The sequence below is a fragment of the Ranitomeya imitator genome, chromosome 3 (assembly GCF_032444005.1).
Source record: "Ranitomeya imitator isolate aRanImi1 chromosome 3, aRanImi1.pri, whole genome shotgun sequence".
NCBI classification, from domain to species: Eukaryota; Metazoa; Chordata; class Amphibia; order Anura; family Dendrobatidae; genus Ranitomeya; species Ranitomeya imitator.
In genome coordinates, this window is record NC_091284.1 from 656,188,766 (window position 1) to 656,260,854 (window position 72,089).

At 44.3% G+C, this 72,089-nt stretch overlaps 1 protein-coding gene across 1 annotated transcript; it reads left to right on the forward strand.

The window, feature by feature from the left end:
• Positions 1-20,301: 20,301 nt before the first annotated feature.
• CCDC122 (coiled-coil domain containing 122) lies at positions 20,302-54,442 on the forward strand. Its single transcript, XM_069759866.1, has 4 exons — positions 20,302-20,586; positions 33,749-34,147; positions 51,763-51,879; positions 54,293-54,442. Exons 1-4 carry the CDS (start codon positions 20,302-20,304, stop codon positions 54,440-54,442), a joined length of 951 nt encoding a protein of 316 aa, XP_069615967.1.
• The last annotated feature ends 17,647 nt before the right edge of the window (positions 54,443-72,089 follow it).

Here is a 72,089-nt window from a genome sequence, read left to right on the forward strand (position 1 = left end):
TTTCCTGGAAAAGAAAGCACATGGTTTGAACACTGAGCAACCAGAACCTCTCTGTGACAAAACCGCCCCTGCACCAATCTCAGAAGCATCAACCTCGACCTGGAACGGAAGAGAAACATCAGGTTGACACAACACAGGGGCACAGCAAAAACGACGCTTCAACTCCTGAAAAGCTTCCACGGCAGCAGAAGACCAATTAACCAAATCAGCACCCTTCTTGGTCAAATCGGTCAATGGTCTGGCAATGCTAGAAAAATTACAGATGAAGCGACGATAAAAATTAGCAAAGCCCAGGAATTTCTGCAGACTTTTTAGAGATGTCGGCTGAGTCCAATCCTGGATGGCCTGAACCTTAACCGGATCCATCTCGATAGTAGAAGGGGAAAAGATGAACCCCAAAAATGAAACTTTCTGCACACCGAAGAGACACTTTGATCCCTTCACGAACAAGGAATTAGCACGCAGTACCTGGAAAACCATTCTGACTTGCTTCACATGAGACTCCCAATCATCTGAGAAGATCAAAATGTCATCCAAGTAAACAATCAAGAATTTATCCAGATACTCACGGAAAATGTCATGCATAAAAGACTGAAAAACAGATGGAGCATTGGCAAGTCCGAACGGCATTACCAGATACTCAAAATGACCCTCGGGCGTATTAAATGCCGTTTTCCATTCATCTCCCTGCCTGATTCTCACCAGATTATACGCACCACGAAGATCAATCTTAGTAAACCAACTAGCCCCCTTAATCCGAGCAAACAAGTCAGAAATCAATGGCAAGGGATACTGAAACTTAACAGTGATCTTATTAAGAAGGCGGTAATCAATACACGGTCTTAGCGAACCATCCTTCTTGACTACAAAAAAGAACCCTGCTCCCAATGGTGACGACGATGGGCGAATATGTCCCTTCTCCAGGGACTCCTTCACATAACTGCGCATAGCGGTGTGTTCAGGTACGGACAAATTAAATAAACGACCCTTAGGGAATTTACTACCAGGAATCAAATCGATAGCACAATCACAATTCCTATGCGGAGGTAGGGCATCAGACTTGGACTCTTCAAATACATCCTGAAAGTCCGACAAGAACTCTGGGATGTCAGAAGGAATGGATGACGAAATAGACAAAAATGGAACATCACCATGTACTCCCTGACAACCCCAGCTGGTTACCGACATAGAGTTCCAATCCAATACTGGATTATGGGTTTGTAGCCATGGCAACCCCAACACGACCACATCATGCAAATTATGCAGTACCAAAAAGCGAATAACTTCCTGATGTGCAGGAGCCATGCACATGGTCAGCTGGGCCCAGTACTGAGGCTTATTCTTGGCCAAAGGTGTAGCATCAATTCCTCTCAACGGAATAGGACACCGCAAAGGCTCCAAGAAAAATCCACAACGTTTAGCATAATCCAAATCCATCAGATTCAGGGCAGCGCCTGAATCCACAAACGCCATGACAGAATATGATGACAAAGAGCACATTAAGGTAATGGACAAAAGGAATTTGGACTGTACAGTACCAATAACGGCAGAGCTATCGAACCGCCTAGTGCGTTTAGGACAATTAGAAATAGCATGAGTAGAATCACCACAATAGAAACACAGTCTGTTCAGACGTCTGTGTTCGTGCCGTTCTACTTTAGTCATAGTCCTGTCGCACTGCATAGGCTCAGGCTTACTCTCAGACAATACCGCCAGATGGTGCACAGATTTACGCTCGCGCAAGCGACGACCGATCTGAATGGCCAAGGACATAGACTCATTCAAACCAGCAGGCATAGGAAATCCCACCATTACATCCTTAAGAGCTTCAGAGAGACCCTTTCTGAACAAAGCCGCTAGTGCAGATTCATTCCACAGAGTGAGTACTGACCATTTCCTAAATTTCTGACAATATACTTCTACATCATCCTGACCCTGGCATAAAGCCAGCAGATTTTTCTCAGCTTGATCCACTGAATTAGGCTCATCGTAAAGCAATCCCAGCGCCTGGAAAAATGCATCAACATTACTCAATGCAGAATCTCCTGGTGCAAGAGAAAACGCCCAGTCCTGTGGGTCGCCGCGCAAAAAAGAAATAATAATCAAAACCTGTTGAATAGGATTACCAGAAGAATGAGGTTTCAAGGCCAAAAATAGCTTACAATTATTTCTGAAGCTCAGGAACTTAGTTCTGTCACCAAAAAACAAATCAGGAATCGGAATTCTTGGTTCTAGCATCGATTTCTGATCAATAGTATCTTGAATCTTTTGTACATTTACAACGAGATTATCCATTGAGGAGCACAGAGCCTGAATATCCATGTCCACAGCGGTGTCCTGAAGCACTCTAATGTCTAGGGGAAAAAAAAGACTGAAGACAGAGCTAAGAAAAAAAAATGATGTCAGGATTTCTTTTTTCCCTCTATTGGAAATCATTGAATGGCTCCTTGTACTGTTATGGCTGGCAATCAGGCAACACAGCGTGCAGTAATCAGCGCACATACAGAGATCTGGCAATAACCAAAAACAATAGGACGAGCTCTGAGACGTGGAATCTCTGTAGACTGCAGTACCTGATCTATCCTCACACAACTATAAGCAGCAGTGGATTGCGCCTATCAACTACCTATGCAACTCGGCACTGCCTGAGGAGCTGACTAGCCTGAAGATAGAAATACAAGCCTGACTTACCTCAGAGAAATACCCCAAAGGAATAGGCAGCCCCCCACATATAATGACTGTTAGCAAGATGAAAAGACAAACGTAGGAATGAAATAGATTCAGCAAAGTGAGGCCCGATATTCTAGACAGAGCGAGGATAGCAAAGAGAACTATGCAGTCTACAAAAAACCCTAAAACGAAAACCACGCAAAGGGGCAAAAAGACCCACCGTGCCGAACTAACAGCACGGCGGTGCACCCCTTTGCTTCTCAGAGCTTCCAGCAAAAGTTAATAGCAAGCTGGACAGAAAAAACAGAAAACAAACTAGAAGCACTTATCTAGCAGAGCAGCAGGCCCAAGGAAAGATGCAGTAGCTCAGATCCAACACTGGAACATTGACAAGGAGCAAGGAAGACAGACTCAGGTGGAGCTAAATAGCAAGGCAGCCAACGAGCTCACCAAAACACCTGAGGGAGGAAGCCCAGAGACTGCAATACCACTTGTGACCACAGAAGTGAACTCAGCCACAGAATTCACAACACTAATCCATTCAATCCCTTATTGGCTGCATGCTGCACTTGGCTTTTCCTGGGAGCCCCAAAGAGCATGAATGCAGCTGCAGACAGGTATCCCACCTGCCGCTGCATTTTAAAATGGGGAGTTGGAGCGCCCCCAGACACAGGGCCATGGGTTCTCGGTACCGGGCCTCTCTGGTTCGGTTCTGAGGCTGTCACGGTGGCTAGACCCGGTCCGCGACCCTGCTAAGGGGCGTCCAATAAAGATGGTGGTACAGTCTGTCAGGGGTTCGTGACACCACCTGTGGTGTTCGGTCAGGGTGACCGACGCTGCTGTGGGGTCCGCTGGGGCGATGGAATGGCAGCTGGATGGTATAACTTCCCACAGGTGAAGTGTGTCCCCAGGGCTTCCCAGATATGTAGATGGTGATGGTGTCAGGTGCAGTCAATAATGAGGACACAAGGTTGCAGTCTCTTTACCTCTTTACTGAAGGCTTCAATATCCTCAATCCAGAGCACGTTCAACCAGGCTCTCAGAGACCGGCCGGTTCGATGGGCACATCCAGAGTTTCCTTCGCAGATGGAAATTGTTGCCTACCAATAGTGCCTGTGTGTTGTAGTCCTATCCTGCTGAGCATTCGGAATAGTCCTCACAACTGCTGCTCTCGTTCGTTCGTTCTCTACAGCTTTCTCTCTCTCTCGTTCTTTGGTTCCAGATGTTACTAGTTTCTAACGTCCCCCAGATATGTTATGGCTAGGACGCCACCCGTTTGACGGGAAGGCTTGGAGGTCTTCCGGGACCCTAGAGACGCCCCTCTCCCAATGTTGCCCCCTATGTCTTCGTAGGTGTAGAAGGTAGACAGCCAACCTATGATTAACTGTCCAGCGGAATTTGAAGTAAGGCCTGAAGTCAGTTACTCCTACGGTGATCCGGCCACCGACTACGCGCCTCAGTAAGATGTTGCCTTCCTCTCTCGGCACGACTCTTACTGGCTCTCCTTTGTGCTGATCTCGTTTACACGTTTCCACAATATCCTTCCCCTCGTGTCTCCTTCTTAGGATACCGCCGCAGGGTGTGCAGGCGCGGTTCCGTTACGTTCTGTTCTGTTCGCTAGGCACCTGCCAGGTTCCCACGCCTGACAGGGACCCCCCTGTGCCTTCTCCCTGCAACACCCCCTGCCACGGGATGTTGCTTGGTTCCAACCCAGTCAGCTTCTAACTCACTTCCTCCCCAGCCCCTAGTTTTACCAGTGTGAGGAGTGGCCCAATAAATAAAGCCTTTTTCTCCCCCTAGTGGCCGGAGTGTGAAGTATAATGTGTTCTAGTGATACCTGGTCAGGAGAACTCCTTAGTGCCATCAGATGTACCGCTGCTCCCTTTAGTGGCAGAGCGCTATACTGCAACGACCAGGTCTCTGGGGCGCTGCAGATAAAAGTTCCCCATTCTTCAGATCGCTTCGGTTTCCAAAGGTTGGATTTTTCCAAGAGGGGGCAGTGAGTCTGTGGAAGGTTCTAGGGGTGGAGGCGAAGCTGGGGTGGAGCCTGGGAAGAATCTCAAGGTGGCCTGAAAATTTTGCCAGTATGGGGCCCTGAAATTCCTGATGGCAGCCCTCCTATGCTTGAATACCGATAAGAGCTTACCTGAGCTACTGTACTGCAAACAGTGTTCTACGTAAATTAAATTACTTTATGGTATCTAGTGTAAAGGCTACATGTCCCAGAATGTAAGCAAGCTCTATGCAGTCACTGAGCCAGGAATGAATGCTGGAAGATTTCAGTTTGAAGCCAGAAGAATTGGAAATACAGCACTGGGCTTCAATACAGGCTGAAACTTAGGATCAGAACAAAATAAGTACAAGTTATTCAACTTTTTATGAAGATTAATAATGGTCTTCAAACGTGAACCTGCACTTTCATGTTTAAGCAGGTTTGAAATGTAATAATGTAATCTGTATAATTCTAACTTTCATAGTGGGTAATTGAAATCATGATGCAGTAAAAGAAGCAATGCTGAAATATTAATACCATAAAACATATGGTAGAAATCTCTTCCTGTATGAAGATTAAGCTGTCCATCGAAGAAGAAAAAACCCAGATGGATGAGTTAAAGCAGCAATCTGTGCTGCCTGCTTCTTAATTATTGCTATTCATGCATCACCAGAGAGTACCTGGAAAGAGATTTGTGATCTCTCAATTTGCAAGTCCTAATTTCTGTCATTTTACTATTGCTAAATTCAACTTCATATTAAAAGCCCTAATGTAAAGTATTTATAAACATTCAGGTAAGACATTTATGAATTACCGTATATCTGTGCAAAATGCATTACTTCATTTGGAGATTCACATTCATTTACTTACTGATAGAAAATAAAAATTGTATATACAATCTCTGTGCCTCTTTCTGTTTGCAGATAGTGCTGCCATAATTCCTGGATTGCCAATCTGAGTAAAAAGATGAATTGTGATATCAATGTAAACTGTCTAAAATGTTTTATTAAAAACAAGAAATAAAAATAGAGAAATTACATGCTGTCATGCTCAGTTCGGAAGAGCCGCTAGCCAGTCCGACCATTGTGTTGCGATCCTTGTTTGAGTTACACAGCTGTCTCATTCTTTGCTTACTCTACCCTCCAATAGTTGATTTTCAGGTAGTTAAAGAAGCACTTCTATGAATATTTTTCATAACTAAATGTGTGTGTGTTGTGACAGGGTCTCTGGCACTGTATGTTAGGGGAGATATGTGTCACGGAGATTGCTTTCTACCGTGATCTAGAAACCATAAGTTTATCTTCAGCATGCTATGTTCTGAAGGAGTTAATCAGCCATGTTATGGGACGGGTTTGTAGTTGAGTAGGTAAGAGATGGGTGTGGCTGGGATGATAAATATACCGCCACTGTTTTTTTTTCCATTGTGTTGTGGATTGGAGAGGAGAGACTCCAGGTGGAGTTGAAGACACATGATGGTCTGAGGGGCGAGCCCCTCAGATAGTCATGGCCAAAAGTATTGACACCCCTGCAATTCTGTCAGATAATACTCATTTTCTTCCTAAAAATGATTGCAAAAGACAAATTATTTGGTATTATTATCTTCATTTAATTTGTCTTAAATGAAAAAACACAAAAGAGAATGAAGCAAAAAGCAAAACATTGATCATTTCACACAAAACTCCAAAAGTATTGGCACCCACAGCCTAATACTTGGTTGCACAACCTTTAGCAACAAGGTTGGACTTTGCCATACGTTATCTTTTTGTTTTGCCATTATGTCAGAATGGCCGTGTTTACTTTGCTGGACCCTACTATGGTTTATGCTGTTCCATAATAGACCAGCAAGTGTTTTACCACAAGAAGCATTCCTGTGTCTACTTTTGGAAGCAGCTGAGTGAGTCAACCCCTCACGTGGTGTTTTGAATGCGGGCAGCATTCCAGGAACATGCATAGAGGCTGTGGACAACTGAATGCCCTGGGTAAAATCTGCCATCCAGCACATTGACTTCCGGCAGCAAGGAGGAGCTTGTGAAGCATCTGCTCCAGGCTCAACAGCAGTAACAGATGGTCAATCAACAGCAGCAAATGGCACAACAGGAGACTAATAAACTGTTGGCACAACAGCTCCAACCACAGCAGCATCAGGAGGTGCTAATGCGGCAAATGGAACTCCTCACAGAGGCAGTTTGTTTTAGGTCGGTGGTCTCCTCCCCAACTCCAGGTGATGAATTGTACGTTGGGAAAACGGTAAGCCGAGCAATGCAAAAAATGACCCCCGTGGGGATGATGTGGAAGCTTTACTGACTGTTTTCAAGAGGGTGTCTGAATGTGAGAAATTTCTGCTAGAGCAGCGGATGTAGGTGCTGGTGCCATATTTGTCAGGAGAACCTCAAAAGGCGTGTTATGACGTAACCCTCCAGGATGCCAAAGAGTATGCCAAATTAAAGATTTAAATCTTGGCACGCCTGGAAGTAATGATGTCTGTTAGAGCTCAGTGAGTCCACTGCTGGGCATATGCTGGGGACAAACTTCCTCGCTCACAAATGTTTGATTTGTTGCACATAGTCTAAAAGTGGTTTCAGCCAGAGACTTCCACTCTTGCCCAGACGGTCAAGTGCGTGGTGATGGACAGGTTCATCCACTCCCTTCCCAAGCCAATACAGACCTGAGTTGCCCAGGGTGACCCTCGGAATGCCAACGACCTGGTTATCCTGGTTAAGATACCAGGTTGTTGAGAAATCCCTTGGGAAACCAGACAATGCCACTTCCCTGTACTGGGTTACCCAAAGGGGGTGGGCTCACCATGGAGGGAGGGTGGCTAGACCCACAAATTGGGGTCATCCCAATCCCACCAAGGTGTTACCTAAGGCTGTAATTAAAGACGTGGTCTGTTGGCGATGTCACAATCCTGGACATGTAGCCGCCCGGTTTCATATGTCCCCTGAACCAATGGACTGCAGCCTAGACAGGCATTGCTCCTATTATGCCTATCCAGCCTGCAGTGTAGACTGTCAACCCGGTGAAGGGCTGCAGGCATGTACTGTGTCCATCAATGGGGTACTGGTACTTAGACTTTTGGACTCTGGAAGTCTAGTGACCCTAATCAGTGCTACACTTCCCCACCAGTTGATCCCTAATAAGTTTCTGGGCATCCGCTGCATACATGGAGACTCCAAGGACTACCCTGTAGTCAGAGTAACCATTGGAACAGACTGTGGTATTAAGTCCCATGAAGTTGGGGTAGTAAAAGACAATATATCCTGTCATACTGGAGTGGGATTTTTCACTATTTTGAAACTTGTTGCAAAAGGGGACTGCACAGAGTGTCCCAGACAAATGCCAGGTCCCTCTGGAAGAGACTCCATCAAAAGTAAAGATGGAGTTTTCCCTATATGTCCTCGCTGGAGAGGAGGATGAGACAGTGACAGAGGATCCCATCTTCCCTGAGTTAAAAGTGCCCGAAGAGAATTTTGGGAATGCTCAACTTAGAGATCTTGCATTAAATAATGTTACCGTACGTAATGGGGTTTCTTATGTGCCAGGGGCTGACAGCAGTTTCCCTCACTTTGCAGTCAATAGTGATTTGTTGTATCAGGTGACCAAACTGAGAGGAGCCAAAATAGTGGAGCTGTTAGTTCTGGGACCATACCTGCGGAGGGTTTTAGACAAGGACCATTCTCATGTTTTGGGGGGCCATCCGGGGATGGAGAAAACTCAAGAGAGAGTAATGTGGCATTCTATTGGCCAGAATGTTACTGAGAAATCCTGAATTATTGTAGATCCTGCCCCACCTGTCAAATAACCACTAACCACTCCTACTTCTCACTTCCGAAGCCCCTTAGTTCCATTGCCTGTGATAGAGGTCCCATTTGAGAGGATTGCCATGGACCAAGTAGGCACCCTAATTAAATATGCACAGGGCATCAGCACATCCTAGTGGCCATGAACTATGTCACCCGGTACCCTGAAGCGGTGGAACTAAGGAAATCTTCGGCTAAGAGTATCACCCAGGTGCCTGTCCACATCTTTGCTAGGACGGACCTACCAAAAGAGATTTTGAGAGACCAGGGAACCCCCTTTATGAGCAAAGTGATGAGAGAGCTGTGTAGAGTCCTCCAGATTGCCCAGCTGCAAACCTCAGTTTACCATCCACAGACCGATGGCCTGGTGGAGTGCTTCAAAAAGACCTTGAAGGCCATGCTCAAGAAGGTTGTTGAGAAGGACAGTCGAGGCTGGGATTATCTACTTTCATTTCTGCTCTCTTCCATCACAGAAGTCCCTCAAGCCTCCACTGGCTTCTCACCATTCGAGCTCCTGTACAGTCGACATCTACGATGGCTCCTGGACTTTGCCAAGGAAACCTGGGAAGCTGAGGTCACGCCACACCGGAGCATCATTGAGCATGTCGCCCAGTTGCAGGAGAGGATGGTGCATGTGATGCCTATCATGAAGGAACATCTTCTCCAGGCCCAGGAGGCACAAGCAAGGGTATACAACCGATCAGCAAGGCTGTGGCAGTTACAGCCCAGGGACCTTGTGCTAGTGCTTATCCCCATGGTGGAGAGCAAGTTCCTGTGCAAGTGGCAAGGCCCATACAAGGTGATGGAAAAACTGGATAAGATAAATTACAAGGTACACCAGCCCGGTCGAAGGAAACCGCACCAAGTGTACCATCTGAACTTTCTGAAACCATGGCGAGATTGGGAATTGCTGGAAGCTCCTTGCCTGGGGGCCAGTCCCAAGACAGTAACGCCAGCCCAAAAGCAACAATGTTGGAACTATTGCAGCAGAACAGTCACCTGTTCTCAGAACTGCCAGGGTGTACACAGGTGGTGGAAAATGACGTGTTAACAGAGCATGTAAGGGTGAACCTCAAGCCCTATAGGATTCCAAAAGCATGCCAGGAGATAATATCAAAGGGGGTAAAGGGAATGCTAGACCTCGGTGTGATCAAGGAGTCAAAAAGTGGATGGTCGAGTCCCATCATCATTGTGCCAAAGCTCAACGGTGAGTGGCAGTTTTGTAATGATTACCGCGGGCTTTTTGAGGTGCCCAGTTTTGCTGCGTATCCGATGCCCAAAGTAGACGAACTCATTGAGTGACTTGGGAACGCTAGGTACACTACAACCCTCGACCTGACAAAGGGGTACTGGCAGATCACCATATTCCAGAGTGCCATGGAGTAGGTCCTCTCGACCTCTGATGGGTGTTTCCAGTGCAACAGAATGCCTTTCAGACTGCAGCAGGCCCCAACTACCTTCCAGTGGGCAATGGATCAGATCTTGCTCCACATAAGAAGTATGCCGCAGCCTACCTGGATGACATTATCGTCTTCAACCCTGACTTGAGTAGTCATCTACCAAAGGTGCAGGCGATCCTGGATGCATTAAGAAGTTTTGGGTTCACCGTAAATCAAAAAAAGTGTGCCATAGGGAAGGAAGAGGCCACGTACTTAGGCTACATCATCAGGAGAGGTGAAATCAAGACAGATAAGATCGAGGCAATTCAGACGTGGCCGCAACCGCTCTTAAAAGAAGCAAGTGAAGGCATTTCTTTGAATTGTGAGGTGTTACCGGCGGTTTATCGCAAATTCCACCATAATTGTGCCACCATTAATGGATTTCCTTAAGGACACCAAGTTGATGGTGAAATGGACTACTGACACAGAGGTGGCATTTCAGGAGCTTAAGTGAGCTCTGTGAAAGCATCTGATTCTGGTTGCATCGGACTTTAGCAAAGAATATGTGGTCCAGATGGATGCTTCAGAAGTTCGGTTGGAGCTGTGCTGTCTCATGAAATAAATGGAGAAGAGCATCCCATCCTGAATCTGAGCAGGAAACCCTCTTCTTGCAAGAACTATGTGATTGTTGAGAAGGATTGCTTAGCCATAAAGTGGGCCGTGGATACATTGAAATATTACCTACTAGGCAGAAAGTTCAAACTAGTGTCAGACCATGACACTCTGAGGGCAAGAATGCCAGGGTGACTAGGTGGTACTTAGCCCTTCAAGATTTCACTTTCCATGTAGAGCATAGACCAGGCAAGTTACATGGTAACGCAGTTGGTCTCTCCCAAATCCCATTTGGTGTCTGAAGGTGCCAAAACCCTCAGCTTTGGGCAGGGGGATATGTGACAGTGTCACTGGCACTGTATGTGAGGGCTGCTATGTGTCACGGTGGTTGCTTTCTTCCATAACCTAGAAACCTATAAGTTTCTCTTCAGCATGCGATGTGATGAAGGACTTAATCAGCCATGTTACTGGACAGGTTTGTAGGTGAGTAGGCAAGAGATGGGTGGGACGCCTATTCACCATATCTCCACCTCAAGGGTGTGGCTGGGATGTTAAAAGTACAGCCACTGTTTTTATTTCTCTGTGTTGTTGTTTGGAGAGGAGAGACTCCAAATGTGGCTCCAGGTGGAGCTGAAGACACATGCTGGTCTGAGTGGGTGAACCCCTCAGACATATGGACTTTGCTATATGCTATCTTTTTTGTTTTGCCGTTATGCCAGAAGGGCCATGTTTACTTTGCTGAACCCTGCTATGGTTTATGCTGTTACATAATAAACCAGTAGGTATTTTGCCACATTTATTTTGAAATTTAAAAACTACAAAAAGGAAAATGGGCTGATGCAAACATTTGGGCACCCTTGGAGATTTGTGTGCTCAGATACCATTGACCAATGTTCCAGACCTTCAGTCTGTTAGGGTTATGGCTTGTTCACCATCATCGTTAGGAAAGGAACGGGTGATAAAAATTTCCCAGCTTTATAAAAAGCCAGCCTTCTCTAACCTCTAGCATCCACTGATTATTCTAAGCAGCTGCTTAGCACTCTGAAAATTAAAATGGTGGAGGCTGTTGTGAATTCTGTGGCCAAGCTCCCTCCTGTGGTCGTGAGTGGTACTTCGGCTGGTTCTGTCTATGATCTTCCTTTGGTGGATGAGAGTGGTACTGCGGCTTCTGAGTTTCCTTCCTCAGGTGATGAGGTTAAGTCGTTAGGTGCTGCTCTATTTAACTCCACCTGGTGCTTTGATCCTGGCCTCCAGTTAATGTTCTAGTATTGGTCTTGCTTCCTCCTGGATCGTTCCTGTGGCCTCTCTATCCTGCATTAGCTAAGTTCTGCTTGTGTTATTTTTGTTTGCTATATTTTCTGTCCAGCTTGCTATATTGGTTTTTCTTGCTTGCTGGAAGCTCTGAGACGCAGAGGGAGCACCTCCGTACCGTTAGTCGGTGTGGAGGGTCTTTTTGCCCCTCTGCGTGGTTGTTTGTAGGTTTTTGTGTTGACCGCAAAGCTATCTTTCCTATCCTCGGTCTATTCAGTAAGTCGGGCCTCACTTTGCTAAATCTATTTCATCTCTGTGTTTGTATTTTCATCTTTACTCACAGTCATTATATGTGGGGGGCTGCCTTTTCCTTTGGGGAATTTCTCTGAGGCAAGGTAGGCTTATTTTTCTATCTTTAGGGCTAGTTAGTTTCTCAGGCTGTGCCGAGTTGCATAGGGAGCGTTAGGCGAAATCACGGCTACCTCTAGTGTGGTGTGATAGGATTAGGGATTGCGGTCAGCAGAGTTCCCACGTCTCAGAGCTCGTCCTATGTTTTTGGTAATTATCAGGTCACTTTGTGTGCTCTGAACTTCAAGGTCCATTGTGGTTCTGAATTACCTGTTCATAACAATACTGGAGGCCCAAAGTACTAATGCTTCTCAATAGAGGGAAAAGAGAAGTTCTGAGACCATTTTTTTTTCTTTGCACTGTGTTCTGTCTTTCTTTTCCCCTTTACATCAGGGTGGTTCAGAACACAGGTGTGGACATGGACATTCAGGGTCTGTTCTCTTTGATGGATAATCTCGCTATAAATGTACAAAATATTCAAGATTTAGTGGTTCAGAATCCTATGTTAGAACCTAAAATTCCTATTCCTGAGTTATTTTCTGGAGATAGAACTAAGTTTTTGAATTTTAAAAATAATTGTAAACTATTTCTGGCTTTGAAACCCCGCTCCTCTGGTGACCCAGTTCAACAAGTTAAGATCATTATTTCTTTATTACGTGGCGATCCTCAAGACTGGGCATTTTCCCTTGCGCCAGGAGATCCTGCATTATGTAATATTGATGCGTTTTTCCTGGCGCTCGGATTGCTGTACGATGAACCTAATTCAGTGGATCAGGCAGAGAAAAATTTGCTGGCTCTGTGTCAGGGTCAGGATGAGATAGAGATTTATTGTCAGAAGTTTAGAAAGTGGTCCATGCTCACTCAATAGAATGAATGTGCGCTGGCAGCTATTTTCAGAAAGGGTCTCTCTGAAGCCCTTAAGGATGTCATGGTGGAATTTCCTATGCCTGCTGGTCTGAATGAGTCTATGTCTTTGGCCATTCAGATCGGTCGACGCTTGCGTGAGAGTAAATCTGTGCACCATTTGGCGGTATTATCTGAGCATAAACCTGAGCCTATGCAGTGCGATAGGACTTTGACCAGAGCTGAAAGGCAAGAACACAGACGTCAGAATGGGCTGTGTTTCTACTGTGGTGATTCCACTCATGCTATCTCCGATTGTCCTAAGCGCACTAAGCGGTTCGCTAGGTCTGCCACCATTGGTACGGTACAGTCGAAATTTCTTTTGTCCGTTACTTTGATCTGCTCTTTGTCTTCCTATTCTGTCATGGCATTTGTGGAATCAGGCGCTGCCCTGATTTTGATGGACTTGGAGTTTGCCAGGCGCTGTGGGTTTGTCTTGGAGCCCTTGCAGTGTCCTATTCCATTGAGAGGAATTGATGCTACGCCTTTGGCCAAGAATAAGCCTCAGTATTGGACCCAGCTGACCATGTGCATGGCTCCTGCGCACCAGGAGGATATTCGCTTTCTGGTGTTGCATAATCTGCATGATGTGGTCGTGTTGGGGTTGCCATGGCTACAAGTCCATAACCCAGTATTAGATTGGAAATCAATGTCTGTGTCCAGCTGGGGTTGTCAGGGGGTACATGGTGATGTTCCATTTCTGTCTATCTCATCATCCACCCCTTCTGAGGTCCCAGAGTTCTTGTCTGATTACCGGGATGTATTCGATGAGCCCAAGTCCAATGCCCTACCTCCGCATAGGGATTGTGATTGTGCTATCGATTTGATTCCTGGTAGTAAGTTTCCTAAAGGTCGACTGTTTAATTTATCTGTACCTGAGCACGCCGCTATGCGGAGTTACGTGAAGTAGTCTTTGGAGAAGAGTCATATTCGCCCTTCATCATCACCATTGGGAGCTGGGTTCTTTTTTGTGGCCAAGAAGGATGGTTCGCTGAGACCTTGTATTGATTACCGCCTTCTAAATAAAATTACGGTCAAATTTCAGTACCCCTTGCCGCTGCTGTCTGATTTGTTTGCTCGGATTAAGGGGGCTAGTTGGTTCACCAAAATAGATCTTCGTGGTGCATATAATCTTGTGCGTATTAAATGGGGCGATGAATGGAAAACAGCATTTAATACGCCCGAAGGCCATTTTGAGTACCTGGTTATGCCATTCGGGCTTTCTAATGCTCCATCAGTGTTTCAGTCCTTTATGCATGACATCTTCTGAGAGTACCTGGATAAATTCCTGATTGTATACTTGGATGATATTTTGGTCTTCTCGGATGATTGGGAGTCTCATGTGAAGCAGGTCAGAATGGTGTTCCAGGTTCTGCGTGCTAATTCTTTGTTTGTGAAGGGGTCAAAGTGTCTCTTTGGTGTTCAGAAGGTTTCATTTTTGGGGTTCATTTTTTCTCCTTCTACTATCGAGATGGACCCTGTTAAAGTTCAGGCCATTTATGATTGGACTCAGCCAACATCTCTGAAGAGTCTGCAGAAGTTCCTGGGCTTTGCTAATTTTTATCGTCGCTTCATCAATAATTTTTCTAGCATTGCTAAACCGTTGACTGATTTAACCAAGAAGGGTGCTGATGTGGTCAATTGGTCTTCTGCTGCTGTGGAAGCTTTTCAGGAGTTGAAGCGTCGTTTTTCTTCTGCCCCTGTGTTGTGCCAACCAGATGTTTCGCTTCCGTTCCAGGTCGAGGTTGATGCTTCTGAAATTGGAGCAGGGGCTGTTTTGTCGCAGAGAAGTTCTGATTGCTCGGTGATGAAACCATGCGCCTTCTTTTCCAGGAAATTTTCGCCTGCTGAGCGAAATTATGATGTTGGCAATCTTGAGTTGCTAGCCATGAAGTGGGCATTCGAGGAGTGACGTCATTGGCTTGAAGGAGCTAAGCATCGCGTGGTGGTCTTGACTGATCACAAGAACTTGACTTATCTCGAGTCTGCCAAACGGTTGAATCCTAGACAGGCTTGTTGGTCGCTGTTTTTCTCCCGTTTTGACTTTGTGGTTTCGTACCTTCCGGGCTCTAAAAATGTGAAGGCGGATGCCCTGTCTAGGAGTTTTGTGCCCGATTCTCCGGGTTTGCCTGAGCCGGTGGGTATTCTCAAAGAGGGGGTAATTTTGTCTGCCATCTCCCCTGATTTGCGGCGGGTGCTGCAAAAATTTCAGGCTAATAGACCTGACCGTTGCCCAGCGGAGAAACTGTTTGTCCCTGATAGGTGGACGAATAAAGTTATCTCTGAGGTTCATTGTTCGGTGTTGGCTGGTCATCCTGGAATCTTTGGTACCAGAGATTTGGTGGCTAGATCCTTTTGGCGGCCGTCTCTGTCGCGGGATGTGCGTTCTTTTGTGCAGTCCTGTGGGATTTGTGCTCGGGCTAAGCCCTGCTGTTCTCGTGCCAGTGGGTTGCTTTTGCCCTTGCCGGTCCCAAAGAGGCCTTGGACACATATCTCTATGGATTTTATTTCGGATCTCCCCGTCTCTCAAAGAATGTCGGTCATTTGGGTGGTTTGTGATCGCTTCTCTAAGATGGTCCATTTGGTGCCCTTGTCTAAATTGCCTTCCTCCTCTGATTTGGTGCCATTGTTTTTCCAGCATGTGGTTCGTTTACATGGCATTCCGGAGAACATCGTTTCTGACAGAGGTTCCCAGTTTGTTTTGAGGTTTTGGCGAGCCTTTTGTGCTAGAATGGGCATTGATTTGTCTTTTTCCTCGGCTTTCCATCCTCAGACAAATGGCCAGACTGAACGAACCAATCAGACCTTGGAAACATATCTGAGATGTTTTGTTTCTGCTGATCAGGAAGATTGGGTGTCATTTTTGCCTTTGGCTGAGTTCGCCCTTAATAATCGGGCCAGCTCGGCTACTTTGGTTTTGCCGTTTTTCTGCAATTCTGGGTTCCACCCTCGTTTCTCTTCAGGGCAGGTTGAGTCTTCGGACTGTCCTGGTGTGGATACTGTGGTGGATAGGTTGCAGCAGATTTGGACTCATGTAGTGGACAATTTGACTTTGTCCCAGGAGAAGGCTCAATGTTTCGCTAACCGCAGGCGCTGTGTGGGTCCCCGACTTCGTGTTGGGGATTTGGTTTGGTTGTCATCTCGTTATATTCCTATGAAGGTTTCCTCTCCTAAATTTAAGCCTCGTTTCATTGGTCCATATAGGATTTCTGAGGTTCTTAATCCTGTGTCTTTTCGTTTGACTCTTCCAGCTTCTTTTTCCATCCATAACGTGTTCAATAGGTCATTGTTGCGGAGATACATGGCACCTGTGGTTCCATCTATTGATCCTCCTGCTCCGGTTTTGGTTGAAGGGGAATTGGAGTATATAGTGGAGAAGATTTTGGATTCTCGTGTTTCGAGACGGAAACTCCAGTATCTGGTTAAGTGGAAGGGTTATGGTCAGGAAGATAATTCCTGGGTCTTTGCCTCTGATGTCCATGCTGCCGATCTGGTTCGTGCCTTTCATGTGGCTCATCCTGGTCGTCCTGGGGGCTCTGGTGAGGGTTCGGTGACCCCTCCTCAAGGGGGGGTACTGTTGTGAATTCTGTGGCCAAGCTCCCTCCTGTGGTCGTGAGTGGTACTTCGGCTGGTTCTGTCTATGAGCTTCCTTTGGTGGATGAGAGTGGTACTGCGGCTTCTGAGTTTCCTTCCTCAGGTGATGAGGTTAAGTCGTTAGGTGCTGCTCTATTTAACTCCACCTGGTGCTTTGATCCTGGCCTCCAGTCAATGTTCTAGTATTGGTCTTGCTTCCTCCTGGATCGTTCCTGTGGCCTCTCTATCCTGCATTAGCTAAGTTCTGCTTGTGTTATTTTTGTTTGCTATATTTCTGTCCAGCTTGCTATATTGGTTTTTCTTGCTTGCTGGAAGCTCTGAGACGCAGAGGGAGCACCTCCTCCTGTTTCCTCCTGGATCGTTCCTGTGGCCTGCTGCTCTGCATAGCTAAGTTCTGCTTTGCTATTTTTGTTTGCTGTTTTTTCTGTCCAGCTTGTCTTTTTGTTTTTTTCCTGCTTGCTGGAAGCTCTGGGACGCAGAGGGTGTACCTCCGTGCCGTTAGTCGGTGCGGAGGGTCTTTTTGCCCCTCTGCGTGGTTGTTTGTAGGTTTTTGTGTTGACCGCAAAGCTATCTTTCCTATCCTCGGTCTATTCAGTAAGTCGGGCCTCACTTTGCTAATTCTATTTCATCTCTGTGTTTGTATTTTCATCTTTACTCACAGTCATTATATGTGGGGGGCTGCCTTTTCCTTTGGGGAATTTCTCTGAGGCAAGGTAGGCTTATTTTTCTATCTTTAGGGCTAGTTAGTTTCTCAGGCTGTGCCGAGTTGCATAGGGAGCGTTAGGCGCAATCACGGCTACCTCTAGTGTGGTGTGATAGGATTAGGGATTGCGGTCAGCAGAGTTCCCACGTCTCAGAGCTCGTCCTATGTTTTTGGTAATTGTCAGGTCACTTTGTGTGCTCTGAACTTCAAGGTCCATTGTGGTTCTGAATTACCTGTTCATAACAGGAGGCCCACAAAGCAGAAGAAGGCTATAAGAAGATATCAAAGCTTTTTCAAGTTACCCTTACCTCAGTTTGAAATGTAATTAAGAAATCATAGTTAATACGAATAGTGGAGGTCAACATACGGTCTGGAAGACCAAGCAAAATTTCAGTGAGTGCTGCTCTTAGAATTGCTAAAGAGAAAAAACAGAAACCCCGCTTGACTGCAAAAGACCTTCAGAAACATTTAGCAGACTCTGGAGTTGTGGTATATAGTTCTACTGGTCAGAGACACTGCACAAATATGCAAAAAAAAAGGATAGGGACGCGCATGAGCAGGACCAGTGGAGCAATAGACTGTGGGTGAAGCTGTGTAGCCACTAACCTTAGGAGGTTATGCACCTCTGCATAACCTCAGTGTGTGCATGAAGGATGATGGTACATCCAAGGGGTAGATGGCTGACAGCTTAGAGTGGTGGTGATTCGCTGTGGTAGCCAGGCAGGTATTCAGTGTTTCCAGCTGAAGGGAGATTCTCTGTGCAATGCCTGGAAGGACCGTGGTGCATGCTGGGAGTCACGTGACCGTAGGTCTTTGCGAAGATCCTGTCTGTGAGGCGCCTGTGAGAGCAGCTCCTGCCGCGCACCCTCAGGGAGGGAGAATAGCAGGTATAGGAAACAAAATTGTGGTCTGGTGAGGAGCGTTGAGTTGAAAATGGTGGAAGCAATAAAAATATATATATTTTTAAAAGTGCAGACCTTTATTGAAAGATAATCCACAACATGTTTCAACGGCGTTCTGCCATCTTCATCAGGTGGCACTGACAAGCCACCTCCCTGCATCACCCGAAAGGACCCCATGGCCATCTTGGATCAAGGGGTTTGCAGGGAGGAGACCCTTGGAGCAACGCAATCACATCACGTTCTGAGGGTCTCAGGGAAGCACGCATGGAGCCCCTCCCTGCGCGATGCTTCTCTATGCCACCGGAAGGATGGGATCTTGTTTGATCACAGTGTTCCAGGGGTTAAAGTGCTGGGAACGGTCCGTGACTGTTCCTGGCACTTAGCCCCGGGTGTCAGCTGTGATAGTCAGCTGACACCCGGCCGCAATCGGCCACGCTTCCCCCTGTGAGAGTGGCTGATCGCGTATGACGTACTATCCCGTCCATAGGAATTAAGTCCCAGGTCACATGGATGGGATAGTACGTCCGATGGCAGAAAGGGGTTAATGTACACTCTGCACCCCATCTTGACTGGAAAAAAACCCAAATGTAATAATTTCTGCAAATTTATTAAAAAAGAAAAACTTAAATATCACATGGTCATAAGTATTCAGACCCTTTGCTCAGTATTGAGTAGAAGCACCCTTTTGAGCTAGTACAGCCATGAGTCTTCTTGGGAATGATGCAACAAGTTTTTCACACCTGGATTTGTGGATCCTCTGCCATTCTTCATTAAAGATCCTCTCCAGTTCCATCAGGTTGGCTGGTGAACGTTACAGGGGGTAACGGTCGCCGGTGCATTAGGGCGGGCTATAGACGTGCTAGGTCTACCCGGAGAGAGGATTTATTGACACAATCCAGGAGGACTTATCAGAAGGGTGATTCAGAGATTAGATTTATCTCTACCTCCAATTGTCGCTGGGATCGGATCCGTGAGATATTGACCGTTTGTGCGCACTGATGGCGTTCTAGCGACTCATTTGTCTCCACTCCCACGTATGACACATCGTAGGAGGAGGAATCTTAGAGATAATCTTGTAAAGAGCCATTATGTGGCCAAACAACAAAAAACCTTTTTTTTTTTACCGGGGGGGGGGGAGGGGGGGGGGCTCTGTTGGGCTCTGTTTCATGGAGATTGTTTTGGTTGCCTTGGACTATCTTTGTTCATCCAGTTGCCCCCACAGACGCAGAGGATATCTCGTCCTTATGATGCCTTATGATGTCCCTTTTTAAACATCCACCATTATTATTGTATATTTGTGTTGTTCATATTATTGAGATTTTGAACAACTCTGCACTTTATTTATTTTATTGTCACTATATGCACTTTGCACTTTTGGCCTGCATTACATGTTATGCACTTTAATGAATATGATGTATATTCATATTTATATTTATATTATTTTGTGGCTTGTTTTGTACTGGCCCAGTCACATTACACTTATCATGTTTTTCACTTATTTGCACAGTCCTTTGGGGGCACTGAATGAGCGCTATTATCTGCTACCTTTTGTTCAATGTCGGCGTCTTTGGTCTTCAGTAAGATGGCCGCTGACGGAGCGCACGCGCATTTTGGACCTATTAGGTTTCCGGCTCCCCAGCGGTTGACAGTAGTAGCTGTGTGCGCATGTCACATTGATGTCAATCGGCGGATTTCCAAAAGTGCAATAATGGAGGTGGTGGGGAGGAGGAAATGATGGAGGTGGAGGAATGGGCAATGATGGGGTGGTGGGGAAAAAACAATGATGGTGGTGGAAAGGACAATGATGGCCATGGTGAAAAGGGCAATAATGGGGGTGGTGGGGAGCAGGAATTGATAGAGTTGGTGGAATGGGCAATGATGGGGACAAGGCAATGATTGTGGTGGTAGAAAAGGGCAATGATGGGGATGGTGGGGGAGGAGGAAATGATGGAGGTGGTGGAATGGGCAATGGTGGGGGAAAAGGCAATGATGGTGGCAGTGGAAAGGACAATGATGTGGGTGGTGGGGAAGCAGGCAATGATGGAGGTGGTGGGGGAGAGGAGAAGGCAATGATGGTCATGGTGGTAATGGCAATGATGGGGGTGGTGGGGGAGAAGTCACTGATGGGGTGATGGAGAAGGCCATGATGGGGTGGTTGGGAAAAGACAATGATGGTGGTGGTGGAAAGGACAATGATGGTAGTGGTGAAAAGGGCTATAATGGAGGTGGTGGGGAGGAGGAAATGATGGAGGTGGAGAAATGGGCAATGATGGGGATGGTGGGGGGAAAAGACAATGTTGGTGGTAGTGGAAATAACAATGATGGTGGAAAGGGCAATGATGGGGGTGGTGGGGGAGGAGGAAATTATGGAGGTGGTGGAATGGGCAATGATGTAGTGGGGGTGAAAGCAATGATAGAGGTGATGGAAAAGGCAATGATGGGGGTGGTGGGGGAGAAGGCAATGATGTAGTGTTATTATGTATAACACCATCCTTATATCACGATCCATGTTTGGATCTGTGGCAGATCTGGTTTCCCTCAGTTTTAAACCTTTTTTCCTTTCTGGTCATTGGGGGTTAATGCAGTTTTCTCCCCCCGGTGGCCGCTGGTGTTATTGCATTGCATTGCTGCTGGGTCAGCTGATGTTTGTGACCACTCCCACCATCCTTTATAAGGTCACCTGGTGCTTCAGCTGACTGTTGGTTATACAGGTCCTTTGGATACCAACCTTGCTGGAATAGGAGCTTGCTGAGTGCTGTTGTTCTACAGCTGAATACTTATTCCTGGAGCCTTACTCTGCTGTGCGGTGCATTGCAGCAGAGAAAGCTAAGTGAGGTGTTATTGTCTCCTTGTCCCTTTGTAGTTTGTGCATTCACCTTTTGGTATTGTGTTCCCCTCACTCTCATATTGTTTATTCCTGTTTATTTGCTTTGTGGTGCTGTTTACACTGTTCACCTCCTGGGGTGGGGGTTGGGGGTTTAGTTCAGGGTTTAACAGGAGACAGGGACAGGTCGGTGACTTGGGCCTCCCTACCTTCAAGGGTACCTCCAAGTTAAGGAAAGACAGGGCTTCCCCTAGCCTGAGTGGCAGTTCAGGGGCCCAGATTCCTCATCTCCTGTTTTCCTATTTCTGCCTCGTGACATTATAACCAACCCATTTTTTTTTCTGGTGAGCTATGGCTCAAATGCAGGCCTTTGCCCAACTGCTTCAGACCCTCATCGACGAGTTTAAGGTGCTGCGTGGTGAGGTGGTGCAGCAGATGCCGCAGCTGGTGGGGTTTTGGGCTTTGGCCCAGGTACATGCTCAACCAGAGCCCAAGATATCTCTTCCTGACAGGTTCTCTGGAGGGAGAGATACATTTTTTGGTTTTTCAGGAAGCCTGTAAACTATACTTCAGGCTCCGCCCTCGTTCATCAGGGAGTGAGTAACAGCGTGTGAGGATTATAACCTCCCTTCTTAAGGGTGATCCTCAATCCTGGGCTTTCTCCCTGCCGGCCAGTTCTCCATCTTTACGGTCGGTGGACGAGTTTTTTGCGGCCTTGGCGCTTGTGTATGGGGCCCCTGATGGCGTCTCCCTGGCAGAGTCCCGACTGCGTAAAATCAAGCAGGGGGCTTGGCCGGCTGAGGATTACTGCTCGGAGTTTTGGAGTTGGGCCACTGACACACAGTGGAATGACCCTGCCCTTAGGAGCCATTTTAGGCAGGGTCTGTCTCCAAGGTTGCAGGATGCTCTTGTGCAGTATGCCGCCCCCAGGTCATTGGAGGCCACCATGTCCCTTGCCATCCAGGTAGATAGACGCTTGAGGGAGAGACATACACCTAATGTGTCTCCGGTAGTCCTTGCTAGGGAGGGGGACACACCTGAGCAGGTGGAGGAACCCATGCAGGTGGGAGGAATTGTTTCTCAAATGGGGTTGCCTGCGGTTCACCGTGGTGTGGGGGCATGTTTTTACTGTGGGCAGACTGGTCATTTTATCGGTGTCTGCCCAGCTCGCGCCAAAAAACCTGTACCACCTAAGAAGCCGCATTCCCCTAGTCGTGTGGAGGGAGGCGACCAGGGAGTGTGTATTTCCTCCATATCTTTTCATCAGTGTAACCTGTCAGCTAAAGTAGTGGTTGGTGGGGTAACTGAGTGTATACCGGTGCTTGTGGACAGTGGAGCAGGTGTCAATCTGGTGGATGTTCATTTTGTTCAGACCCATGGCCTGAGGTGTAGAACACTAACAAAACCCCTAAGCGTCCAGGCCATTGACTCCATACCACTCAGCCAGGGGTGGGTGACCCAAGTCGTGGATGATATACACCTGCGTATAGGGACTGATCATGAGGAGTTCCTGTCGTGCTACGTCTTGAGGGGAATACCAACACCCATAGTTTTAGGACTCGCTTGGTTGAAAAAACACAACCCGGTCATAGATTGGCGGTCAAGGGAAGTGGTCAGCTGGGATCAGTCGTGTGAGGGCTGCTGCCCAGGGGCAACTGTCTCTGTCGTCCTTCTACAACATACCCCTTCCTCTCCAGTGGGGGCAGCAGAGATACTGCCAGAGAGTAGGGGCAAGACTCTACCCTCACTACATGCTAACCCGGTGTGTCAGAGACCTCTTAGGTGGAGGGGTCAGAGGAGGGTGGTGGTTCCCTCTGAGCATAATGGGGGTGTGAGTTTGATGACACAGGGGGATGCCTCTGTTGTCAATTCCTCTAGAAATTCTCCATCTTGTGGCAGACGCATGCATGGAAATAAACGTTCAGGTCCGGACCTGCGTGTGAATGAGTATGTATGGGTTTCCACCAAAAACATCAGGTGGCAGTGTGCAACTGGGTCCTGGAGTTCCAGGGTGATTGGGCCATATCGGGTGTCAGCCATTCTCAGCCCAGGGACTTATCAGTTGGAGTTACCCCCAGTTATGCATATACACAACTCATTCCCCAGGTCGGCCCTCTGGAGGTTTGTGGCGCCTCCGGAGCCCTCACTGGTGGCATTTTCATCAGGCCACGTTTGCCGTAAATCTGAGTCAGGTGACTGCCGAGGTGAATGTTGGTGGATCGAGGCATCCTCACCATAGGTTGTTATGTGGTGAGGTCTGATGTTGTGTCCAGAGGCCACTCATTGAAAGGGGGGTACTGTCACGATCCATGTTTGGATCTGTGGCAGATCTGGTTTACCTCAGATTTAAACCTTTTTCCTTTTTGGTCATTGGGGGTTAATGCAGTTTTCTCCCCCCGGTGGCCGCTGGTGTTATTGCATTGCATTGCTGCTGGGTCAGCTGATGTTTGTGACTACTCCCACCATCCTTTATAAGGTCACCTGGTGCTTCAGCTGACTGTTGGTTATACAGGTCCTTTGGATACCAACCTTGCTGGAATAGGAGCTTGCTGAGTGCTGTTGTTCTACAGCTGAATACTTATTCCTGGAGCCTTACTCTGCTGTGCTGTGCATTGCAGCAGAGAAAGCTAAGTGAGGTGTTATTGTTTCCTTGTCCCTTTGTAGTTTGTGCATTCACCTTTTGGTATTGTGTTCCCCTCACTCTCATATTGTTTATTCCTGTTTATTTGCTTTGTGGTGCTGTTTACACTGTTCACCTCCTGGGGTGGGGGTTGGGGGTTTAGTTCAGGGTTTAACAGGAGACAGGGACAGGTCGGTGACTTGGGCCTCCCTAACTTCAAGGGTACCCCTAAGTTAAGGAAAGACGGGGCTTCCCCTTGCCTGAGTGGCATTTCAGGGGCCCAAATTCCTCATCTCCTGTTTTCCTATTTCTGCTTCGTGACACCTTAGTTACATAATTTCCTCTTTTGTTATATATAACATCGTCTCTTATTACGTACCATCCTCTCTAGTTATTTATGATGCAGAGCCTTATTACAGTTGTGGCCAAAAGTATTGCCACCCCTGCAATTCTGTCAGGTAATACTCAGTTTCTTCTTGAAAATGATTGCAATCACAAATTCTTTGGTATTATTATCTTCATTTAATTTGTCTTAAATGAAAAAACACAAAAGAGAATGAAGCAAAAAGCAAAACATTGATCATTTCACACAAAACTCAAAAAATGGGCCAGACAAAAGTATTGGCACCCTCAGCCTAATACTTGGTTGCACAACCTTTAGCCAAAATAACTGTGACCAACCACTTCCGGTAACCATCAATGAGTTTCTTACAATGCTCTGCTGGAATTTTAGATCATTCTTCTTTGGCAAACTGCTCCAGGTCCCTGATATTTGAAGGGTGCCTTCTCCAAACTGACATTTTTAGATCTCTCCACAGGTGTTCTATGGGATTCAGGTCTGGACTCATTGCTGGCCACCTTAGAAGTCTCCAGTGCTTTTTCTCAAACCATTTTCTAGTGTTTTTTGAAGTGTGTTTTGGGTCATTGTCCTGCTGGAAGACCCATGACCTCTGAGGGAGACCCAGCTTTCTCACACTGGGCCCTACATTATGCTGAAAAATTTGTTGGTAGTCTTCAGACTTCATAATGTTATGCACACGGTCAAGCAGTCCAGTGCCACAGGCAGCAAAGCAACCCCAAAACATCAGGGAACCTCCGCCATGTTTGACTGTAGGGACCGTGTTCTTTTCTTTGAATGCCTCATTTTTTCTCCTGTAAACTCTATGTTGATGCCTTTGCCCAAAAAGCTCTACTTTTGTCTCATCTGACCAGAGAACATTCTTCCAAAACGTTTTAGGCTTTTTCAGGTAAGTTTTGGCAAACTCCAGCCTGGCTTTTTTATGTCTTGGGGTAAGACGTGGGGTCTTCCTGGGTCTCCTACCTTACAGTCCCTTTTCATTCAGACGCCGGATAGTACGGGTTGACACTGTTGTACCCTCGGACTGCAGGGCAGCTTGAACTTGTTTGGATGTTAGTCGAGGTTCTTTATCCAACATCCGCACAATCTTGCGTTGAAATCTCTTGTCAATTTTTATTTTCCGTCCACATCTAGGGAGGTTAGCCACAGTGCCATGGGCTTTAAACTTCTTGATGACACTGTGCACGGTAGACACAGGAACATTCAAGTCTTTGGAGATTGACTTGTAGCCTTGAGATTGCTCATGCTTCCTCACAATTTGGTTTCTCAAGTCCTCAGACAGTTCTTTGGTCTTCTTTCTTTTCTCCATGCTCAATGTGGTACACACAAGGACACAGGACAGAGGTTGAGTCAACTTTAATCCATGTCAACTGGCTGCAAATGTGATTTAGTTATTTCCAACACCTGTTAGGTGCCACCGGTAAGTTGCAGGTGCTTTTATTTACACAAATTAGAGAAGCATCACATGATTTTTTGAACAGTGCCAATACTTTTGTCCACCCCCTTTTTTATGTTTGGTGCGGAATTATATCCAATTTGGCTTTAGGACAATTATTTTTGTGTTTTTTCATTTAAGACAAATTAAATGAAGATAATAATAACAAAAAAATTTTGTTTGCAATCATTTTCAGGAAGAAATTGAGTATTATCTGACAGAATTGCAAGGGTGTCAATACTTTTGGCCACAACTGTATATAGCTTGCTCTGCTGTTATGTACAGTGCTCTCTCTTACATAGTGTATTCTTGTTATTTTTGTTATTCACAGTGCCCTCTTTTATTCCATAGTCCCCCCTCTTGTTAGATGTAACATGACTGCTGATGGAGGAGCCAGTGACCAGACTACCAGTCAATCAGCTCCTCCATTAGAAAGGATGGTTTCCCAAGCTGTATCAGCCATCATTTCATTATAGAGCTAACAAGACAGGATGGTATGTAATAAAAAACAGGGCTCTGTATAACCCAATATGTAAGGGACGGTGCTGTACATAACAAGAGAGGGCACTGTATAATAAGGAACAGGTGGGAGAGGAGGAAATGATGGAGTAGCGAAATGGGCAATAATGGGGATGGTGGGGGGGAAAAGACAATGTTGGTGGTAGTGGAAAGGACAATGATGGTGGAAAGGGCAATGATGGGGGTGGTGGGGGAGGAGGAAATGATGGAGGTGGTGGAATGGGCAATGATGTGGTGGGGGAGAAAGCAATGTAAATCCATCTGAAGGGGTTAAAATATTTTACAGCCAGGAGCTCTGCTAATGCAGCTGTGCTCCTGGCTGTAAACCCCAGCGAATGAAGGTAATGTAAGTCAATGACCTATAGTTACCTTCATTCGTGGTGATGCGCCCCCTGCTGGATGTCCTCATATGACCTCGAGCCTGGGAACTTTTCCCACGCTCCAAGGACATCCAGCAGGGGGCGCATCACCACGAAGGTAACTACAGGTCATTGACCTACATTACCTTCATTCGCTGGGGTTTACAGCCACGAGCAGCGCTGCATTAGCAGAGCTCCTGGCTGTAAAATATTTTAACCCCTTCAGATGGATATACAACGTGGGACTTTACAGATCTACGGAAGGTATGTATATTGTTGGTTTATTATTTTTTATTTGTTACAGAACGAGGGTCTTCAGCCAGTGGAATGGGAAGAGAGTGGCCAAGTGCCAGAATAGGCGCATCTTCCAGATGTGCCTTTTCTGGGGTGGCTGGGGGCAGATGTTTTTAGCCAGGGGGGGCCAATAACCGTGGACTCTCCCCAGGCTATTAAAATCTGCCCTCAGTCACTGGCTTTACCACTCTGGCGGAGAAAATTGCGCGGAAGCCCACGCCAATTTTTTCCGTGATTTAACCCTTAAATTTAAGAGCTAGAGCGCTGAAATTTTGCACATACACACTACTAAGATTAGTAGTGTGGAATATGCAAAAAAAGGGGGATATGACATGGTTTACTGTATGTAGACCATGTCTCATATCATGTCGGGTTTTGGCAGGAGAAATGAAAAGCCGGTAATTGAATTACCGGCTTCTCTGCTATATCGCGCTGAAGTTAATATAAATATATATATATATATATATATATATATATATATATATATAAATATATATATATATATATGTGTGTCTGAATTATATATATATATATATATATATATATATATATATATATATAACGGAACCCGACTTTTCAGTAGAGATTGCCGACCGCCGACCCTATCCCAGAGTGGGATCGGGTCGGGTTTCACGAAACCCGACTTTGCTAAAAGTCGGCGACTTTTGAAAAGTGCCGATCTGTTTCGCTCAACCCTAATAATAACCAATAATTTTCATCTGTTGTCTATTCCATTTGCACAACAGCATGTGAAATGGATTGTCAAACAGTGTTGCTTCCTAATTGGACAGCTTGATTTCACAGAAGTTTGATTTACTTGGAGTTATATTCTGTTGTTTAAGTGTTCCCGTTATTTTTTTAGCTATATATATATATATATATATATATATATATATACACACACACTTTGTGCCTTCTGGGAAAAGCGAAAAGTCTCCCTCAGCAAGAAGATCGTTGGGTACAGCCGGGACCAGCTGCTTGGAAAGCATCACCAAACCAGGGATTCAAGCTTGAGGAGGATAATTTGCATATTCCAGGTGCCTTCTGGGAAAAGCGAAGAGTCTCCCTCAGCAAGAAGATAGTTGGGTACAGCCGGGACCAGCTGCTTGGAAAGCAACACCAAAAATATTTGCCTGTTGGACATTATTGCAAGAAAGCTTGGCTGAGTAGATTACACAAGAAGGAAAACACACAGCAAGTCAGGAGGATCTAGGAGCAACATGGCAGATGTGACAACCTACATGGTGAGCTGCAGCATGTGCTACATGTTCGCAGATCGACCAGAAGAAGAATCCAATTTCACCTGTCAGAAGGGTAGACTAGTGGCCCTTTTAGAAGAAAAGGTGCGGGGTCTGGAAGAAAGAATAGCAACTTTGAAACTCATCAAAGAGAATGAAGACTTCCTAGACAGAACAGAAGCATCTCTACTGGTCACAGAAGGTGAAAAAAGTGTCAGAGAACCTCCAAAAGCAGATGAGTGGAAGCATGTGACCAAAAGAAGCAAGAAGACGATGGAGAAATCACCAACCACACAACTGAAGAACCGATATCAAATCTTTGTAGAGGATGAAGATGGCACACCTAAGGATGAAGCAATACCAGCAAGCAAAAAAGAAAAGGGCACACAGCAACAAGTGACAGCAAAAAGTACAGCCAAGAAGCAACAAAGAGTGGTGGTGGTGGTGGGAGACTCACTACTGAGAGGCACAGAAGCAGCCATCTGCAGACCGGACATAACCGCAAGAGAAGTATGCTGCCTTCCAGGTGCGATGATCAAGGATGTGACCGATAGGATACCAAAGCTCTTCAGCTTCAAGGACGTCCACCCATTTCTTCTGATACATGTTGGCACCAATGACACGGCAAGGAAGGACCTACCGACAATCTGCAAGGACTTTGAAGAGTTGGGGAAGAAAGTAAAGGAACTGGATGCACAGGTAGTTTTTTCTTCTATCCTTCCAGTAGACGGACATGGCACCAAGAGATGGAACAGGATCCTTGATGCGAACAACTGGCTAAGACGATGGTGCAATTACTTGTACGATGGACTCCTCGCCAGAGACGGACTACACCTCAACAAACCTGGGAAACACACATTCGCCAGAAGTCTCGCTACACTCATCAGGAGGGCGTTAAACTAGAAGAAGAGGGGACGGGAAGAAAAACATTAGACTCGAACAAAGAAGAACCAGGAAAACATACTCAGAAGGGAGGTAAGAACATTTCTAAAACAATCCACAGCAAGGAGATTGGAACAAAACAAAATCCTCCAAACTGCATGCTTGCAAACGCCAGAAGCCTGACAAACAAGATGGAAGAACTAGAAGCAGAAATATCTACAGGTAGCTTTGACATAGTGGGAATAACCGAGACATGGTTAGATGAAAGCTATGACTGGGCAGTTAACTTACAGGGTTACAGTCTGTTTAGAAAAGATCGTAAAAATCGGAGAGGAGGAGGGGTTTGTCTCTATGTAAAGTCTTGTCTAAAGTCCACTTTAAGGGAGGATATTAGCGAAGGGAATGAGGATGTCGAGTCCATATGGGTCGAAATTCATGGAGGGAAAAATGGTAACAAAATTCTCATTGGGGTCTGTTACAAACCCCCAAATATAACAGAAATCATGGAAAGTCTACTTCTAAAGCAGATAGATGAAGCTGCAACCCATAATGAGGTCCTGGTTATGGGGGACTTTAACTACCCGGATATTAACTGGGAAACAGAAACCTGTGAAACCCATAAAGTCAACAGGTTTCTGCTAATAACCAAGAAAAATTATCTTTCACAATTGGTGCAGAATCCAACCAGAGGAGCAGCACTTTTAGACCTAGTACTATCTAATAGAACTGACAGAATAACAAATCTGCAGGTGGTCGGGCATCTAGGAAATAGCGACCACAATATTGTACAGTTTCACCTGTCTTTCACTAGGGGGACTTGTCAGGGAGTCACAAAAACACTGAACTTTAGGAAGGCAAAGTTTGACCAGCTTAGAGATGCCCTTAATCTGGTAGACTGGGACAATATCCTCAGAAATAAGAATACAGATAATAAATGGAAAATGTTTAAGAACATCCTAAATAGGCAGTGTAAGCGGTTTATACCTTGTGGGAATAAAAGGACTAGAAATAGGAAAAACCCAATGTGGCTAAACAAAGAAGTAAGACAGGCAATTAACAGTAAAAAGAAAGCATTTGCACTACTAAAGCAGGATGGCACCATTGAAGCTCTAAAAAACTATAGGGAGAAAAATACTTTATCTAAAAAACTAATTCAAGCTGCCAAAAAGGAAACAGAGAAGCACATTGCTAAGGAGAGTAAAACTAATCCCAAACTGTTCTTCAACTATATCAATAGTAAAAGAATAAAAACTGAAAATGTAGGCCCCTTAAAAAATAGTGAGGAAAGAATGGTTGTAGATGACGAGGAAAAAGCTAACATATTAAACACCTTCTTCTCCACGGTATTCACGGTGGAAAATAAAATGCTAGGTGAAATCCCAAGAAACAATGAAAACCCTATATTAAGGGTCACAAATCTAACCCAAGAAGAGGTGCGAAACCGGCTAAATAAGATTAAAATAGATAAATCTCCGGGTCCGGATGGCATACACCCACGAGTACTAAGAGAACTAAGTAATGTAATAGATAAACCATTATTTCTTATTTTTAGGGACTCTATAGCGATGGTGCCAATATTCAAAAAGGGCTCTAAAAGTGAACCTGGAAATTATAGGCCAGTAAGTCTAACCTCTATTGTTGGTAAAATATTTGAAGGGTTTCTGAAGGATGTTATTCTGGATTATCTCAATGAGAAGAACTGTTTAACTCCATATCAGCATGGGTTTATGAGAAATCGCTCCTGTCAAACCAATCTAATCAGTTTTTATGAAGAGGTAAGCTATAGGCTGGACCACGGTGAGTCATTGGACGTGGTATATCTCGATTTTTCCAAAGCGTTTGATACCGTGCCACACAAGAGGTTGGTACACAAAATGAGAATGCTTGGTCTGGGGGAAAATGTGTGTAAATGGGTTAGTAACTGGCTTAGTGATAGAAAGAAGAGGGTGGTTATAAATGGTATAGTCTCTAACTGGGTCGCTGTGACCAGTGGGGTACCGCAGGGGTCGGTATTGGGACCTGTTCTCTTCAACATATTCATTAATGATCTGGTAGAAGGTTTACACAGTAAAATATCGATATTTGCAGATGATACAAAACTATGTAAAGCAGTTAATACAAGAGAAGATAGTATTCTGCTACAGATGGATCTGGATAAGTTGGAAACTTGGGCTGAAAGGTGGCAGATGAGGTTTAACAATGATAAATGTAAGGTTATACACATGGGAAGAAGGAATCAATATCACCATTACACACTGAACGGGAAACCACTGGGTAAATCTGACAGGGAGAAGGACTTGGGGATCCTAGTTAATGATAAACTTACCTGGAGCAGCCAGTGCCAGGCAGCAGCTGCCAAGGCAAACAGGATCATGGGGTGCATTAAGAGAGGTCTGGATACACATGATGAGAGCATTATACTGCCTCTGTACAAATCCCTAGTTAGACCGCACATGGAGTACTGTGTCCAGTTTTGGGCACCGGTGCTCAGGAAGGATATAATGGAACTAGAGAGAGTACAAAGGAGGGCAACAAAATTAATAAAGGGGATGGGAGAACTACAATACCCAGATAGATTAGCGAAATTAGGATTATTTAGTCTAGAAAAAAGACGACTGAGGGGCGATCTAATAACCATGTATAAGTATATAAGGGGACAATACAAATATCTCGCTGAGGATCTGTTTATACCAAGGAAGGTGATGGGCACAAGAGGGCATTCTTTGTGTCTGGAGGAGAGAAGGTTTTTCCACCAACATAGAAGAGGATTCTTTTCTGTTAGGGCGGTAAGAATCTGGAATTGCCTGAGGAGCTGGTGATGGCGAACTCAGTCGAGGGGTTCAAGAGAGGCCTGGATGTCTTCCTGGAGCAGAACAATATTGTATCATACAATTATTAGGTTCTGTAGAAGGACGTACATCTGGGAATTTATTATGATGGAATATAGGCTGAACTGGATGGACAAATGTCTTTTTTCGGCCTTACTAACTATGTTACTATGTAAAAGGAGGGGGGCCTAGACCCATTTCTTGCACAGTGGCCCCAAGCTGTCAGTTTCCGCCCCTACCTTAAATTGTGATTAATTTGCCAGTTTTGCTCAACCATACCCCTCACCCACAAGCTCTGCCCATGTTTCAAAAGTTTGGTGAAGCTGGCTGGACTTGCCATAAAAATGCCAAAAATTGCAATATTTCTGCGCAACTGCTAGTAGCACATAGAGTATATTTTGAAAAATTTCAAAGAGTTAAACACCAGAATTGTGGAACATATGTTTTGCTGAATCTGGCGTTTTGTGTGTATTTTGCGTCCCTAGATTTATTACATTTTTTAGGATGAAATTGTTTTGCAAGGTGCTGGATACATCCAAAACATTTCATTTATTACATCTTCATTATAAAGCTACAAACATTGCAAAATAGTGACGTAGCCATGCTTGTGTACATCTCACCCCAATGTTGTCTTCTTTTCACGTTTTATCCCATATCCTATAGTTATTTCATTACATGTAAGAAGGAAATGCCCCTGAAAACACTTAAGTCAGTTCTTGAACGTACACAAAGTTATGTAACCAGGTCATTTCCCTGTGAATTATTTCCATGTATGGGGAGATGTATGTACATTATGTATCTTATACTGTCAGGAATTTACTGGAGAAACTGGTATTTCTGAAGATCTTGCAGTTCCACTTTGTCACTGCAAGAATGGAAAATGTTTATGCAGTAGGTTACTCATTCATGTGATAGTAGTTCTGCTAACCACTAAACCACTTCAACTAGAAACCATAGCAGAATAGATAAAAACAGTGACAGACTGGTACATGACAGGTACACTTACCTTTATTGATTAAGAAGCTGCCTATCTGCAGAATCCTAGAGCCACCTAGATTTAAAATATACTGAGTATTACTTGAATTTTACATATACACAATTTTATACTGTATAATACACAACTTGTATTGCTCATGGCAAGGAAGTAGATGTTTAATTTTCCTATGTAGCGTGTGTACCTATTAGAAAAATGATATAGGAACCTTATTGGCTCTTGAGTAGTTTTTGCCTTATTTAGATTTTACGTATGTATGTATCATGTACCTTAATTACCACAGATTCTGTTAGTTATTTCAAGCCATATTGGATTATTATTAAATATTTTTAAAGATAAAAACTGACCCATAACAAAGCATTTGAAAAATGTGCATCTGGCTGGTGAGCCTCAATACGTTTTTACAATAACATGTGCTTGATATTTGTACTTTTTACTAACTATCTGAACATATATTTCTTTAGCTATACATTTATTTTTACACATTTTGTGTTACATAGTGATTGGTGCTCGTTCATCATGGGGGTTTCCCCGCTGGCTCACCCACCAATATATCTCTGTGTCTGTTATGTTGCATATATACATGTTTCTTTTTTTTATCTATATTCAATAAAAAAAATTGTATTATTCGTACTAACTTTAGTCTTTGCACTTTTCTTTTTGTGCGAGCTTCCTCTGTGGTGTTGTGTCTACTTTTCTTTTTTGGTTTGTTTCTGTGGTTGTACTTTTGGGACTCTTTACCCTGTCTAGGGATGCAATGTCTGTCTTTTAAAGTTAAAGTATTGGAAAGTCAGATTTCTTCCTTTTCAGTAGATGATAAATGTGCAATGGAGTATTAAGCTTTTGGTCTTCAATGAGTTAATATATTGGGAATATACAGAGGTGAAAGTGTCCCACAGAAAAAAAATTAAAATGGAGCCCATTTTTAGGTAACACAATCTCAACCCTAACCACCTGAGATTACAGGTCTTCGAGCTTGTTTGCTCACTTTTCCATATTTGTTTGTGTTGATTCTCTACACCCCTGATTGCTATCATTTCATGACCTATGTAATGTTTATCACTGCACACGCCCTTCCCAGCCATCAAACTTAGAGGTTCAGCTAACTTTGATTGGACCTCCTTTTCAGGGCATCAGAATTGAGCCATATGAAACACAAGCAATTACTAGTAAGATTACAATTACCTATTGTCCACAAAGAAAATACATAGATTTATATTTAAACTTTTGTTCTAATTTTAGACAGAGATTAATGAACTTGAAACAGAGCTGAAAACTGTTCTATTGGAAACAAAAGAAGTTGAAAGAAAGATTACCGAAGAAGAAAACTTAATTGAAAATTTAACCCAGCAATGTGAAATCCTGGTGACCAAAAACCACTCAATTTATACCGAGAATATCAAGCTTAAATTAGAGGTAGAAATTCAGAAAGAAAATTTGGAATCTACTGTGGCCAGAAACAATGGCTACCGAAAAAGAATTTCAGATAGTATTGATAGGTTTTCAGTGGCAGAAAATACACTACCGTTTATGATTGAGCTTAATAAGAAGCGAACAAGGGTTCAACTATTAAAGAAGCAGAAGGAGGAAATGATCCTTGATTTGCATAATCCTGGAAGCCTTGCTGTAAAACAAGTGCAGGTTGGTAATTAAATTATCTGGAAAGTAATATATGTAGAGTAATGTAGCATATAATGGATGGAAAAACATAATAACATCAATGTTGACAATGAATAAATACACTAAAACATACTGTATAATAAATACTTGTATTCAACCTAAAATAACAACTCTGGAGCATCTTTTCTAAGAGCTCTGCATTGTGCTGTTCGTTTGTTATTCTTTCGAAATTTATGAATAAATTGACAACAGGATGTTGAAACTATGTCCCTATCTCGTACTCTTCCATCTGTTGTGAGTAGGATAATACTTCTTTGACAAGGAGAATGGTAACAACTAGGGTTGATCGAAACGGGTCGTTCATTTTCAAAAGTCGCCGACTTTTGGCAAACCCGATCCGACCCCTGTGCGGGGTTGGCCATGCGGTACGCGACTTTCGCGCCAAAGTCGCGTTTCAATGACGCGAAAAGCGCCATTTCTCAGCCAATGAAGGTAAACGCAGAGTGTGGGCAGCGTGATGACATAGGTCCTGGTCCCCACCATCTTAGAGAAGGGCATTGCAGTGATTGGCTTGCTGTCTGCGGCGTCACAGGGGCTATAAAGGGGCGTTCCCGCCGACCGCCATCTTACTGCTGCTGATCTGAGCTTAGGGAGAGGTTGCTGCCGCTTCGTCAGAAGCAGGGATAGCGTTAGGCAGGGTCCATTAACCACCAAACCGCTTGTGCTGTAGCGATTTCCACTGTCCAACACCACCTTCGGTGTGCAGGGATAGTGGAAGCTACATTTTTTTTTTCTCAGCGCTGTAGCTCATTGGGCTGCCCTAGAAGGCTCCCTGATAGCTGCATTGCTGTGTGTACGCCGCTGTGCAAACCAACTGCTTTTTTCAAAGCACAAATCCTCTTGTTCCTTCCTTTCTGCACAGCTATCTTGTTTGTTTGTCCACACTTTTTATTTAATTTGTGCATCAGTCCACTCCTTATTGCTGCCTGCCATACCTGGCTGAGATTACTGCAGGGAGATAGTAATTGTAGGACAGTTCCTTTTTTTTTGTGGGAGATTAAGATTGACATTTCTGCTAGAGTGCCATCCCTGTCTGTGCCATCTCTCACTCAGTGGGCCATAGAAAGCCTATTTATTTTTTTGCTTGATTTGGGTTCTAAAATCTACCTGAAAAAATCACTACATCAATCAGTGGGAGAAAAATATTGGCCTCAGGGCTTGTGTGCCACTCCTGACTCCTGTGTGCATCATCACTCACTCAGTGGGCCATAGAAAGCCTATTTATTTTTTTGGTTGATTTGGGTTCTAAATTGTACCTGAAAAAATCACTAAATCAATCAGTGGGAGATTAATATTGGCCTTTGGGCTTGTGTGCCAGTCCTAAGCGTGCCATCTGTCTCTCAAATAGTGGGCCATAGAAAGCCTATTTATTTTTTTTTTTATTGGGTTTATAAATTCTCCCTGAAAAAAAAAAGGGAGATTAATATTGGCCTTTGGGCTTGTGTGCCAGTCCTAAGCGTACCATCTCTCTCTCTCAGATAGTGGGCCATAGAAAGCCTATTTATTTATTTTTTTATTGGGTCTATAAATTTTCCCTGAAAAAAAAAAAAAAAAAGTGGGAGATTAATATTGGCCACTGGGCTTGTGTGCCAGTCCTGAGCGTGCCATCTCTCTCACAAATAGTGGGCCATAGAAAGCCTATTTATTTTTTTTTTTTTGGTTTTATAAATTCTCCCTGAAAAAAAAAAAAGGGAGATTAATATTGGCCTTTGGGCTTGTGTGCCAGTCCTAAACGTGCCATCTCTCTCTCTGAGATAGTGAGCCATAGAAAGCCTATTTATTTTTTTGGCTGATTTGGGTTCTAAATTCTACCTGAAAAAATCAATAAATCAATCAGTGGGAGATAAATATTGGCCTCTGGGCTTGTGTGCCACTCCTGACTCCTGTGTGCGTCATCTCTCACTCAGTGGGCCATAGAAAGCCTATTTTTTGTTTTATTTGTTTTCTAAATTCTCCCTGAAAAAATCATTTTATTTTATTTGGTTTCTAAATTCTTCCTGAAAAAATCATTTTATTTTATTTTGTTTTGTTTCTAAAGTCTCCCTGAAAAAAAAAAAAATCAGTGGGAGATTAATATTGCCCTTTCTGCTTGTGTGCCAGTCTTGACTCCTGGGTGTGCCATCTCTCGCTCTCAGATAGTGGGCCATAGAAAGCCTATTTATTTTTTTGGTTGATTTGGGTTCTAAATTCTACCTGAAAAAAATCAATAAATCAATCAGTGGGAGATAAATATTGGCCTCTGGGCTTGTGTGCCACTCCTGACTCCTGTGTGCGTCATCTCTCACTCAGTGGGCCATAGAAAGCCTATTTTTTGTTTTATTTGTTTTCTAAATTCTCCCTAAAAAAATCATTTTATTTTATTTTGTTTTGTTTCTAAAGTCTCCCTGAAAAAAAAAAAAAAATCAGTTGGAGATTAATATTGCCCTTTCTGCTTGTGTGCCAGTCTTGACTCCTGGGTGTGCCATCTCTCTCTCTCTCTCCAATTGTGGGCCATAGAAAGCCTATTATTTTTTTTGCTTGATTTGAGTTCCAAAATCTACCTGACAAAATCACTACATCAATCATTGGGAGAAAAATATTGGCCTCTGGGCTTGTGTGCCACTCCTGACTCCTGTGTGTGGCATCTCTCACTCAGTGGGGCATAGAAAGCCTTTTTTTTTTTTTTATTTGGTTTCTAAATTGTCATTGGAAAAATAATTTTATGTTATTTGGTTTCTAAATTCTTCCTGAAAAAATCATTTTATTTTATTTTGTTTCTAAAGTCTCCCTGAAAAATTTTTTTGTTGTGGTCTCACCCACCTGTAAAGGGGTAGCTAAATCATACTGAAGTTATAGCTCACCGTGTAAGTTGTGTGACAGCAACAAATACCGTTAGTTTGGTTACGTTTTTAAAACAATGAGGAAGTCTGGTGGAAGAGGTCGTGGCCGGGGGCGTTCATTGTCAGCTGGTAATGAGGGTAGTGGTAGTGGTGGAGCATCAGGTGGTCGTGGGAAAAAAAATATTGCACCTAAGTCTGGAGCTGTGGAGCCAGGTTCGTCGTCTGGCTACACAAGGCCTCGAACGCTCCCTTTTCTGGGAGTAGGAAAACCGCTTTTAAAGCCGGAGCAGCAAGAGCAAGTTTTGGCTTATCTTGCTGACTCAGCCTCTAGCTCTTTTGCCTCCTCTCGTGAAACTGGTAAATGTAAAAGCAGCGCGTCGTTAGTGGATGTTCACGGTCAGGGACAAGTCGCTTCCTTGTCCTCTTCAGCAAAAACAACAACAGAGAAGAATGCAGCAGGCGACACAACGGGTTACTCCATGGAGCTCTTTACACATACCGTCCCTGGCTTAGAAAGTGAAGCAGTTAACAGTCCATGCCCATTACAAGTTGAATCTGACATGGAGTGCACTGATGCACAGCCACAGCCAGACTACTATGCTGGTCCTTTGACTCAGACCACAACATTGCCCTCGCAGGGTAATGATCAAGAATCAGACCCTGATGAGACTATAACCAGACAGAGAACACACAACCGAACAAATGCCCAAAAATAAATTAAATTCAAAATAAATTTATTTATACAAAAATATATACCAATTGGTAGGGGGAAAAGAAACCAAAAGAGAGGCACAACAACAAGGAGACAGGGCAACATACAATCCTGCACTGGTAGAATAATGGCGGAAGAAAAAATATATAATAAATATAAAGCCAACCACAGAATTGAATGATTATATATATATATATATATATATATATATATATATATATATACACAAAAATATGTAGAAAAAAAATATATATATAATTATAAAAAGATATGTATATATATATATATGTATGTTATATGACCGCACTCAACAAAATAATGAAAAAATGAAAAAATAAATGAATGAAAAAATGGGTGGTACACCTTTAAGAGAGACCCAAAGGGGTTAATATAATGTCTATAGCGGTAGGATGTGTAAAACCCAGTACTAGAAAATGTGGAAATGTGCGGCTACATATAATATATACTAATATACTTAAATATTAGTAAGGGGTACAGGGAGCTGCTGCATAGATCAGGAGACACTGTAACGTGTAACACATCGAGTAAATAATGTTATTACTGCAAATAGCAAAATAGAGTGTCTCAAAGCAGGCTATACCTGTAATGCTGCCCTCCTCCTGGATGTGCCAGTCCCCGACGCGCGTTTCGGCGTCAGCCTTCGTCAGGGGCCCCCTGACTCCCTGACGAAGGCTGACGCCGAAACGCGCGTCGGGGACTGGCACATCCAGGAGGAGGGCAGCATTACAGGTATAGCCTGCTTTGAGACACTCTATTTTGCTATTTGCAGTAATAACATTATTTACTCGATGTGTTACACGTTACAGTGTCTCCTGATCTATGCAGCAGCTCCCTGTACCCCTTACTAATATTTAAGTATATTAGTATATATTATATGTAGCCGCACATTTCCACATTTTCTAGTACTGGGTTTTACACATCCTACCGCTATAGACATTATATTAACCCCTTTGGGTCTCTCTTAAAGGTGTACCACCCATTTTTTCATTCATTTATTTTTTCATTTTTTCATTATTTAATTTTGTTGAGTGCGGTCATATAACATACATATATATATATATATATATACATATCTTTTTATAATTATATATATATTTTTTTTCTACATATTTTTGTGTATATATATATATATATATATATATATATATATATAATCATTCAATTCTGTGGTTGGCTTTCTATTTATTATATATTTTTTCTTCCGCCATTATTCTACCAGTGCAGGATTGTATGTTGCCCTGTCTCCTTGTTGTTGTGCCTCTCTTTTGGTTTCTTTTCCCCCTACCAATTGGTATATATTTTTGTATAAATAAATTTATTTTGAATTTAATTTATTTTTGGGCATTTGTTCGGTTGTGTGTTCTCTGTCTGGTTATATATATTTTTCCGATTTGTCCTCCTTATGTCCATCTTGGGATACATATAATATACACACACATTGGGCATATTATTGAGTTACTAAAGTACTTATGTATCCCTTGCTCTGAGTTTTTCATTTAACCTGATGAGACTATGTTGCCCCGCCACGAACGCTCTCCCACCGACTTACACGGTGACACAGACGGAGATGCGCACGAGCTAGAAGAGGAGGTCATAGATGACCCAGTTGTTGACCCCGATTGGCAGCCATTGGGGTAACAGGGTGCAGGCGGCAGCAGTTCTGAAGCGGAGGAGGAGGGGCCGCAGCAGGCATCAACATCGCAACAGGTTCCATCTGCCGGGCCCGTATCTGGCCCAAAACGCGTGGCAAAGCCAAAACCTGTTGGAGGATAGCGTGGCCATCCGGTTAAAGCTCAGTCTGCAATGCCTGAAAAGGGATCCGAGTGCAGTCTGGCATTTTTTTAAACAACATCCAATTGATCAGCGCAAAGTCATCTGTCAAAAATGTTCAACTACCTTAAGCAGAGGGCAGAATCTGAAAAGTCTCAATACAAGTTGCATGCATAGACATTTAACCACCATGCATTTGCAAGCTTGGACTAACTACCAAACGTCCCTTAAGGTTGTAGCACCCTCGGCCAATGAAGCTAGTCATCAACGCAACATCCCTTCCGGCAGTGTAGGGCCACCATTTTCCGCACCACCTGCAGTATCTGTGCAGGTTTCTTTGCCAGGCCAAAGCAGTCAGGGTCAGGGAATCACCAGTTTCGTAGTAGGAAACACTGCATCTAGGGCACCGGTGGCAACAATACCATCTCCCACCGTCTCTCAGTCTGCCATGTCCACCGGCACCCCCGCTAGTTCCACGATCTCCAGCTCTCCAGTCCAGCTCACCCTACATGAGACTATGGTTAGAAAAAGGAAGTACTTAGCCTCGCATCCGCGTACACAGGGTTTGAACTCCCACATAGCTAGACTAATCTCGTTAGAGATGATGCCCTACCGGTTAGTTGAAAGCGAAGCTTTCAAAGCCCTGATGGACTACGCTGTACCACGCTACGAGCTACCCAGTCGACACTTCTTTTCCAGAAAAGCCATCCCAGCCCTCCACCAGCATGTGAAAGAGCGCATCGTCCATGCACTCAGGCAATCTGTGAGCACAAAGGTGCACCTGACAACAGATGCATGGACCAGTAGGCATGGCCAGGGACGTTACGTGTCCATCACGGCACACTGGGTGAATGTTGTGGATGCAGGGTCCACAGGGGACAGCAATTTTGGGACAGTTCTGCCTAGCCCACGGTCTAGGAAACAGTTGGCTGTAGCTGTTCGCACCCCCTCCTCCTCCTCCTCGTCCTCCTGCAGATGCGAGAGCTCGTCCACAGACCGCAGTCGCACAACCACTCCATCCGCAGCTGCCACTGTTGCACACCAGGTCTCCCATTATGGGGCAGCTACTGGCAAACGTCAGCAGGCTGTATTGGCTATGAAGTGTTTGGGCGACAACAGACACACCGCGGAAGTTCTGTCCGAGTTCTTGCAGAAAGAAACGCAGTCGTGGCTGGGCACTGTAGATCTTGAGGCCGGCAACGTAGTGAGTGATAACGGAAGGAATTTCATGGCTGCCATCTCCCTTTCCCAACTGAAACACATTCCTTGCCTGGCTCACACTTTAAACCTGGTGGTGCAGTGCTTCCTGAAAAGTTATCCGGGGTTATCCGACTTGCTCCTCAAAGTGCGTGGACTTTGCTCACATATCCGCCGTTCGCCCGTACACTCCAGCCGTATGCAGACCTATCAGCGTTCTTTGAACCTTCCCCAGCATCGCCTAATCATAGACGTTGCAACAAGGTGGAACTCAACACTGCACATGCTTCAGAGACTGTGCGAACAGAGGCGGGCTGTTATGTTTTTGTGGGAAGATACATATACACGGGCAGGCAGTAGGATGGCAGACATGGAGTTGTCAGGTGTGCAGTGGTCGAAGATTCAAGACATGTGTCAAGTCCTTCAGTGTTTTGAGGAATGCACACGGCTGGTTAGTGCAGACAACGCCATAATAAGCATGAGCATCCCCCTAATGCGTCTGCTGATGCAAAGTTTGACGCACATAAAGAATCAGGCGTCTGCAGCTGAGGAAGAGGAAAGCCTTGATGACAGTCAGCCATTGTCTGGCCAGGGCAGTGTACAGGACGAGGTAGCTGGCGAAGAGGAGTAGGAGGACGAGGAGGATGATGGGGATGATTATATTTTTAATGAGGAAGCTTTTCCGGGGCCACTGGAAATTGGTGGCGCGGCAAGGCCGGGTTCTGGTTTTTTGAGGGACACAAGTGACGTGGATTTGCCTGAAACTGCCCCTCAACCAAGCACAACCGCAGATTTGAGAACTGGAACTTTGGCCCACATGGCGGATTATGCCTTACGTATCCTCAAAAGGGACACACGCATTACTAAAATCATGAACGATGACGATTACTGGTTGGCCTGCCTCCTTGATCCTCGCTATAAAGGCAAATTGCAAAATATAATGCCACATGAGAACTTGGAACTAATATTAGCAACCAAACAATCAACTCTTGTTGACCGTTTGCTTCTGGCATTCCCTGCACACAGCGCCCGTGATCATTCTCACACGAGCTGCAGGGGCCAGCAGACCAGAGGTGTTAGAGGGGCAGAAATCAGAAGTGGCGTTGGCCAGAGGGGTTTTCTGACCAGGTTGTGGAGTGATTTTGCTATGACCGCAGACAGGACAGGTACTGCAGCATCAATTCAAAGTGACAGGAGACAACATTTGTCCAGTATGGTTACAAACTATTTTTCATCCCTTATCGACGTTCTCCCTCAACCGTCATTCCCATTTGATTACTGGGCATCCAAATTAGACACCTGGCCAGAATTGGCAGAATATGCATTGTAGGAGCTTGCTTGCCCGGCAGCTAGTGTCCTATCAGAAAGAGTATTCAGTGCTGCAGGTTCAATACTAACAGAAAAAAGGACTCGTCTGGCTACCCAAAATGTAGATGATCTAACCTTCATTAAAATGAACCACAACTGGATTTCGAAATCTTTTGCCCCACCTTGCCCGGCTGACACCTATCTTTCCTATGAAAAGGTCTTGCCTGTGGACTATTCTGAATGACTTTTCCCATCTCGTAATTTTCTGCACCTGATTGTCCAGCATACGACATGTTTACACCTCCCTAAATGGCCAAACTCCCCACACGGGGCCGTGGTATCGCCACTTGGCGTCAGCACCCGTGAGAGTGCTGTTTGTCTGAAGAGGTGGGTGTGCCCGCTTTTGGTCGACGGCACTGCCACTGGGTCCCTCATAGTACAATAAAGTGTCTCTGGCGGTGGTGGTGCGCACCCAACGTCAGACACACCGTTGTAATATGAGGGGCCCTGGGCCTGTACCACCGGCCACAAGACAGTTCCCCCCCCAGCTCAAACAGTGCTCTACCACTTGCAAAATTATCTCTCACAGCTCCACCAATGTTTAGTCTATGCGCTGACATCCTTCAATGCCTGGCACTGACAATACCATTGTATTGACATTTTTGTTATGTTAGGCCTTCGAAGCCTGTCTGCGGTCCCTCCTTCCACTAGGCCTCCACTGACCATTGTACTGCTGCCCGTGTACCCCTGGAACCAATTTTAAATTGCCAACAGCCCTATTTTGTTATGTTAGGCCTTCAAAGCCTGTCTGCGGTCCCTCCTTCCACTAGGCCTCCACTGACCATTGTACTGCTGCCCGTGTACCCCTGGAACCAATTTTAAATTGCCAACAGCCCTATTTTTTTATGTTAGGCCTTCGAAGCCTGTCTGCGGTCCCTCCTTCCACTAGGCCTCCACTGACCATTGTACTGCTGCCCTTGTACCCCTGGAACCAATTTTAAATTGCCAACAGCCCTATTTTTTATGTTAGGCCTTCGAAACCTGTCTGCGGTCCCTCCTTCCACTAGGCCTCCACTGACCATTGTACTGCTGCCCGTGTACCCCTGGAACCAATTTTAAATTGCCAACAGCCCTATTTTTTATGTTAGGCCTTCGAAACCTGTCTGCGGTCCCTCCTTCCACTAGGCCTCCACTGACCATTGTACTGCTGCCCGTGTACCCCTGGAACCAATTTTAAATTGCCAACAGCCCTATCTTGTTATGTTAGGCCTTCGAAGCCTGTCTGCAGTCCCTCCTTCCACTAGGCCTCCACTGACCATTGTACTGCTGCCCTTGTACCCCTGGAACCAATTTTAAATTGCCAACAGCCCTATTTTTTATGTTAGGCCTTCGAAACCTGTCTGCGGTCCCTCCTTCCACTAGGCCTCCACTGACCATTGTACTGCTGCCCGTGTACCCCTGGAACCAATTTTAAATTGCCAACAGCCCTATTTTGTTATGTTAGGCCTTCGAAGCCTGTCTGCGGTCCCTCCTTCCACTAGGCCTCCACTGACCATTGTACTGCTGCCCGTGTACCCCTGGAACCAATTTTAAATTGCCAACAGCCCTATTTTGTTATGTTAGGCCTTCGAAGCCTGTCTGCGGTCCCTCCTTCCACTAGGCCTCCACTGACCATTGTACTGCTGCCCGTGTACCCCTGGAACCAATTTTAAATTGCCAACAGCCCTATTTTGTTATGTTAGGCCTTCGAAGCCTGTCTGCGGTCCCTCCTTCCACTAGGCCTCCACTGACCATTGTACTGCTGCCCTTGTACCCCTGGAACCAATTTTAAATTGCCAACAGCCCTATTTTTGTTATGTTAGGCCTTCAAAGCCTGTCTGCGGTCCCTCCTTCCACTAGGCCTCCACTGACCATTGTACTGCTGCCCTTGTACCACTGGAACCAATTTTAAATTGCCAACAGCCCTATTTTTTTATGTTAGGCCTTCGAAGCCTGTCTGCGGTCCCTCCTTCCACTAGGCCTCCACTGACCTGTCTACTGCTGCCCGTGTACCCCTGGAACCAATGTAAAAGTGCCTACAGCCTGTCCAATTTTTTATGTTAGGCCTTCGAAGCCTGTCTGCGGTCCCTTCTTTCTACTACTACTACACTGACCAGACCACTGCCGCCCGTGTACCCCTGTAACCTATTTTAAAGTGCATACAGCCAATTTTTTTTCTCTATTTTACAATTATAAAGCCCAGATGGACTACGCTGTACCACGGTAAGAGCTACCCAGTCGTCACTTCTTTTGCGAGAAAAGCCATCCCAGCACTCCAGCATCATGTAAAAATCCGCATTGTCCATGCTCTCTGGCTATCTAATAGTAGAGAGGTGCACCTGACAACAGATGCATGGACCAGTAGGCATGTCCACGAAAGGTTAGATGTCCATTACGGCGCACTGGGTTAATGTTGTGGATGCATGGTCCACAGGGGACAGCCTACAAAGTCTGTCTGCAGTCCCAAATATAAATTGTCCTCCGCTTACCACACCAATGCTGCCTGTGTACCCCTGGAACATTTCATAAACTCCATTGACCAAAATTTGGGGTTTACAGCCTACTACCAGTGTCTGCCGCTCCAAGGTGTTCCCCGGGTTGCCTTTTCTGAACTTTGATCTTCAGGCTCTTCTCAAGTAGTTGTTGAAAACAACACTGCATTCGGCCTACAAGTTGGGTCTGGGGTGTAGAGATGGTGTGTTCCACTCCAAGGTGTTCCCCAGGTTTCCTCGCTATTGCTGCGATATTAATGCTCTCGTTTAGTAGTTGTTGGAAACTACACTGCATTAGGCCAACAAATTGGGTATGGGGTGTAGAGAGATGGTGTGTTCCACTCCAAGGTGTTCCCCAGGTTTCCTCTCCATTGCTTCGATCTTCTGGCTCTCGTTTAGTAGTTGTTGGAAATTACACTGCATTAGGCCTACAAATTGGGTATGGGGTGTAGAGAGACGGTGTGTTACACTCCAAGGTGTTCCCAAGGTTTCCTCGCCATCGGTTCGATCTTAATGCTCTAGTTTAGTAGTTGTTGGAAACTACACTGCATTAGGCCTACAAATTGTGTATGGGGTGTAGAGACGGTGTGTTCCACTCCAAGGTGTTCTCCAGGTTGCCTTTCCTGAGCTTCTATCTTCAGGCTCTCATTAAATTGTGGTTAAATGGAACAACTGCATTTGGCGTACTAGTTGGTTTGGGGCCTACTATCGGTGTCTGCCACTCCTTGCTGTTCTCCTGGTTTCCTGTCCTGAAATTCCATTTTCAGGCTCTCGTTAAGTAGTTGTTAATGTTAGACTGCATTTGGCCTAGTAGTTGGGTTGGGGCCTACTATCGGTGTCTGCCACTCCTTGCTGTTCTCCTCCACTGAACAAAGCTGTGCCGCCTGTTTACTACGGTTGCCAATTTTGAACTGCATTTCGACTACTTACTGATTTGGGCCTACTCTCTGTGTCAGCCTCTCATTCCAGTTGTCCTCCACTGCAATGCCCCCTGGTTAGTCCTGTGTTACCAATTTTGAACTGCATTTAGCCAACTTTATTCTTTGGGCCTATATTATTATTATTATTTATTATTATAGCGCCATTTATTCCATGGCGCTTTACATGTGAGGAGGGGTATACATAGTAAAACGAGTACAATAATCTTTAACAATACAAGTCACAACTGGTACAGGAGGAGAGAGGACCCTGCCCGCGAGGGCTCACAATCTACAAGGGATGGGTGAGGATACAGTAGGTGAGGGTAGAGCTGGCCGTGCAGCGGTTTGGTCAATCGGTGGTTACTGCAGGTTGTAGGCTTGTCGGAAGAGGTGGGTCTTCAGGTTCTTTTTGAAGGTTTCTCTGTGTTTCCTCCTCATCCTGCCCATTGCCCAGCCAGTGATAGATGAGTCTGCTGGTACATTGACCCATAACGCAAAATTCCCCGTGCACGCTACACAGCAAGATTGTGACCCTGCTGAAAGTCAGGTTCCTCTTCCCGCATACCATACCACCTTACACGGGGACAAAGAGGAAGGTGCAGATGAAAGTGCAGGTTCCTTCATCAGGTGGTGGGAGGAATACTAGTTGGCGACGTCACTGGCACAGGGCCTCTCATAGTACGCAAAAGTGTTGCTGCCGGTGGGAGGCGCCCCCGCCGTGCAAACACACCGCTGTACTTTGAGGGGCCCTGTGCCAGTGCCAATGCCAACGAGTGGGCCCCCCCTGCTTGCTCAGGATCACAGCACTTGCAAAGTTGAAATACTTACCTCTCCCTGCTCCACTGCCGTGACGTGGTCCAGATTTACTGGGCCCACTAATTACTTGAACCAGCCCTACCCCCCACAACTTTAGCCAAATGACCCCCAATTTCAAATGCCTTCCAATTATTATAAGCTAAATTACGATTGACAAGCTTCTGTAACAAGAATGGATGTTTTTGCCATTAAAATGGGCAGTGTAGGTGTTTTCCTGGCCTCCACTCACTGCCGACTATGCTCCCCCATTGACTTGCATTGGGTTTCGTGTTTCGGGCGATACCCGACTTTTCGTGATAATCGGCCGATTCCACTCGACTCGACTTCTAAGATAGTCGGGTTTCGCGAAACACGACTCGACTCTAAAAAGGTCAAGGTCGCTCAACCCTAGTAACAACCAGTTTCCAGGTTTTCTTTTTTTTATAAATTTGTAGTCAAAATAGCAGAGATACGGCACAATGTAGATTTCTAAGAAAAGATGCTACAGAATTGTTATTTAATGGCAAATAAATGTTTTAACTAAAATAGACATGACAAAAGAGATGTCAGATTATTTTTAAAAGTCTAGTGAGGATTTATGAAAATGTGTAAAATATTTCAGATTTTGTTTTCCTTTTTAGCTAATTGAAGAAGTCTAAAGTAAACATGTCAGAAAGAATTGCGAAAGGTTGAAATAACAGCAGGACATGTGTTCTGTTAACTTCCCTATGGTTAGTGGACTTTCTCAGTCAGCTGTTCTTTTCTGGTCGGTCTACTTTACTGAATGATAATGCGTAATAGCTGAAATACTCATGCAGACATCAACTATTGACTACTTTGGAATCTCCACTCAGTTCATGCTTCCTGTTCCTGACCGCTATGTTGCATGCTAAGAAGATCAGTGGTTAAAAAATGGAACCATCGTCAGTAAGTTAATAATTTCCCACTCGTAGCTTCTTTGTAATTATGTAAGAAAAAAATGGGTAAGATTTATAAGCAGCGTTCAATAGATTATGCAGTCATTGATGAAAATATTGGCACTCTTGAAATTGTTCCAAATAATGAAGTATTTCTCAAAGAAAATTATTGCAATTACAAAGGTTTGTTATACACATGTTTATTTCCTTTGTGTGTATTGGAACAGCAGAAAAAAAAACATTAAAAAAGGCAAATTGGAGATAATTTCACACAAAATCCCAAAAATGGGCCATACAAAATTGTTGGCACCCTCAACTTAATATTTGGAATAAATAACTACAATCAATTGCTTCCTATAACCATCAATAAGCTTCTTATACCTATCAGCTACACTTTTTTGGACCACTCTTCTTTTGCAAACTGCTCCAGTTTTCTCATATTTGATGGGTGCCTTCTCCTATCAGCAATTTTAAGATCTCTCCACAGGTGTTCAATGGGATTTAGACTGATGGGTGGGATTTCCGACCTGCTTCTGCTAAGAGCTAGATAAATGCCGCTGTCAGAGATTGACAGCGGCATTCAATGGGTTAACAGCGGTGGGTGGATCACGATTCAAAACAACTAACATGTGTCGGGAAAGATGTGGGCTTAGCACCAGAGCCCACATCAAAGTGAAGGATTATTACGCCCTACGTCGGAAAGGGGTTAAAGAAGATGAGAAGAAATTTTTAGCTAACAACAAAGACCCAAAGTTTAAGTCCATCGTGGAGAACATGTTGAAATGTTTCAAAGCCTTGGGTTGTCTGATGAATTTGAGGTTAATTTTTTTACATTTCCTTTTGGACAACTTTCCTGAAATATTTGATGCAGTTATCGAAGAGCAAGGAGAAAGATTTTATCAGGATATCAAGGAGATGAAATGGCGATACCAAGATACATGGAATGTGAGCATCATGAGGGACTATTGCAGGATGCTTCACAGAGAAAATCCACAGGCTTTCTATAAGAGAAAAGGCATCAAAAGAAGCTTTGAAGGGAAAAAGAGCAAGAAGTAATTTCCAAAGTTGCACAATTTATGTTTAAAGGGACTCTGTTCCCTCCAAATTCAGGTGACAATCTTCAGCCATAGGGGCGGGGTTTTTGGGTGTTTGATTCACCCTTTCCTTACCCACCGGCTGCATGCTGGCTGCAATATTGGATTGAAGTTTATTGTTTGTCCTCCATAGTACACGCCTGCGTAAGGCAAGATTGCCTTGTGCAGGCATGTACTACGGAGGACAGAGAATGAACTTCAATCCAATATTGCAGCCAGCATGCAGCCGGCAGGTAAGGAAAGGGTGAATCAAACACCCGAAAACCCCGCCCCTATGGCTGAAGATTGTTCCCTCCAAATTCAGGTGACAGAGTCCCTTTAATACATTTTTAAACACAATATTATGTACATTTTTGGCTACAATAAAGATTTTTCTTGCTCATCTCGCTCGTATGTACCGTATATACTCGAGTATAAACTGACCCGAGTATAAACCGACCCCCTAATTTTACCACAAAAAACTGGGAAAACTTAATGACTCGAGTATAAGCCTAGGGTGGAAAATGCAGCAGCTACTGGTAAATTTCAAAAATAAAAATAGATACCAATAAAAGTAAAACTAATTGAGACATCAGTAGGTTAAGTGTTTTTGAATATCCATATTGAATCAGGAGCCCCATATAATGCTCCATACAGTTTATGATGGGCTCCATATTAAAATATGCCCCATATAATGCTGCACAAATGTGGATTATAGCCCCATAAGATGGTCCATACAGATATTTGCCCCATATAATGCTGCACATGGCCCCATAAGATGCTCCATACAGATATTTGTCCTATATAATGCTTCTCATGGCCCCATAAGATGCTCCATACAGATAACTGCCCCATATAATGCTGTACATGGCCCCATAAGATGCTCCATACAGATATTTGTCCCATATAATGCTTCTCATGGCCCCATAAGATGCTTCATACAGATAACTGCCCCATATAATGCTGCACATGGCCCCATAAGATGCTCCATACAGATAACTGCCCCATATAATGCTGCACATGGCCCCATAAGATGCTCCATACAGACATTTACCCCCATATAATGCTGCACATGGCCACATAAGATGCCCCATACAGATATTTGCCCCCATATAATGCTGCACATGGCCAGATAAGATGCCCCATACAGATATTTGACCCATATAATGCTGCACATGGCCGGATAAGATGCCCAATACAGACATTTGCCCCCATATAATGCTGCACATGGCCGGATAAGATGCGCCATACAGACATTTGCCCCCATATAATGCTGCACATGGCCGGATAAGATGCCCCATACAGACATTTGCCCCCATATAATGCTGCACATGGCCACATAACATGCTTCATACAGATATTTGGCCCAAAATCTGTATGTAATAAAATTACATACTCACCTTTTCTGTTCCACCGCTGACCGCCGCTGTGTCTTTCCATCCTCTGCAGTGACATTCAGGAAGAGGGCGGCGCACGCTAATCGCGTCACCGCGCCCTCTGACCGGAGCGTCACTGCAGAGGACGCGGAAGACACAGCGGCACCGCCGATGGCATGAGGAGCAGGTGAGTATCGCGCACTGCCCCCCATAATACTTACCTGCTCCTGGCGCCGTCGCTGCAGGTCTGTTCCCTGGCGCCGCATTTTCTTCCTGTAGTGAACGGTCACTGTTACCGCTCATTACAGTAGTGAATATGCGGCTCCAACTCTACGGGAGGTGGAGCCGCATATTCACTACTGTAATGAGCGGTACCATGTGACCGATCAGTACAGGAAGAAACTGCAGCGCTGGAAGAAGCAGGGACGTGCAGGGACCGCGCCGGGAGTAGGTAAGTATAATTACACAGCCCCCGCTCCCCTTCCCCTGCCGACCTCTGCGTATGACTTGAGCATAAGCCAAGAGGGGGACTTTCAGCCCAAAAAAGTGGGCTGAAAATCTCGGCTTATACTCGAGTATATATGGTAATTTCACGCCTCTTTGTGCAAAATCCATACATGATGGTTAAAAATAGATGTGTTTCTTTTTAAATCAGGGCATAAGAAAACATAAGAATCAGTCATTGAATTGACAACATTTTCACATACCCAAATTTTGCATACCTGTGCCATTAAGGCAAGTGAAACTGTCTGCAAAAATTAGCAATCTATTTAGGGTAGGAAGAAAATTAACCTGCAGGAAACAATCCTATTGGTCTCTAATGCTTATTTCACCTCATCTCTGAATCACCACACTATTTGATATACAGTATAATATTTTGGAGAAAATTTCTAAATCTGCAAATAACAAAATATGCATTTGACTTTCAATCGAGAGAGCAATATAGAAATTACAAATATAACCTGGGAGTTTCTCTTCAATTACAATAAATCATTGCATACTATGTAATCTGTAAAATTTATAGGAAAAAGCCATTATATCAGTTGAAGGGGGTGTCCAGGTTTGGCACGACAGTCTTCAGTCACTCAATGTGACTGCAGACTCGTGAATCTTCAGTGTGCACAGCGAGTGATGTGAGGATTCTCTGGTCCAAGCATCAGCAGACAGGAGGGCATGTGGCTGCAAGTATGAGATTTGTATACTCCTGGTCATATTCCGACTAGACGCATATTGCAAACTTGTGGTCACATTTCAACCCGCCCTCGACTTTAGCCACGGCCCCCCGAAGAAGCCTACGCGAAACGCGCGTAGAGGCTGGCAGTCAGGAGACATCATGGTGTCCAACATGGGTAAGGATCAGACCTGAACTTCTAATTACACTATTTGCCTCTTATTGGCTCTTTACATTGCACAGTATGACTTATTAGCCGTAAGAACTTGATCCTACCGGTCACACAGTGGAAGCAGTGATACTCTCCTGACTTTCTATTTTGCCCTGTGTCTTTTGCATTGAATTTTATCTCTATAATATAATTTTGTACTGATTGATTTTATTGACTAGTTTGTAATTGTTATTTTGTTTATGGACTAATAAAAATATTTTGCATATAACTTTATGACAGATTTATGACTCCAAATATTCAAATTTTTTATGCAAGGATTCACAAGTCTGCAGTCAGAAGTCTAACTGTGGCAAAGGCCATTCTTGTTTTTACAGGGCTGCAGTGGTCATGTCTAGTTGATAACACTGCAGACACTCACTTCGATAGTGATGATCCTCTGCTAGATGCACAAGACTACTGAGGTTATTGATTGACTGCGGCAGTCATCTGTTGTTGATGGTTGATGTCACTGCTGCAGCTCTGAAAATGGCTTCTAAGGAGCAAGTAATAAAAATATTGTTAATGATCAAGTAAGAATTTAAATAAAGGCTTTTTAACAATAAATGAAGATCAGGGTGGTCTAGCAGATGAGATTCCTGTTTTTTTGTTTTTTTCAAATGCTCTTTAAGCAAATGAATGTGAATTATGAAAGTCATTTAATAAGAGCACTAGGGAGGTATTACTTTTAGCTGAGAACTGTTTTTGATCATAAAGTAATTCCTACTAAGACATTAATACATCTTCTCCGTTTACAGGAGGAAATACTACATTTAAGTGAGCAAATCAAAGCAATTGGGGAATGTATCAATGCAAAAAAGAAAATATATGAAGAGGAGTTGGAAAGACATGTTGTGCTCAGAAAAGACATTGAGGCAAGTAGGCACACTTCTGTTAGCAGTCATTATGTATGGAAGTAAATGAATGTAGAAGTATTGACATAAATAATATTATTCACACACAAAGAGGTGCTCTGAAATACACTGCCACTGTTATTAGACTGTGACACTACAATACAGTACCAAGCTTGGACTGGCCCACTGGAGAACAGGAGAATCCTCCGGTGGACCCCTGTGGAGGAGTGGGACACCACTCTCTTATATGAGCAGTACTTAGCACAATATACTTGATTCTCTATGTACAAATAAAGGCAGCATCTTATTCATTTAAAATTGTGCCCCATAGCTGTGCCATATAGTGCTCTGCACCATTCATTATTGTCCCATAGCTGTGCCATATAGTGCTCTGCACCGTTCATTATTGCCCCATAGCTGTGCCATATAGTGCTCTGCACCGTTCATTATTGCCCCATAGCTCTGCCATATAGTGCTCTGCACCGTTCATTCTTGTCCCATAGCTCTGCCATATAGTGCTCTGCACCGTTCATTCTTGCCCCATAGATGCTCCATAGAAAGCTCTGCCATTGCTGCTGCTGTATTAAAAAAAAAATGCCATACTCACCTCTCTTGCTTGAAGCTCCCAGCGTCCGGTCCCGGCGTCTCTCCGCACTGACTGATCAGGCAGAGGGCGCCGCGCACACTATATGCGTCATCGCGCCCTCTGACCTGCACAGTCAGAGCGCAGAGACGCCGGGAAGATGGAGCGACGCCCGGCGTGTGGAACGGGCATAGGTAAATATGCGATACTTACCTGCTCCCGGCATCCCGCTCCTTCTCCCAGACAGCTGGTCTCCGGGTGCCGCAGCTCCTTCCTCTAACGGTGACCGCTGATTAGAGAAATGAATATGTGGCTCCACTCCTATGGGAGTGGAGTCCATATTCATTTTTCTAATGAGCGGTCCCACGTGATCGCTGTACAGGGGAAGAGCTGCAGCACCCGGAGACCGTGGGACGGCAGGGGGAGCATCAGGATCGCCGGGACTAGGTGAGTATGCCTCAGCGCCCTCTCCCCCTCACCCGCCGACCCTGCCACCCACCGTGACTCGAGTTTAAGCCGAGAGGGGCACTTTCAGCCCAAAAATTTGGGCTGAAAATCTTGGCTTATACTCGAGTATATACGGTAGCTTCTTTCTTCTTTTTAGTTGATTATTCATTCTCAAAATTCTCAATTTACTGTAAAGCCTGTCTTCAGTGAACTCAGACTTTCACATTACTGATATAGGAGATGGCATTACGGTTCTATGGATCTGCACACGTTACCTCTGTGCACATGTTAAAGGGAACCTGTCACCCCGTTTTTTCATTATGAGATAAAAATACTGTTAAATAGGGTCTGAGCTGTGCATTACAATAGTGTATTTTGTGTACCCTGATTCCCCACCTATGCTGACGAAATACCTTACCAAAGTCGCCCTTTTCGCCTTTCAATCAGGCTGGTCTGGTCAGATGGGCGTGGTGACATCGCTGTTTCATCCCCCAGATCTTGCATATCTTTCCATTGGTGGCGTAGTGGTTTGCGCATGCCCAACAGGCGAATCCACTGCGCAGCTGAAGGAAAAGAGCGCGATCTGCGCTTTTCAGCCGTTTATCGGTGGGCGCGGCCGTCTTTGTGAGGCCGCGCGTGCGCAGATGGTACTGCTCGGCTTCCCGGGGCTTCAGGAAAATGGCCGCGGGATGCCGCGCGTGCGCAGATGGAGATCACGGCGGCATCCCGAGCTAGGCCCTGAACAGAGAAGGGGGATGAGCACTGGTCAGTCCCCACTGTACACTGAAGACAAGAATAGAGACAAGCAAGGGGGAAGCAACTTATCTTGAGCAGACTCAGAGAGGCAACACCAAATGTCCTCCAACAGCACCAGAGAGGAAGTAAGCCATCTGCTATAGCTTCAAGCCTTCACAGGGGAAAAATGTGAATATCACCGGCGGCTCCCTGAAGCAGACTGAGGGTCTATAAACATTCAGGTCCAGATGTGTCAATTACAGCCGGAGTGAGGTTGCCATTGGGTCCAAAAGTCAGAAGGATTAAGAAGGCATCTGCAATGCCAAACGCAGAGACCTTCTGCAGCCAGATGCAGAGTGACTGTCTGTATTGTCTGACACACTGTGACATTATAGTGTGACATACTGTATTTTCACACGTACTATCAATTTATGAAATAAAACGTGAAATGACAATGACACTTTGAAGTGTGCTGGAAAGAATGATAAGAAATACTATCAATTTATGAATTTTTGAAAATGAATGTTTGTTTTTTTACATCTTCTGGGCAAACTCCCATTTGTTATTGTACTTAAACTATGTACTGTAATGGGGTGTAACAAGAAGAGACTGCAGAATAATTCCTTCATAATATAGTTACATGTTTTAGGTTATTTATTTATGTTACAGGTACAGAAGAAAAGATACAATGCAATATTGAAACGCCTCCATTCCCAGCTAAACAAGGCCCAGCTAAGCCGGAGACAGCAGCAGTGGGATATTGAAGAGATGGAAAAGGCGGCGTCCAGTCTAAGGCGTCGTCTTGGTATCAGACAGTGACTTATTAAATCGCTGAACTTTTACTGTTTATCTTCTTCTTAGTTACATGTTAATTATAGCAATGCTACAGTATGTCGTCAACATTGTAATGTATTCTCATGATTCCCTTGTTCTACATCTAGAAACTGTTGACAGATCTGTTTTTATGTTGCTTTCTATGGAGCAGCTATAGCTCTGATTGACATTTAAGCCTGTTACTAATATTTGTAGCTCAGCCCAGGAAGTGAATACCCAATATCAGCTTTCATTTTTCATATATAATTAGGACTTTTTGGATGTTCACTTGTTATCAGGTACATCTACTATGACACATTACTTTATAAATCTACTGCATGCCAACTTCTACTAAGGAGAGCTGAATGCCTAGATAGGCGATTACTTACCAACCTGATAAATGCTTTAAACGTTTTACCTATACAACAGAGAAAATATATCTGTGTTGTAAAACACAAAGAAAGTAATTTCATAGATATGAGAAAAGATGGATTTGTTCAGATATTTTTGCAGTTGTAATAAAATTTGATTTTAACGCTCATATTACTAATAAAAATGTTCTTGATATTAGCTGCTTTCCTTAATTAATCAGTCTTCCCATATTCAATTACTCCAAAATATTTTATTTAATTTAGTTAATGCATAATCTCATTACACCCCTTTAAGGTTATGTGTACGCAGAGTGTGTTTTGCAGTTTTCAGAGAAATTGAGCACCAAGTTTTTCAGTTTTGAGTTTTTAAAAAGGATTTGGAGAGTTTCCGTTCAGATTCTGCTACAAAACCACCTAGAAAACTGTGTGAACATAACATAATAATTAGTGTTTTTGCGCTTTTATTTTTGGCTTTTACCATCTTCCAAGAACCATAACTTTATTACTTTTTCATTGACAGTCATGTGACGCTTCTTACTTACTTCTTAAGTTGTCATGATTCATTTTACTATATAATGTACTGAAAAATGGGGAAAAAATACCAAGTGGAATGAATTGGTGGGAAACCCGCCACGATTCCACCATTTTTTTTTGTGTGTGTTTTGTTTTTACAGTGTTGGAAACCTGATTCTTTAAGTTAATATGATTCCTGTGATACTAATCTTTTAATTTTTGTTTATATTTTAATGCTCATAAGAAAAAATTCAGAACTTTGGGATGTGTATTTGTGCATAAGGTTTTTATCTATACCATCTTTAGGTATATACAATATTTTCATTGCTTTTATTATATACATTTTTGGGAACTGTAGCAATGTAAAGACAGCAATTCAATTTGAAGTTTTTCCAGCTTGGTGTTCACTGTATGTATTTTTATATTTTATTAGGTCAGACAATTCCACTTACACAATGTTTATTTTTCTCATTTTAATATTTACATTTTGAGGAAAGTGGGATGATTTATATGTTTATCTTTTTCTTTTTTATATACATATATTTAAAATATATATATATATATTTGGACATTTTTATATTGTCCCCTTAAAGGCCTGGAACCTGCAAATGCTTGATCACCTATAAGATACAATACAATACTACAATATACTGTAAAGTAATATAGTGTTAGTGTTATAATTTTGATATTTTGAGCTTCATTGGAGATCTCACATGGCAGACATGGGGGTCTTCAGAAGTCCCCCAGTCGCCATGGAAAACAATTGGTACCCCACAAATGCATCACATAGGATGTTGATGACCATCATAAATGACGGCTGCCGTAGTGAAGTCTAATAAATCATGCTGTCATGCTTCAGCTAGCTCCAAACTCATCACTTAATATAGAGACTCGCTCTTCATGTAACAGGCTCCGCTCCTCATTCAGCTGCTACAGTGATAGCACATAGCCATCATATACTGTATGTACTGTATGTCAGCCATCATGAAGGGGTTAATCAGTTGTGCACTCTGTGTGTGAGCAGACAGTCTGTGACAGCAAACTCCTTTCTGTGTTATCTATGGTCTGCATGCATACATGGCACAAGATGTACACTAATTAGGATTAATAACCATAGAGCATAGTTTAGGCTACGTTGCCGTGATGAGCTTCTGGTAAGTTTTTTACACTGCGTATTATTGAAAAAAATGTAAGTAATCTATTTTGCTTATTGGGTGTAGAAGTGGTGCAGAAAATCTGCAACAGCAAAAACTCACCAAAAGCTCATCGTGGGAACTTAGTCTTAATTAGAGATGAGCGAACTTGCTCGAGTTCCCTCTTATTTGGCAAGCTATGGCACTTGCCGAATAAGCTGCAGAGGGAAACCAGATTCGTGGACCATGCTGGCCTATCAGCTGATCGGCACCACAGCTGCATGTATCGCGCATGTGTGGCAGGCACGACACATGCATGGAGAGCCTGCACCGATGTCTGTGGCTCACCCACAGAGACGGACATGTGGCAAGTCTTTCCAGACCGCAGCATGTCAATTTATGTAGTGGAGATGCTCCGTCTCCGCTGTGTAAATTACCCATACACTTTCATTAGATGCGGTAAAACCGCATTATCTTCCTAATCACATGCGCATTAAGTGCGGGAATACAGCTACTTCTCATGTGTACTAATTTACCTAATGGTGAATCTTGTCCCCTCCTTTTAATAAATAAATAATAATTTAAAAAAAATGGTGTGTGGTCCCCCTATATATATGTTTACCAGCCAGACTACTGGGGCTGGTTTTTCAGGCTGGTAAGGATCCAATATCCATGAACCTTACCAGCCTAATACCAGAAAGAGAAATAAAATAAAAAAGCAACAGTATACCATACCTATCCACCGAGAAGATAATCCACAATGTCTGCTACATCTGGATGTCAGGCTGAACATTATGAGTTTTTCCATGTGGTAAAAAACCTTTGTCCTTTATTTAATTAATATGGCATGGACATGGTTGAAAGGGCAGGACAACTGCAGAAAAGCGGTAACAAGAAAGGACTACAGCCGTTTTGCGCATAACAGGCTTCAACGGGATCTGGTAATGGTGCTCTGCTATGTAATAATCCTGGTAAGAAAAATTAGCGGCACTCAATACCAAATAAATTGCTAACCTTTTATTGATGCATGAAATTGCTAAGCCCAGCAGATGAAAACCAAGTCGGCTAACGCCGTTTCACATGAACACACCCACGCTTTTTCAAGGCTTCACTGTAATACAGTTAGGTCCATATATATTTGGACAGAGACAACATTTTTCTAATTTTGGTTATAGACATTACCACAATGAATTTTAAACAAAACAATTCAGATGCAGTTGAAGTTCAGACTTTCAGCTTTCATTTGAGGGTATCCACATTAAAATAGGATGAAGGGTTTAGGAGTTTCAGCTCCTTAACATGTGCCACCCTGTTTTTAAAGGGACCAAAAGTAATTAGACAGATTAAATAATTTTAAATAATATGTTCATTTCTAATACTTGGTTGAAAACCCTTCGTTGGCAATGACTGCCTGAAGTCTTGAACTCATGGACATCACCAGACGCTGTTTTTTCCTTTTTGATGCTCTGCAAGGCCTTCACTGCGGTGGTTTTCAGATGCTGTTTGTTTGTGGGCCTTTCTGTCTGAAGTTTAGTCTTTAACAAGTAAAATGCATGCTCAATTGGGTTGAGATCAGGTGACTGACTTGGCCATTCAAGAATATTCCACTTCTTTGCGTTAATAAACTCCTGGGTTGCTTTGGCTTTATGTTTTGGGTCATTGTCCATCTGTAGTGTGAAACGACGACCAGGAGTTTGGCTGCATTTGGCTGGATCTGAGCACACAGTATGGCTCTAAATACCTCAGAATTCATTCGGCTGCTTCTGTCCTGTGTCACATCATCAATAAACAGTAGTTACCCAGTGCCACTGGCAGCCATGCATGCCCAAGCCATCACACTGCCTCCGCCGTGTTTTACAGATGATGTGGTATGCTTTGGATCATGAGCTGTACCACGCCTTCGCCATACTTTTCTCTTTCCATCATTCTGGTACAGGTTGATCTTGGTTTCATCTGTCCAAAGAATGTTCTTCCAGAACTGCGCTGGCTTTTTTGGATGTTTTTTAGCAAAGTCCAGTTTAGCCTTTTTATTCTTGATGCTTATGAGTGGCTTGCACTGTGCAGTGAACCCTCTGTATTTACTTTCATGCAGTCTTCTCTTTATGGTAGATTTGGATATTGATACGCCTACCTGCTGGAGAGTGTTGTTCACTTGGTTGGCTGTTGTGAAGGGGTTTCTCTTCACCATGGAGATTATTCTGCGATCATCCACCACTGTTGTCTTCCGTGGGCGCCCAGATCTTTTTGCATTGATGAGTTCACCAGTGCTTTCTTTCTTTTTCAGGATGTACGAGACTGTAGATTTTGCCACTCCTAATATTGTAGCAATTTCTCGGATGTTTTTTTTTCTGTTTTCGCAGCTTAAGGATGGCTTGTGTCACCTGCATGGAGAGCTCCTTTGACCACATGTTTACTTCACAGCAAAACCTTCCAAATGCAAGCACCACACCTCAAATCAACTCCAGGCCTTTTATCTGCTTAATTGAGAATGACATAACGAAGGGATTGCCCGCACCTGTCCATGAAATGGCCTTGGAGTCAATTGTCCAATTACTTTTGGTCCCTTTAAAAACAGGGTGGCACATGTTAAGGAGCTGAAACTCCTAAACCCTTCATCCAATTTTAATGTGGATACCCTCAAATGAAAGCTGAAAGTCTGAACTTCAACTGCATCTGAATTGTTTTGTTTAAAATTCATTGTGGTAATATCTAGAACCAAAATTAGAAAAATGTTGTCTCTGTCCAAATATATATGGACCTAACTGTATATTCTTGAGATTGAGGGAATAAACAGTGATGTCATACTCGGCAATATTTAGTGTCAGAGTCAAGGTGGGAACACTGCTCTACTGTCTATGTGAATGAAGGTGGAGTAGATTAGAAGTGTGGCCTGATTTGTCCTATATTAAGGGTATTTGCAGCTGCAAAAACATTCATTTTTGCTGTGTTTTTTATGTATTTTAGATGTGTTTTTTCACTTGTGTTTTTCTTTTGAACAGCAATGAATGCTATAGAGATGGAAAATACATAGATATCAGACAAACATATAGACAGACAGACATAGACACACAGAAATTCATATAGACAGACAGATATATAGACAGACATGTGGACATATAATTGCACCCTAAGGAACTTATCGAACAGATTTTTATGATTAAATAAGTGAAAAAAATCACATGGCTTCCTCCCCTCATTTTTGGTAACAAGCAAAGGAAAGCAGGTATCACGGGTTTACAGAGAGGGGCCAGAATACCGCAGTGTCTGATTTTATAAACTCCTGCACTGATTAGAAGCACTTCACTATCATATTAAACAGTGCAGGTTTCTGCTAAAAAACTTCATGGAGCTTCCCTGCTTTGATGGTCTCAGCTGTTCAGTGTTGGCCACTCCCCTCTGCTATATATACTTATCTCTGACAATCAGGGATTGCCAGTGTTAGTTTCAGATGGCCTGGTTCTGAAACTGGAGTTGTTGGTTGTTTGAGGAGACATGTGGAGTGCTATTCAGAAGACTGTTGCTTGGTGATTTGTCTTGTACATATCCTTATCCTTTCCGATTAAGTTTTTCCTTCCTTAACTTCTCGATGATCCACTTTGTTGTTTGTGAGTGCATATTTGTATGATTGGTACTTTCATTTATCACTGCACGTGTTCCCTTGTTTGTTTGGTTTGTGTATTGTTATACACTACTACTCCCCACTTCCCTAGGTGGTGAAAGGGACAGATAAGGGCTGATTTAGAATCTGAGCAAGGCACATGGCCCCGGCGTCTTCACCATCAGAAGTAATCCGGGGAGAAGAGATAGCTAGGTTTCTCCTAGCGTTAGGGATAGGCAAGTAGCCCCTAGCCATGGGATATGGACAGTGCCATGACATTAACAGTGGTCCAATTTTTTCTGATCCATCATGGATCCAGTGACTGCTCTTGCAGAGCAACTGCACAACTCAGCCTGGAGGTACAGGCCTATGCACTGTTGTTTTGCAGTAGTCAAACACGTCTGGTTTAGGGACCACGACTCCCAGGCAATCCCTTGTGAAACCCAAGATCCCTTTGCCTAACAGGTTCTCTGGGGGCGAGACAAGTTTGTTGTTTTCAGGGACGACTGTAAGCTTTACTTTAACCCCTTCATGACCCAGCCTATTTTGACCTTAAAGACCTTGCCGTTTTTTGCAATTCTGACCAGTGTCCCTTTATGAGGTAATAATTCAGGAACGCTTCAACGGATCCTAGCGGTTCTGAGATTGTTTTTTCGTGACATATTGGGCTTCATGTTAGTGGTAAATTTAGGTCAATAAATTATGCGTTTATTTGTGATAAAAACGGAAATTTGGCGAAAATTTTTAAAATTTCGCAATTTTCACATTTTGAATTTTTATTCTGTTAAACCAGAGAGTTATGTGACACAAAATAGTTAATAAATAACATTTCCCACATGTTTACTTTACATCAGCACAATTTTGGAAACAAAATTTTTTTTTTTGCTAGGAAGTTATAAGGGTTAAAATTTGACCAGCGATTTCTCATTTTTACAACGAAATTTACAAAACCATTTTTTTAGGGACCACCTCACATTTGAAGTCAGTTTGAGGGGTGTATATGGCTGAAAATACCCAAAAGTTACACCATTCTAAAAACTGCACCCCTCAAGGTACTCAAAACCACATTCCAGAAGTTTATTAACCCTTTAGGTGCTTCACAGCAGCAGAAGCAACATGGAAGGAAAAAATGAACATTTCACTTTTTAGTCACAAAAATTATCTTTTAGCAACAATTTTTTTATTTTCCCAATGGTAAAAGGAGAAACTGAACCACGTAAGTTGTTGTCCAATTTGTCCTGAGTACGCTGATACCTCATATGTGGGGGTAAACCACTGTTTGGGTGCACGGCAGGGCTTGGAAGGGAAGGAGCGCCATTTGACTTTTTGAATCAAAAATTGGCTCCACTCTTTAGCGGACACCATGTCACGTTTGGAGAGCCCCCGTGTGCCTAAAAATTGGAGCTCCCCCACAAGTGACCCCATTTTGGAAACTAGACGCCCCAGGGAACTTATCTAGATGCATAGTGAGCACTTTGAACCCCCAGGTGCTTCACAAATTGATCCGTAAAAATGAAAAAGTACTTTTTTTTCACAAAAAAATTCTTTTAGCCTCAATTTTTTCATTTTCACATGGGCAACAGGATAAAATGGATCCTAAAATTTGTTGGGCAATTTCTCCTGAGTACACTGATACCTCATATGTGGGGGTAAACCACTGTTTGGGCACATGGTAAGGCTCGGAAGGGAAGGAGCGCCATTTGACTTTTTGAATGAAAAATTATCTCCATCGTTAGCGGACACCATGTCGCGTTTGGAAAGCTCCTGTGTGCCTAAACATTGGCGCTCCCCCACAAGTGACCCCATTTTGGAAACTAGACCCCCCAAGGAACTTACTTAGATGCCTAGTGAGCACTTTAAACCCTCAGGTGCTTCACAAATTGATCTGTAAAAATGAAAAAGTACTTTTTTTTCACAAAAAAATTCTTTTCGCCTCAATTTTTTCATTATCACATTGGCAATAGGATAAAATGGATCACAAAATTTGTTGGGCAATTTCTCCCGAGTACGCCGATACCTCATATGTGGGGGTAAACCACTGTTTGGGCACTCGGCAGGGCTCGGAAGGGAAGGCGCGCCATTTGACTTTTTGAATCAAAAATTGGCTCCACTCTTTAGCGGACACCATGTCACGTTTGGAGAGCCCCCGTGTGCCTAAAAATTGGAGCTCCCCCACAAGTGACCCCATTTTGGAAACTAGACGCCCCAGGGAACTTATCTAGATGCATTATGAGCACTTTGAACCCCCAGGTGCTTCACAAATTGATCCGTAAAAATGAAAAAGTACTTTTTTTTCACAAAAAAATTCTTTTAGCCTCAATTTTTTCATTTTCACATGGGCAACAGGATAAAATGGATCCTAAAATTTGTTGGGCAATTTCTCCTGACTACACTGATACCTCATATGTGGGGGTAAACCACTGTTTGGGCACATAGTAAGGCTCGGAAGGGAAGGAGCGCCATTTGACTTTTTGAATGAAAAATTATCTCCATCGTTAGCGGACACCATGTCGCGTTTGGAAAGCTCCTGTGTGCCTAAACATTGGCGCTCCCCCACAAGTGACCCCATTTTGGAAACTAGACCCCCCAAGGAACTTACTTAGATGCCTAGTGAGCACTTTAAACCCTCAGGTGCTTCACAAATTGATCTGTAAAAATGAAAAAGTACTTTTTTTTCACAAAAAAATTCTTTTCGCCTCAATTTTTTCATTATCACATTGGCAATAGGATAAAATGGATCATAAAATTTGTTGGGCAATTTCTCCCGAGTACGCCGATACCTCATATGTGGGGGTAAACCACTGTTTGGGCACTCGGCAGGGCTCGGAAGGGAAGGCGCGCCATTTGACTTTTTGAATGGAAAATTAGCTCCAATTGTTAGCGGACACCATGTCGCGTTTGGAGAGCCCCTGTGTGCCTAAACATTGGAGCTCCCCCACAAGTAACCCCATTTTGGAAACTAGACCCCCCAAGGAACTTTTCTAGATGCATATTGAGCACTTTAAACCCCCAGGTGCTTCACAGAAGTTTATAACGCAGAGCCATGAAAATAAAAAATAATTTTTCTTTCCTCAAAATGATTTTTTAGCCTGGAATTTCCTATTTTGCCAAGGGTAATAGGAGAAATTGGACCACAAATGTTGTTGTCCAGTTTGTCCTGAGTACGCTGATACCCCATATGTGGGGGTAAACCACTGTTTGGGTGCACGGCAGGGCTCGGAAGGGAAGGCACGCCATTTGGCTTTTTAAATGGAAAATTAGCTCCAATCATTAGCGGACACCATGTCACGTTTGGAGAGCCCCTGTGTGCCTAAACATTGGAGATCCCACAGAAATGACCCCATTTTGGAAACTAGTCCACCAAAGGAACTAATCTAGATGTGTGGTGAGGACTTTGAACCCCCAAGTGCTTCACAGAAGTTTATAACGCAGAGCCATGAAAATAAAAAAAAAAAATTATTTTCTCAAAAATGATCTTTTAGCCTGCAATTTTTTTTCCCAAGGGTATCAGGAGAAATTTGACGCCAAAAGTTGTTGTCCAGTTTCTCCTGAGTACGCTGATACCCCATATGTGGGGGTAAACCACTGTTTGGGCACATGCCGGGGCTCGGAAGTGAAGTAGTGACGTTTTGAAATGCAGACTTTGATGGAATGCTCTGTGGGCGTCACGTTGCGTTTGCAGAGCCCCTGATGTCACTTAACAGTAGAAACCCCCCACAAGTGACCCCATTTTGGAAACTAGACCCCGAAAGGAACTTATCTAGATGTGTGGTGAGCACTTTGAACCCCCAAGTGCTTCACAGAAGTTTATAAAGCAGAGCCGTGAAAATAATAAATACATTTTCTTTCCTCAAAAATAATTATTTAGCCCAGAATTTTTTAATTTTCCCAAGGGTAGCAGGAGAAATTTGACCCCAATATTTGTTGTCCAGTTTCTCCTGAGTACGGTGATACCCCATATGTGGGGGTAAACTACTGTTTGGGCACATGCCGGGGCTCGGAATTGAAGTAGTGACGTTTTCAAATGCAGACTTTGATGGAATGCTCTGCGGGCGTCACGTTGCGTTTGCAGAGCCCCTGATGTGGCTAAACAGTAGAAACCCCCCACAAGTGACCCCATTTTGGAAACTAGACCCCAAAAGAAACTTATCTAGATGTGTGGTGAGCACTTTGAACCCCCAAGTGCTTCATAGAAGTATATAATGCAGAGCCGTGAAAATAATAAATACGTTTTCTTTCCTCAAAAATAATTATTTAGCCCAGAATTTTTTATTTTCCCAAGGGTTACAGGAGAAATTGGACCCCAAAAGTTGTTGTTCAGTTTCTCCTGAGTACGCTGATACCCCATGTGTGGGGGTAAACCACTGTTTGGGCACACGTCGGGGCTCAGAAGGGAAGTAGTGACTTTTGAAATGCAGACTTTGATGGAATGGTCTGCGGGCGTCACGTTGCGTTTGCAGAGCCCCTGGTGTGCCTAAACAGTAGAAACCCCCACAAGTGACCCCATTTTAGAAACTAGACCCCCCAAGGAACTTATCTAGATATGTGGTGAGCACTTTGAACCCCCAAGTGCTTCACAGACGTTTACAACGTAGAGCCGTGAAAATAATAAATCATTTTTCTTTCCTCAAAAATGATGTTTTAGCAAGCATTTTTTTATTTTCACAAGGGTAACAGGAGAAATTGGACCCCAGTAATTGTTGCGCAGTTTATCCTGAGTATGCTGGTACCCCATATGTGGTGGTAAACCACTGTTTGGGCACACGTCAGGGCTCGGAATTGAGGGAGCACCATTTGACTTTTTGAATACGAGATTGGCTGGAATCAATGGTGGCGCCATGTTGTGTTTGGAGACCCCTGATGTGCCTAAACAGTGGTAACCCCTCAATTCTACCTCCAACCCTAACCCCAACACACCCCTAACCCTAACCACAACCCTAATTCCAACTGTAGCCATAACCCTAATCACAGCCCTAACCCTAACCCTAACCCCAACACATCCCTAACCCTAATCCCAACTGTAGCCATAACCCTAATCACAACCCTAACCACAACACACCCCTAACCACAACCCTAATTCCAACCCTAACCCTAAGGTTATGTGCCCACGTTGCGGATTCGTGTGAGATTTTTCAGCATCATTTTTGAAAAATCCGCGGGTAAAAGGCACTGCGTTTTACCTGTGGATTTTCCGCGGATTTCCAGTGTTTTTTGTGTGGATTTCACCTGCGGATTCCTATTGAGGAACAGGTGTAAAACGCTGCGGAATCCGCACAAAGAATTGACATGCTGCGGAAAATACAACGCAGCGTTTCCGCGCGGTATTTTCCGCACCATGGGCACAGCGGATTTGGTTTCCATATGTTTACATGGTACTGTACACCTGATGGAACACTGCTGCGAATCCACAGCGGCCAATCCACTGCGGATCCGCAGCCAAATCCGCACCGTGTGCACATGGCCTAATTCTAAAGGTATGTACACACGCTGCGGAAAATGCTGCGGATCCGCAGCAGTTTCCCATGAGTTTACAGTTCAATGTAAACCTATGGGAAACAAAAATCGCTGTACACACGCTGCGGAAAAACTGCACGGAAACGCAGCGGTTTACATTCCGCAGCATGTCACTTCTTTCTGCGGATTCCGCAGCGGTTTTACAACTGCTCCAATAGAAAATCGCAGTTGTAAAACCGCAGTGAAATGCGCAGAAAAAACGCGGTAAATCCGCCATAAATCTGCAGCGGAAAAATCCGCAGAGGACCAGAATACGTGTGCACATACCGAAACCCTAACCCTACCCCTAACCCTACCCCTAACCCTAGCCCTAACCCTACCCCTAACCCTACCCCTAACCCTACCCCTAACCCTACCCCTATTCTAACATTAGTGGAAAAAAAAATTCTTTATTTTTTTTATTGTCCCTACCTATGGGGGTGACAAAGGGGGGGGTCATTTATTTTTTTTTTTATTTTGATCACTGAGATAGGTTATATCTCAGTGATCAAAATGCACTTTGGAACGAATCTGCCGGCCGGCAGATTCGGCGGGCGCACTGCGCATGCGCCCGCCATTTTGGAAGATGGCGGCGCCCGGGGAGAAGACGGACGGACACCGGCAGGATCGGTAAGTATGATAGGGTGGGGGGGGAGCACGGGGGGGGATCGGAGCATGGGGGGTGAATCGGAGCGCGGGAGGGGTGGAACGGAGCACGGGGGGGTAGAACGGAGCACGGGGGTGTGGAACGGAGCACAGGGGGGTGGAACGGAGCACGGAGGGGGGTGGATCGGAGTGCAGGGGGCGTGATCGGAGCACGGGGGGGTGATTGAAGCACGGGGGGAGCGGACAAGAGCACGGGGGGGAGCGGAGCACAGGACAGAGGGGAGCCGGAGCAGTGTACCGGACAGATCGTGGGGCTGGGGGGGCGATCGGTGGGGTGGGGGCACATTAGTGTTTCCAGCCATGGCCGATGATATTGCAGCATCGGCCATGGCTGGATTGTAATATTTCACCAGTGTTTTAGGTGAAATATTACAAATCGCTCTGATTGGCAGTTTCACTTTCAACAGCCAATCAGAGCGATCGTAGCCACGGGGGGGTGAAGCCACCCCCCCTGGGCTAAACTACCACTCCCCCTGTCCCTGCAGATCGGGTGAAATGGGAGTTAACCCTTTCACCCAGCCTGCAGGAACGCGATCTTTCCATGACACCACATAGGCGTCATGGGTCGGATTGGCACCGACTTTCATGACGCCTACGTGGCGTCAAAGGTCGGGAAGGGGTTAAATTATGTCCTCACTCTTCAGAAACTGAGGAAGAATGGGTGGGGATCATAATTTCTCTCCTTCAAGGTGACTCTCAAGCCTGGGTATTTTTTCTCCTGTCAGACTCTCAGTCGGTTCTGGCGGTTGAAGATTTTTTTTTCAGGCGCTTGGTCATATATACGACGACCCCGACCATGTCTTCCTGGCCAAGTCTACGCTACATCAGCTTCAGCAGGGAGACCGGTCAGCAGAGGAGTATTGCTTTGAGTTTTGGATATAGTCCACAGATACTAAGTGGATTGACCCCTGTAATAACATAATTATTTACAAACGTAAATTCCACAGTCCCAGAATCATAGACTATTGTCTGAGTTATTGACTCTTCTTGTCGGTTAAATTGATATTTGTAAAGTGATGAATGGTTGTTATTTACTTCTCCTATCAGCACCTACAGTTTATTGTACTGGTATCTTTTCAAAACCGGGAGGTGTACATATTTCCTCTGTGGGTAGATCACAATTTTTTTTACCAACAAGATCCATCTTGGAAAAAATAAGGTGCTTATTTCAGCCTTTCTGGACATTGGGACGAGGTTTAATTTGATCAATGCAAGGATTGTCCAGGCCCATGGCCTCAAATGACATAAACTGTCTAGACCAATACCCATTATCCCCATTGATTTAGCACCCTTGAGCCAGGGGTATTTTACTTAGGCCTTTCTAGTGTTGCATCTACAGGTAAGGGCCATACACTCAGAATTTGACTGTTATGTGCTTGCCCTCTCCTATGGTTCTTGGACTACCTTGACTTATGCTGCAAAATCCTTTGGTAGACTGCTAGACTTGGGAGATGATAAAGTGGGGCAAGTATTGTCAAGGACACTGCTTAGGCACTCTGCTAGCCAGGGAGGGTACCCAATCTCTTCCTGAATACCTGTCTGACTTTGGGGGGGTGTCCATATATTATCTCTGGTCCAGAGAGGCAGGCCATGAAGCACGATATCGCTGAAAGTATGGCAAAGGACTATAACAGATCTTTTTCAACTACCGTTACAGCGGTGTTTTTCTTTGTCATGAAAAAAGATGGAACGTTATGCCCCTGCCTAGATTTTTGCAAACTTAATCGGATCATGGTCTGGGATTCATATCCTCTCCCTCTCATTCCAGAATTCTTTTTCCAGATTGTAGGAGCAAAATGGTTTTCTAAACTGGATCTCTGCGGGCCATATAATCTCACTGGAATTAAGGAGGAGGATGAGTGGAAGACAGCCTTCAATACACCTGAAGGGCACTCTGAAAACCTTTTGATGCCATTTGGAATGACTTATGCTCCCGTTGTCTTTCGGTACTTTGTAAATGACAATTTTAGTCACCTGGCAGGTAGATTTGTTGTGATCTATCTTGAAGGCATAATGGTTTTTTCGACTGACCTTGAGTCACATCAGGTACGTGTCAGGCAGGTCATACAGATACTCAGAGACAATAAATTATTTGTCAAACCAGAGATATGTTCTCGGTTGAGAAAATCCCTTTTCTAGGTTATTTCTTATCATCCAATATTTTTTGCATGGAACTGGAGAAAGTCCGGGCGGTATTGGATAGGGATTGTTACAAAGGTTTTGGGTTTCGCCAACTACTACTGTAAGTTCATGAAAAACGTTTCGGTAGTGGCCAAACCTCTGATGGATATGACCAGGAAAGAGACAAACTTTTCCAAATGGTCCAATCTGAACAGGGAGGGAGGTGCCATTAATTGCAGAAGTTGACGCATCTGAAGTGGGGTTGTGGGCTGTATTAACCCCTTAGCGACCGCCGATACGCCTCTCAACGGCGGCCGCTAAGGGTACTTAAACCACAGCGCCGTTAATTAACGGCGCTGTGGAAAAAGTGAATAGCGCCCCCCAGAGTCGGATTTTCTCTGGGGTCTCGGCTGCCGGGGGTAGCCGAGACCCCAGAGAACATGATTCAGGGTTTTTTTTACCGACCCCGCATTTGCGATCGCCGGTAATTAACCGTTTACCGGCAATCGCAAAAAAAGAAAAAGCGATCTCTTTTTAATTTCTCTGTCCTCCGATGTGATCGCACATCAGAGGACAGAGAAAGGGGGTCCCAGATACCCCCCCGATACTCACCTATCTCCCCCGGTGCTCCTCGTGGCTCCCGGTGGGCGCCGCCATCTTCAAAATGGCGGGCACATGCGCAGTGTGCCCGCCGGCCGGCCCCGGGAGAATCTTTGGGGTCTCGGCTGCCGGGGGTAGCCGAGACCCCAAAGAGCATGATCGGCGTTGGTTTTACCGACCCCTGTTTTGCAATCGCCGGTAATTAACTGTTTACCGGCGACCGCAAAAAAAAAAAAAAAAAAGTCAAAGTGTAATTCTCTGTCCTCTGATGTGATCGCACATCAGAGGACAGAGAAATAGGGGGATTCGGGGACCCTGCCATACTCACCTGTGTCCCTGGGTTCTCCTGCTGCTCCTCCTTGCCGCCGGCAAAAGAAAATGGCGGGCGCATGCGCAGTGCGCCTGCCATCTGTCTCCATCTGCCCGCCGGCAGGAGAACAGCAGTTGGGGCTAAAATTAGGGTTAGGGTTAGGGCTAGGGTTAGGGCTAGGGTTAGGGTTAGGGCTAGGGCTAGGGTTAGGGTTAGGGCTAGGGTTAGGGCTAGGGCTAGGGCTAGGGTTAGGGCTAGGGTTAGGGCTAGGGTTAGGGCTAGGGTTAGGGCTAGGGCTAGGGTTAGGGTTAGGGCTAGGGTTAGGGCTAGGGTTAGGGCTAAGGCTAGGGTTAGGGCTAGGGTTAGGGCTAGGGTTAGGGTTGGGGCTAAATTCAGGGTTAGGGTTCTTTCACACTTACGTCAGTACGGGGCCGTCGCAATGTGTTGGCCCGACATACCGACGCACGTTGTGAAAATTGTGCACAACGTGGGCAGCGGATGTAGTTTTTCAACGCATCCGCTGCCCAATCTATGTCCTGGGGAGGAGGGGGCGGAGTTACGGCCACGCATGTGCGGTCAGAAATGGCGGACGCGACATACAAAAAAACGTTACATTGAACGTTTTTTGTGCCGACGGTCCGCCAAAACACAACTGATCCAGTGCACGATGGACGCGACGTGTGGCCATCCGTCACGATCCGTCGGCAATACAAGTCTATGGGCAAAAAGCGCATCCTGCGGGCACATTTGGAGGATCCGTTTTTTGTCCAAAACGACGGATTGCGACGGATGCCAAACGACGCAAGTGTGAAAGTAGCTTTAGGGTTAGGGTTGGGGTTAAAGTTAGGGCTAGGGTTGGGGCTAAAGTTAGGGTTAGATTTGGGATTAGGGTTAGGGTTTGGATTAGAGTTGGTATTAGGGTTAGGGTTGGCATTAGGGTTACGCTTTGGATTAGGGTTAGGTTTGGGATTAGGGTTAAGGTTAGGGTTGTGATTAGGGGTGTATTGGGATTAGGGTTAGGTTTGAGGTTAGGGTTGAGATTAGGATTAGGGTTGTGTTGGATTTAGGGTTTTGATTAGGGTTATGGTTAGGGTTGACATTAGGGTTGTTTTGGGGTAAGGGTTGTGATTATTGTTAGGGTTAGTTATTAGGATTATGGATTGGGTTGGGATTAGGGTTAGTGGTGTGTTGGGGTTAGGGTTGGAGCTAGAATTAGGGGGTTTCCACTGTTTAGTTACATCAGGGGGTCTCCAAACACGACAGCCAATTTTGCGCTCAAAAAGTCAAATGGTGCTCCCTCCCTTCTGAGCTCTGCCGTGCGCCCAAACAGTGGCTTACCCCCACATATGGGGCATCAGCATACCCGGGATAAATTGGACAACAACTTTTGATGTCCAATTTCTCCTGTTACCCTTGTGAAAATAAAAACTTGGGGGCTACAAAATCTTTTTTGTGGAAAAAAAAATATTTTTTTATTTTCACGACTCTGCATTCTAAACTTCTGTGAAGCACTTGGGCATTCAAAGTTCTCACCACACATCTAGATAAGTTCCTTGGGGGGTCTAGTTTCCAAAATGGGGTCACTTGTTGGGGGTTACTACTGTTTAGGTACATCAGGGGCTCTGCAAACGCAACATAACGCCCACAGACCATTCTAAGTCTGCATTCCAAAACGGCGCTCCTTCCCTTCCGAGCTCTGCCGTGCGCCCAAACAGTGGTGTACCCCCACATATGGGGCATCAGCATACTCGGGATAAATTGGACAACAACTTTTGGGGTCCAATTTCTCCTGTTACCCTTGTGAAAATAAATAAAAACTTGGGTGCTACAAAATCTTTTTTGTGGAAAAAATATTTTTTTATTTTCACGACTCTGCATTCTAAACTTCTGTGAAGCACTTGGGCATTCAAAGTTCTCACCACACATCTAGATAAGTTCCATGGGGGGTCTAGTTTCCAAAATGGGGTCACTTGTGGGGGGTTTCCACTGTTTAGGCACATCAGGGGCTCTCTAAACGTGACATGGCGTCCGATCTCAATTCCAGCCAATTCTGCATTGAAAAAGTCAAACGGCGCTCCTTCACTTCCAAGTTCTGCGGTGCGCCCAAACAGTGGTTTACCCCCACATATCGGGTATTGGCGTATTCAGGAGAAATTGCATAACAAAATTTATGGTTACATTTCTGTTTTTACACTTGTGAAAATAAAAAAATGGTTCTGAATTAAAATGTTTGCAAAAAAAAGTTAAATGTTCATTTTTTCCTTCCACATTGTTTCAGTTCCTGTGAAGCACGTAAAGGGTTAATAAACTTCTTGAATGTGGTTTTGAGAACCTTGAGGTGTGTAGTTTTTAGAATGGTGTCACACTTGGTTATTTTCTATCATATAGACCCCCTCAAAATGACTTCAAATGTGATGTGGTCCCTAAAAAAAAGGTGTTGTAAAAATGAGAAATTGCTGGTCAAATTTTAACCCTTATAACTCCCTAACAAAAAAAAATTTTGTTTCCAAAATTGTGCTGATGTAAAGTAGACATGTGGGAAATGTTATTTATTAACTATTTTTTGTGACATATCTCTCTGATTTAAGGGCATAAAAATACAAAGTTTGAAAATTGCCAAATTTTAAAATTTTTCGCCATATTTCCATTTTTTTCATAAATAATTACAAGTAATATCAAAGAAATGTTACCACTAACATGAAGTACAATATCTCACGAAAAAACAATCTCAGAATCAGCGGGATCCATTGAAGCGTTCCAGAGTTATAACCTCATAAAGTGACAGTGGTCAGAATTGCAAAAATTGGCTCGGTCATTAAGTATCAAATTGGCTCTGTCACTAAGGGGT

Excerpts from the sequence above, each read along its gene's own strand:
- CCDC122 (XM_069759866.1), top strand. The coding sequence starts at position 20,302 with ATGGGGTGGTTGGGAAAAGACAATGATGGTGGTGGTGGAAAGGACAAT. Across the intron at positions 20,587-33,748 it reads TGATAGAGGTGATGGAAAAG|ACAGAGATTAATGAACTTGA; the intron begins GCAATGATGGGG and ends TTCTAATTTTAG. Across the intron at positions 34,148-51,762 it reads TTGCTGTAAAACAAGTGCAG|GAGGAAATACTACATTTAAG; the intron begins GTTGGTAATTAA and ends CTCCGTTTACAG.